We start from the raw sequence: 50588 nt of genomic DNA, 5'->3' as shown, positions 1-50588 counted from the left end.
AAAATTTAGTGTGTAAGCAGTTGAAAAAAACTGTAACTTCAGTGACTGAAGACTGTCTTTTTTGCTGAACAAGACAATGCTGGTACATGCTATGGAACAAGACAAAAGAAAACAAACAAACAACAATTACTGTAACAGAAGAAGAACTGGGCAACTAATGGAAAATCTATCAAGAGGGTTTATCTGTATGTCCACGTAACAGATGCTTCAATCAGTTTTAAAGTGTTTGCAACGTTTGCTCTGAAGTGCCTGACGTTGCATCTCTGTACCTACATCATTGGCATTGTCAAAATGACACCTGTTTTACAGTGCCTCTGAAGTACCGCTGATTTTCACGCAAATAAACCCTGTAATATACAAGTCAACTCAATCTGATTCATCTTCAAAATCAGGACCATGACTTTCTCATGTTGTTTATTTCCTCTATTATCTATGATATAAAAACATTATTTCAGCATTATGTATATTCCCCCAATGGAGCGTTTTCCCTAGTCTATCAACGGCTGATACGGCAACCTGAAATGTATTGTGTTATCACCGAAGTGTTGGCCCCAGGAGAGGCATCCTCTGAGCCTTCAGGCTGCACATAGCTGTGGTTATCACCTCCTGTTGGCACAAATCCATCAAATATCCATTTGCATAAATATCATTAGCTTCTCAAGATAGCATACGGTTTCCACTAACCTTGCTTTTTTGCACCGCCAATGAGAATTCTGCCCCCAAAATTACATCTGTCCAAAAGAGCCGATTCTTAGATTAGTTGCACAGTAAACTGCATTTCATTCTGTATCAATGTGTTCCAATCTTTCGAGAGTGCTGAGCACGCCTGCGTTTGTGCACGTGCTTTGCATGGCCTTTTCCGTTGTTTAATTACATACAGTAGCATTACACAAAGAACTGTACTGTATGATGTGACTGATTGAAAATCAGCATAGTTGATGCACAGTGATACTAATGAGGGGAAGCGAAGCACAATCAGGTCTGATTAACCAAAATTGCGGCCCTCTGACCATTAAGGTGTCTACTGAGGGAGAAGGTCAAAGCAATTGATGTCTGACGCATCCTGCAGTCCTGTAGACACAACCGTCTGCCGGTGTCAGACGGTTTACTGTAAGATCACGCTGCTCCACTCTCGATGGTTCCGGCGCCTTGTCCGTATGTGTGCGCTCGCGAGATACCGAGAGGTGACGGAGCACAGTCTTACCCAAAGTGACAGGCAGAACGGTGACATTGCCACCTGCCCGGGTGTAAGTAAGTCCCCAGCTATTTGTTTGTGACTTATCAAGTCTATCTCGCTTGTTTCCGGTGTGTGTGTAGGAGTGTGAGAGTGTATGTGTGTGTGTGTGTGTGTGTGTGTGTGTGTGTGTGTGTGTGTGTGTGTGTGTGTGCACACGTGCGCTAGGTGGACGCGTTTGGAGTGAATGTCCTTCTTGATCTCAAGGTTTTGCTCCACTGCCTTTGATAGATTTCCAGAGGGTGGTCCAGAGGGTGGTCAGACGCTGTCACCGTGGCAGTCTCCTTCATGCTTCTGTCATGGAAGACATACATCGCTGCTGTCCGACTGAATGATGTACCCACAAGTCTGACCCAGCGATCAATCAATGGTGTGCTGATGGTTAGACTAGAAACAAAGCCATGGGAGACACAAGAAGACTCAATGAAAAATGACATTAAAAAATGGGAAAGGAAAGGTAAGTAGATTTTCAGTGGATTTCTTGAGTCTACCTTTAGTGATCTCTGGCTTAAGTGATGGTCAGGGTTGTATGTTTTGGGGTTACATTTAAGGGGACATAGCTGAAGAGTGAATGCGCCAGACAGAAATGTAAAAATCCCTTTTTACACAAGACCGCCTATGCATTTCCCAACGAGCTTAAATGAGAGTGGCATCTACATTTGAATTGATCCTAATCGCCTGTCATCAGCAGATCATGCATGTTTCCTCATGCTGGATGCGGCTGAATGTATGGATGAGCACCAAGCATGGGACGAAGTGAGGCCGTCGGCCGGGGGTCCGGCATGAGAAAAAGATGGAAATTAATTACCATGGCCCTGAAACAACAACAGTGAGAGCTTCATTTGAGATCAAATAAACACAAATGCAGAGACTCCCCCACCCCCCACCCATCATGGCACACACAGATAGCACCACGCCCAGGGCCCAAACACGGGCGCCACTGCCCCTAGACGCCTGCTGCACATACAAATCCCCCCCCATGCAGATCATCAAGCTCTCAATCAGCACCAAAGTGAGAGTGCGCACTCATTTTTCACTTTGATGAGGCTTTTATATCTCTGCCCATGTTGACAGGGCATGGGAAGACTCCATGCCTCCCCCGCACCCCCCCCCCCCCCAATAACACAGAGCACATTAGCGTCCAGCATCGGTCCTCTCTAATGGGCACGCAGGGCAATGGGCAAGATAGCTATGGATGGGTGTACAGAATACACTCTGTATGCGAATCAGTGATAGATTTTATGATGGTAAATGAGAAATGAGAATGAAAAAAGAATGAGAGGAAGGCAGTGTGTGGTGTGTGTGTGTGTGTGTGTGTGTGTGTGTGTGAGAGAGAGAGAGAGAGAGAGAGAGAGAGAGAGAGAGAGAGAGGGACATGCTTAGTGCACAGAGACACACAAGTAGTTGGAGGTGAAATAACCTACCCTCTGTATGCCTACTCATTATACAGGCAATCAATGGTTAATTAACAAACAATGTTGTGTATATATATATATATCTCTGGCCAAACAGCAATGCACTTTTTGATTGTTCTCAGTTTGACTGCTTTAGGATCCCCGTATCAATCAAGACAGCCCTTTACAGTGCCAATCAAAAGATCCCATCAATCCTCATGCGAAGATAATAGACATTCTTATCTGAGTGGGAAACACGTCTTCTTATGACACTCCGTTCATCTAATACACTGAGCGAAGTATTGATTCTTTGGGGACCATAAAATTTGATGTGATGAATTCTTATTGTGGGCGGGTTATTTGTGTCAGGGCTCCGGTGGTTTAATCGATAGTGGATCGTGAGGTTTTACTGAACGGGCTACCATGGGGATTTTAGCTACTTTCTTGTAATTAATTTAATTTAGCAGTTAATTGTACTTGAGTAGAACATTGACACGCCTGTTGACTTTTTGACCAGTGGTTTAAAATTGTGTTTAAAAATTCGCAATGTTATTGCCTTTGTGATATTTGCATTGGTTTTCCTGTTATTGTATAGGATTATCAGATATAGCCTAATAGCAGTGAATATTTGTAATGGCAATAAAGCAGGCATCTGGTGGTGGAGCGAGGCAACTAGAGGGGGAGAGCAATGGAGAGAAAGAGAGCGCGCGCGCGTAACGGTAGCGGTGAGTATGGACTACAACTGACTGGAATCACACCTTTCCGCGGGTAGCGCGCTTCGTGCGCACTTTAATTAGATCAGGGACCCATGTGTAGTTATCGGGCGAGCGGTATTCTCACCAGGTCTCAGGAGGCTTAACTTCAATCGCTAAAATTTCAGCGAAGATAGGAGTGCCTCGTCGTCTCCGGTGTTTTTCCGTCACTTACTTGCACCGTGTTTCTTTGGTGAGCCGCATCGTCTACCTGCATGCTTTCATGAACTTGTGTCAGACGTCGGAGCGAGTCTTGCGAACCGCGGACAATGAAGACCACTCGAAAATGCCGTGCCTTGCTGTCCGTGACTTTGAATCTTATTGCACTGTTCTTCTCCACTACGGCATTTATCACCACGTACTGGTGCGAGGGCACTCAGAGGGTCCCCAAGCCCAACTGCAGCAAAGAGAGGCGGCATAACTGCATCGACTACGGGGTCAATGAGACTGACCAAAGCAAAGTGCATTACAGCTGGGAAACGGGAGACGACAGGTTCCTCTTCAGATATTTTCACACGGGAATCTGGTACTCCTGCGAGGAAAACATCCATGGGCCAGGTGAGACACCCGCATCCATTAGCCTACATACCCATTTATTTAGTTTTTAACAGATACCTAAACTCCTGCAAACTCTGTCAAAATCAGAATCCATTTTAATTTTGTCTTTTGAGTAGGAGGTTAAAGAAATGCATTGCGTGAAGTGCATGTACAGAGAGACAAATAGCAACTAAGGAAAATGTAACTTAAGGTTAGATGATTTTGGAAAAAGGAAATTTTAAAGACCATTAAAGCGCAGGTAACATGTAGTGTCTTCATGTCTAAAGCAGTCAACAGGAATTGGTAGACTAACCAAAATGACGTGGAAAAATCCCAACATGCGAATTATTGTCCATCACTCACTAACAAGTCATAACCATGGAGTCTTGTGCCCCCCCCCCCCTTTTCTTTTTTGTTGTTGTTGATTTCCTAAAGCTAACCCTCCAAATCTCACCTCAAGCAAATAATAACAATAAAAAAATATTTCATCAAAACCATCTGTTAATGACAGATGACACAGTCATTCTAATGTCTGCGCTCCTAGCCGGAGGAGTGGTCTTGCTGGCTGAACACAAGTTTCAGTGGAACTGGATGGGTTGGCTCGCAGCTCTGGACAGGTGTCATCTATTTACTAGAGAAGGTGCTGTTATGAGAGAGAGTAGAAGATGTTTACACGGACAATCTGCTCACTGTACGCAGTGCCATCCTCAGGCCTGGGCAGAATAGGTGGTAGAGAAATGGTCGCAGAAAGAATGTCGAGTGAATTAAAGACGGCTGGTACAATGATGTTTTTTTTTTTTTTTGCCCGTTTCATTTGAATTTAAAATGTCTTTCACAACACTCTCTGGAACCTTGTGATATCCCAATAGCATGTGATGGGAGCCTGGTGGAGGTTAGTAGCCTACTGCCTTCTCTGAATTCATTAAATGCTCATATAGCAGATTAGCTTAGTGTCTGCTGAACCAGTTCAGTCGCCAGGGCTCTGAATATGCAGAAGTTCATCATTTTCAAACTGGGCAGAAAATACTCAGTGTGTAATTGGAGAGCCTTATTACTTGATTTAGTTGCAATACAAGAAATCAACGCCAGAGGGCATCCAAAATGTTGATGGTGCCAAAATGCTCCTGTGGGTGTGAAAATGTGTGTGTGTGTGTGTGTGTGTGTACAGTATGTGTGTGCGTGTGTGTGTGTGTGTGTGTGTGTGTGTGTGTGGTGTGTGTGTGTGTGTGTGTGTGTGTTCTTCAGCTAATCAAATGTATTTACTCAATCATATTCTATCTAAAAAGCACCCATCATCATCCAAAACTGTGATATGAATTGCTTAACAAGAATAGCAAGTGCTTAACAACAATAGAACAAGGCATGTGCGAAATGCCAGAGTGTAGTAGAACAGCAGGTCATTTTGGAGGACATAAAATAAGGAGGAGGATAGGGCAGATGTTTACAGATGTGCCACCAACTTATTCCATTATGCAAAGCAATTTCCACCATATATGTTGTGTAATTCTGCTGCTTGTTGCAACATTAATAGTTTGGGAGATGTGGTAGGCTTTGTTTTCAGTCCTGAAAAAAATATGAAATGGCACCTTGGTGTGTGGAGACTCAAAGGGCTCACTCTGGTTACTGCATTAGCTTCACATCCAGCAATGTTCAGTTATAAAAAAAAGGTCATAAAAGAAGTTCAGCGTTTAAGGGGAAATATTGTCAACATAATACATCAAACAAAATATTAGAGCCCCGTTAAAGGTTTACAAGGCCTGCACTGTGGGAACAGATGTAGCTCTTGACACATGGTGTTTTCTTTCAGTACCAGCCCAAATCTGAGAGCGTTTGACATATTTGATATCAAAATCGAATATAGAATTGCAAGCGAGAATCATTCGGGAGGCGTACATTTGGGATTGTATAATGCTGCCATTGATTAAATATTACGGTACCCACAGATGGTGTGGGGCTAAGCTCGCCGTGTGTACGGCAAGATCCTAAATCCTAAAAATACCAACAATTCCACTGTAGCTTATTTTAGTTCTGTTTGTTCTGATGTGAATGTGTAATCATGTTAAGATTACATTCGAGGCACACAACCCTTCTGAGCATGGCAATTTGGTTTGTCGTGAGGTTGTCATTAAAAAGATCATTTATAACATTAAAAAGCACCTCAGACATACGTCATGTCATCATTTCAACTTTGGTTCTTTACTTTTTTTAGCAAGCTGTTTTTCTCCTCCGCATAGTCCTTTAAGAACAACACCTTGTAGGATGATACCATGTGGCCATCTAATGAGGGATGTTCTTGTATATATTGCGTGATGAAAACACATCACATTTACTCATCATCATGTTGTTGTCGAGAGGACAGAGTGAAAAAAAAACATGGCATCCAGCTGAGATCAGAGCAAAGCAACATACAGGAAGAGCAATTAGTGTTCCTGAGTCCCTTCTCACCCTCGCCAACTTTTAAAATGATCAAAAAAGTGATGCTAACAGACGCAAATCCATTCATATTCATTAGCACAGCAATTAGCCTCTAACAACCCCAGATAAGAGATTAAATACACAAGGTCTCAATCAGAAGCCTGAAATCTTTACTATTTAGAAAGTGCATGGGCCTAAGGAACTAAATTGCTACAGGATAATTGTACCTTTCCATGTTATATCTCCTGACAGCGCCTTGGCTTGCTCTCTCTCTCTCTCTCTCTCTCTCTCTCTCTCTCTCGTCTGTCATGTTATTTCACCATAACATCACTGCTGAAGAGAAACATTTGCTTTAATGGGGCGCAGTGAGCAAAAGAACACTGGCCTTTGTAGGGCTGAAGATTGTTTGGCATTCCAGTCAACTTTAACTACACTACTTGTGATTACCATTCATAGAATATAGCGATGGCAGCCAGCCTGTTGGAAAGGTTGCACAGACAATCTATATTTGGCCTGTAAATCGGACTGGGTGCAAACACTTGTAAATGTGACAACAGACAGCCTCGGTGGGAAACAGGCTGTGGTATAGTATTCCTTTTTTGATGAGGTGAAACTCCTGTAGGGCTGGAGGGAGTATTGATGTGAAGAAACTCAAAAAAAGACAAAAAAGGAGAGAATAGAGAAAATAGAGAAAAACAAAAAAGAGGATAGAGGAGGAAGGAGTCTGTGTTATGGTGGAAACCTCAGAGGAATTATCTGGGTTGTCGCACCTACTGATCTGTGGCAGTCTCTCGCTAGTGTAGTTTGATCAAAGCAGGGCCTGCTGCCAAAGACGGAGACACTGGAGATTTTCTAACATTCCCATGCACTTAAACAGTGAATTATTCCCTTTGAGCTTCTGAAGCTAGTACCCATATAGCTTTTTACAAAGATGATCATTTAATTCACTTCTCTTGATGATCGATACCTGGAAACTCCCTGGCACTGATGAGGAGCTGTTCAATATACTCTTATTGGTGAATCAATCATTGGAGTGTTCAACAGGCAATTCCATGGGAACAAGTTTAAAAATAGAAAGCAAACATCCACTTCACTGGCAGTTTCTCTAAACAAAAACTGTTGCCAGCTAATTAAATGGTGAGACAAACAAGTGCCTTTCTTTACGGCTCACTCTGTTTGGACATCGTTTTATAAAATCCTCCATGGTGGGTCCTTTTTGCCCACCATCACGAACCTCTCCCGTCATCTTTTACTCTAAGGATTTTTCAATTATGTAATCGGACTAAACTTTTCGTGAGGGCACTGCTGAGCCCCCCACATTAGCCTTTGGAAATTACCGGTAATTAAGAATGGAAAATGGAAGGAGAAGCTCCAGCGTGACAAATGATTGGTAAGAGGAGGGCCATTTTTCTCTGGTGCATCGGAGTTTACTGACCACCATCTGCTTTAGCTTCATTATCAAAGCACATGCTGCTGTCACCTTTGCTTCGTTCACTGGACATCACTGTCCCAAAAGAACAGTAGGCCTATAGTGTTGGTTTTAAACTGTCATTGCTTTGTGCACCCTCACTCAGCTGAAACGTGTGTGTGTGTGTGTGTGTGTGTGTGCGTGTTTCATGTCATTACATATAATTCAGAGTAAATTCACAGTGCTGCTGAACCACAAAACATGCCATTATTGCAAACTGCTTGTTGTAAGATGCTTACAGTAGTTTATGAACAACAACTTTTATGAACAAAAGGAGTAGGCTACATACTGTATTAAAAAACAGTTTTTAGTACTTTAGCCCTCATGTTTTACAACTTTCTTATTTGAAAGACCAGAAAGTGAACCAGATGGACCAGAAAGAATTACAGAGTATTCAGTGCCATTTGAAGCTAAGCTGAACTCTTTCCAGTTTTAACTTCATATTAATTTTTAATCTTTTAAACTCAATTTACTGCCCTCACATTTTGGTTTATCACACTGACTGAAATCATGTTCCGGTTGACTGTACATTTTTTTTTCTGGACTTTTTCCAAGACCATGTTCCCTGGCACTGGGGCGAAACTTATGATTTGTGATATTGTGTGTTGTACTGGATTGCGCAGACGTGCTAATGCTGTAGTCGCCTTGTGTCTTCCCAGGTGAGAAATGCCGGAGCTTTATCGATCTGGCCCCGGCTTCAGAGAGAGGTGAGTAATGTTGGCCATTAGCTTAGCGATCTGACATGTCGACTACATGTGCAAACGCCGCACAGTAGATCTATTATCTAGATGTTACCAGCAATCATTAGGACAGCTCACCTTTACAGTGTGTTTTATTTGTATATATTTGTTTATATTGTATATTTTATTTGTATATTTGTAATTGTGTTTGTTCTTCAAAGGTATGGTTGTGTTTTCATGGTCATTTTTGTCTGTCATCATTTGTGTTATCATGCAAATATATTTTTAGGTAATTTTATGTGCTCAGTTGGAATATGGAGGTTTTACATGGTACTACAGACATGTATATTGCAATACTGTAGCTTATAACTGTTTGTTGAGCTATTGCACTCTATATAACGTAAGGGAGGATTGCATGCCTTTACAATAATGATAATGCTTGCTTGAACTATGCACTTCTTGCATACTGTTATACCTGACTCAGTGGGCTCTTTCACTGCATATGGTAGTTAATCCAAACTGATATCCTCAGTGCTGAAATTTCCCAGTCATTTGCAGAGCTCAGACTAATATTTTTTTCCTAAGTATCCTCATTTAATTGAATGAGGAGGTCTGACTTTGCCTCCTACCAATATCTCCTTACAGCTAAACCCTAAAATGTTTCTGTACGTACTGAATGTATTACCACAGTCAAGTGGAATATTAATATTTAGGAATCAGACAAGCAAATCTTATTGGAAATCGTGTAGCATATTTAATCTATCTGCCACCAGCGTTCATTTGGTTCAAGTTATGCATTTGTTATTGTCTGTCAAGTAACCCTCTACACCTTCAGAGCGATGGTCGTGCTTCTTTTCCCCCAACAGAGAATCGGCGCCATTCCGGTTCCTTCTCCAGATGTTGAACTGTTTGGAGCTTTTCAATCAAAAATAAATCAGTTAGAATCCTGAAAAGTTGGTTCGGACCTGGCACCAAGAAATAATTATTCGGAATTGGTGGAAATACAGGCTGGTTAACTAAGATTCAAAGAATTCGGAATGCAACAAGTTCTAGAACCAGTTCTCTGTTGGTCGATAACTGCTCTGGGTGGCCTGATTAGGGACCTGCTGGTACACACAGAAATAACTCAAAGGTGACAAGAGAGCTGGTTAATAAATGGTCATATTACACCCCACAGTTGCCTGTTCATCTTCTCACATATCAGCAATGAACGAAATTGACTGAGAATCCAATGCAATTTCTCACCTCATACAGAGTTCCTTTAGAAGCCACTTTGGTGAAAATCTCTTCTACAGTTCTATCTCAAACTGACAGCTCCCAAGCCAGAATTGACCACAATTCAAAAGATCATGGATATGTCAGAGAGCACGTTTTGTCCCTGCAAAGGAGACAGCTGCTCCTTGAAATCAGTTTATGCTTTTTAGCAGGCTGTTACAGGAGAGGTTTTTATTTTTTATCAGTGCTCTTGAACTCATGAAGATGAGCACTTCAAACGTCCTACATTTTTCACGAAATCGTCATGTCTCAGCTCCCAGCTTTTATCACATTCTAATGCATACTGCTATGTGCCGTGTAGTACAGTTTCAAAAGACTGGTTCAGAAAGTGGCGAACAGAAGGAAAACTGACAGGCTTGAGGAGACTTTGATGAATGTAGATCAAAGTTAATGTTATTGTAAATAGACTTGTATATTTTGCTTTTATCGACTGTTCTTGTGAAACATGTGGATCGTTTTTTTCTGGGTTATCTAGTCCTTCAGGATCAAACCCTTTTCGGTTTGAGATAAACAACAGCTTGCATTGTTCCCAGATTATCAATGCACCAAAGTGAATGTGTGTATAAAAAAACAGTTGTTGATGCGAGAGAGCCTGCGTTTAGTGCATTTGTACAGGTGTGTCTGTCTACTCGTATCATCAACTCGTATCATCACTGACACTAATGAGTAACTTCAGCATATTTCTTTACATCTGTGGTGGCCCCTGTGTGTGTGTGTCTCTCAAATGAGAAACTGAGCAATATCTCCCGCTGCATCTGTCACTCATAACACACCTGTATGCTCAGGAGACTTTCTGAACTATAGATGCTTTGCATTGTCTTTTAAAAAATATTTTTTCTTTCTCTTTATCCATTTATGAGCTACCACAAGAGACTCTCATGTGATCACCAAGCCCACGTTCGTGTTTGTGTTGTGTGTTCCTATAGGCCTGTTCATCTGCCCACTTGTAGTAGGTGGCTTCAGTCTCTAGGCACCTCTTTCCTTCTCAAGTGCTTTTTCTTTCAGCTGTCACGCTCCCAGTGAGTTGTGCTGTACATTCGTCATACAGCAGTGTACTCAGAGAGGCTGCTCAGGCTCCGTGCCCAAAACAATAGGAAAACATCCCTTTATCGCTCCAGGTTTGGCTCTGTCAAACGCCTGTCCAGTTCTTAATGGTGAAAAGTGGAGATGAGCTGCTGTTTTCTAACTCTTGCAGAGCATATGAAGAGGCCTGCCACGGAGAGTTACAGCTCGCTGGTGCGCTGTTCACCCAAGTGTGTATGTGTGTGTGTGTGTGTTTGCATGGTGATTGTTCTGCAGGTGTCCTTTGGCTGTCGGTGGTGTCTGAAGTGCTATACATCATGCTGCTGGTGGTTGGCTTCAGCCTAATGTGCCTGGAGCTCTTTCACTCCAGCAACGTGATCGATGGACTCAAGCTCAACGCCTTTGCGGCCGTCTTTACGGTTCTCTCAGGTACTCACCGCTTGGCACTAACACTGTACCCTCTCGGAAACAAGTCTGAGGACATTTGTTAGGGTTTACCAAGCCAGGTTTTTCCCCTCACAGTGACACTTAAATGTGAGCAAATCAGTCTGCTGTGAAAAGTAAAACATGTGCAGTGTGCACTTCTAATTGCAGGGGGCTGGGGTCACATACTTGTTTACTTCTGAAGCTTCTGAAGACATCCATGAAAACCAATAGGTTTATGTATGTTTAGTGTATCACACATTTCAGACAGGTAACATTTATTGCAGTGTTCAGGTGTTCTGTGCTTTGAAGACATTAAAGTTATTATTTGGTACTGTAAGAGAATGTATGATGTACAGATAATAACTGAGTCTTGTAATCATTTTAAAAAATAAATCTGTATTCCAAATAATCAGTTAAACAACTGTTATGTCTGGCATTGCATGAATGCATTCAGTTCTACCTTTTACACTCAAATGTGCTCCACTTGACAGTACTTCTGACTGTCCCACACTATCATAGTGTTACTGATCACTGATCAGGGGCGTTTATTTGTGAGGGCTCAGTCTCATGAGTGCCATCCCCCCCGCCCCCCCCCCCCCTCGGCCCCCACACACACAACCTTGTCTTTCCGAGTGGTGCCCCCCACCCCCTCCCCTGGTATAAACCGCTGCAGTCTGTGCCCCAGCCCAACAGCTGCTGCCTCCTGTACGGGGATAATTTGGTTTCTGTGGCAGCCCGTCTCCCATGCGCTCCTCCTCCCCCTCCACCGCCGGGCCCCTAATGCCCGGTAAGAGCTGGAGGCAGCGCTACTTGGACTGGTCTGATGAAACCTGGGGATGGAGGCCTTTGATGTGGCACAGGAGGAGATCGGGCCGGGCCTCAGTCCTGAGGAGACAGCTTTATGCACCTCAGTGGTCTACTGAGATGTGCCCTTCAAATAAGCCTCTTGAGCTAGAGTTCCACGGTGATTAGTTTGGTACATTTTCAAAATTGCATTCCTAATTAAGAAATGATCTACATATCTATTCATCTATGAGTAGTTAGTAATCGTGAGAAGTAGAGGAAAAGTCCTTTGGTGTCCAAGTTAATTGATTAATAAAGAAATTGAAGGTTAGCCTTACCTATCTGCCAGCAATGGGGGTCCTGGGTCAGACAGGAGTATTCAATCTTGCCGTGGGTGTCAACTTCTCTCCCCCACATTTAAATCTGTATTTTAATAATACATTCTGAAAGCTTAAATAAATACAAGCTAGGTGAAAATAGATTTGCACAGCAGGAAAATAAGGTTTTCCAGTTTCAATTTAATCATCCTGTCAGTGAAACCTGCTTTTCTCCGAAATCATTTTGGAGGATTGAAGACTATACATGATAAGTCTTCAGCCTGTCACGCTTGGATGGCTTCAATTAATCTGATATTGGCCTCAGTGAGTTACTGGTTAAGTGATTTGCAAAAATGTACATAGTCAAAGTCACCCAGTTGCGCGCGCACACACACACAAATACACACACATTGCGGTCGTTAATTAGAAAAGGGAGAACATACAAGAAACATACATGTTTGATTTATTACTAATAATACCTCAGCAAATCAACAAACTGGTTTCACAGCAAACCATTCACCTAATCATATTATCATCATAAATCTGAGCCACTGTATGGCTTACATCATTGCTCTTGAAATGTACAGTATGTCCTTATACAAGAACACACACACACACAGATAAACAAATGCCATTCACATGTATTTGTGTATGCCTACTTGTAAGCTTTCTCTTTCAAACACATTCAGAAGAAGAATTAATCTTGTCAGTAATCAAAATACAGTGTAATAGACAAGCAGGCCTAGGATAATAATAGCTGGAAATCAGTGATTTCACAGAAATCATTTGAATAAATTGAATTCACCGTTGTGCTCTCTCTATCTCTCCCTCTGTGTGTGTGTGTGTGTGTTTTCCCTCAGGGCTCCTGGGTATGGTGGCCCACATGATGTACACGCAGGTGTTCCAGATTACAGTGAGCCTGGGACCAGAGGATTGGCGACCGCACACGTGGGATTACGGCTGGTCCTTTTGGTCAGTTTCTAACGTCTCCCTCAGATGCACACAAGTAAAGTGACCGGTATATACCCAACGCTTTTAACCAGAGTGATGCGGACGGCCGAATGGCATAATTTGGAATGGACCCTGCCGAATACGCAGATACGAACTACTACTCCATAAGATGACTCAATAATAACATGTACCGTAATTTCTATATAGATATGTGTTGTAATTGGCCACTAAAATCACAGAAAAGTGGAGACATATTTTTTCCACTTTTTAAGAGCCTGACAATCAAGATATACTGTAATAGTCTCCAAAAATGAACATGTGAAAATGACGGGCACCCAAATCTTGGTTGGCCTCCTAATTACAAAGGCACATTCAGACCTGAGACTCTTCGGTAGAGTGTCCCTAAAAGAACCTTTCAAAATTCCAGTTGGACTTGGATATTCTACATAGAATGTTACACTTTATTGTTATTGAAATGAGTAGGTGTGAAAGGTGGTTGATGTAGGGTAACTCAGGATGGAGGGTGTTTACTGGAGCGATATCTGTTGAGTAGGCAGTGGAACTATACCTGTAAGTGCTTCTCTAAAAGCTCAGGCCGTCCAGTCTTTGTAATGATAAAAAGGTGGTGATCACAGGAACACAGCACCGAGAGCCCTTGTGCCTGATCGAAGCAGGACAAAGTATATTCACAGACACATTCAATTAGCAAACTCTTTCCCTCCCTCTCTCTCTCTTTCTCTCAGTACATAGAAAGCACCGCCCCCGTAAACATTTCACTCAATCTGTCTAAAAATGGTGACAACCCATTACACCTCCATTAAGTGTCCACCAGCCAAAATGAATATTTATCTGGCCTTCACAGAAAAGGATTAGCGTTTGTTCCTTTTCTCCTCTCGCCACCTTTTGTGTGTGTCTTGTTGGTGTCATCTGGGTAGAACATGGGTGGAGGTGTGCGTGTGTGTGGGTGTGTGTGTGTGTGTATTTGTTTGTGTGTGGTGCAGTACGTGTGTTCTGTCGGCGCGTGCGTCTTCGAAGCTAATGTCAAGGCTAATGAGGCGAGCAAGGGAAACGGCGGGCTAGGTCAGACCGAACCGAAGCCCCGGCAGGTGTCTGGCGGTAGGTCAGTTAATCGGTCAGTCGGAGCTCGGGGATGGAGTGGCGCGCTGCGTTTACATCTGGCCCTAATGGACTCCTCTCACTCAGCACTTATCATTAATGCAGGCTCTCCCCATAGAGTAAAAACCTTAATGCGCAGACAGGAGGACGGGGAGAGAGAGAAAGGTTAAGTGTGTGTGTGTGAGAGAGAGATAAAAAGAATGACAGAATAAGAACAGTGAGAAAGAGAGCAGAGAAGAAAAGAGGTTTGTCAATGCTACCAGGTTTTATTTGCTGAGTGGCTGAATGGAACAGGGAATTTGATTGAGTAAGAGCCTTTGATCAGAGAGGCCAAGGGATGTGTAAGGAGTAATAGCTTTTAAGTACAAGCAGATTCGACCTTATCCCTTAAATACACTTACTATTGAGCAGGGGTCACCGACTGGCAGACTCCGGTATACGAATCCGAATGTGGGGACTTCTCACTGTCCTAGACAGAAGAAAAAAATCACTAGTCTGTAAATACCATAATGCATATCATTTTTTGCTTTACTTCCAATTGTTTTTGATTAGTATGAGCACATTTCATTATGGAAGTGGATGTTGTGTAGGCCAGAGGTGTAGGTTCCCAACCACTTTGCCAAGGCACACCGGTGTGCTGTGGAATTTTGAGGAACCTTTTATACAGGCTCATGAAATAGGCTAGAGCAGGGGTGGGCAACTAATTTCCCCAAGGGGCCACATGACAAACTGGGACTGTTGAGGAGGGCCAAACCCAAAATACCAAACTCAAGTCTGAACTCAATTCTGTTCAATTCTATTCTGTTCTTGTATAACATTAAGTAAATCATATGGTTTTGATTGCTACTCGTAAGAACAGATGGAAAATGTAAGGGAGACGAAGGAAAAAGGGCAATATTCAATATATGTCCAGTATTTAATCCTCATTCTCGAAAATAATTTTTTGACATTGACATGTTTTTTTTTTTTTCAGTTTTCAAAGACTGATATAAAAAAGTAGTACAATATCTATATAGTTAGGCTAGGCCATGAAAATGTGAAGGAATCATTAAGACCATATAGGCCTGTGCCACCATTTCATCAACAATATTTCATCATTAAATCATTACCACCATTAAATTAACTCTATGCAGAATTAGACTATGAAAATGTGGAGCAGACAATAGTAGACTGTCATTAGTTAATCAACATGCACAAAGAAAACTATTTTGAAAATGTAGGCTATGTTTTTGCTTTAACTTTATACACAAAACTGTGATTGGTCAACTCGCCCTGTGTGTTGAGCCGGCTGCTTCAAGCAACCTGTGGGTAGTAGCATCATACTAGTCGCTAACATAAGCTTTGCAAATAAACTCGAACATATTTTGGTTACCATGACGGGGTTATCCGATTGTAAACTGTCTATCTGTCAGTAACGTTTTGAAATGAACACTTCGTATCGCCAACGAGCAGCAGTAGGAGTTCGACATTCTAACAACCGTTGCGGTGGTGAGCGACGCGGACACAGGAGACAGAAAACTTTGAAAGGTTTACGCCGACGTAAAGGCAACTGTTCTGTTACGCAGAAGCATAAATTCTATTCACCAGCACATCAGCGAGGGTGTTTACGTCGTATGCATCCACGCACAAATGTATGGGCGTACAAATAGCAGTCGCTTTCAAAATAAAAGCAACGATATTGATTTGCGTGCATTATCTCTATGATAGGCTCTTGACTACTGTTTTTTCACTGACCTTACGCGGGCCGGTCAGGGAAAGCCCACGGGCCGTATGTTGCCCATATGTTGCCCATGTGTAGTTAGACCTTTGGTGTGCCCTAGCCCCAAAAAGGTTGAGAGCCTCTGGTGTCGAGTACAGGTCTAGCGCATCAGTCAACTCCAAGTAAGTGAGCCTGTGCTATGCTTATTGCTGTGTGGACTTAACTCATGAACAATTCATATGTATATTTACAGAATATGAATGTGCATATAAGAAATCTTATGTTAATTAATTACGTTTCAGCATTTTACAGTTATAAGCTTTCAAAATGTATTCACAATGCTAACTTAGAGATAAAAAGTTTATGGCACGTTGTTTTTCATTCATCATGTCCAACATAGGCACTGTATTTGCCTGTTTGTGTTCATGAAGGATTTTGTATTTTCGTCAAAGCAACCTGAATGAGAGAAGAGAGCAGTGTTCAAAATCAGATAGGCTTACATGTGTTTTGATTGGTTGAGTATATGTCATCGCAAATATGTAATATACTGCAAAACTGACTAGAACATAATACACTTTCTTTGGCAAAACAGTTGACCAAACTGATTTTTTTTAGCCTGGCAAAATGCATGATTTCGTAGGTATCAATCCCCCATCTAATCCAAACTCCATCAAGGAAGGAGGGTTGGCTTACTGGACCTTGTGCAATTTTAGCCATTAACCCCTGCTATAGACCCAGCAAAATCATAACACTCTTTGACTGATTATTAAATGAATCATGCCTTACAAATTGATGTGTAATTTAGTGGTAATCATACTGAGTAATATCTTCATTAGTAACACTCCGTCCCGGTCGGCTTATTAATCCAGGTAATTGGTGACTACATCAGCTGCCGTCTCAGATACTCTCTGATGAGAGACAGGGTGGTGATTAGAACGAGGCCAGTGGAAGTGTTACGTAAGGGTCAAGTTATGGCAGAGAGAGGAACCTGTTCACACACCCACACACACACAAACAGTCTCTCTGCCCATGTGTCTGTGTTTATGATTTTTCAAAGCGTCAATTACTTACATAACGGTGAGCGTGGAGGAGTAATTCATGAAATGGGATCTATGGTTTGTTTTATCTTGCAGAGTCGCTAACAGGATTTTCTCTCCTCCGTCTGTGTATGTTCCTGGATTGTTTGGGGATTTCTAGTCACTCACATGAAACACAATTACGTCTAACTACAGATACGTGTGAAGCAAACAATAAAAAAAAAACAAGCTTAGTCTTCTTAGTCAACAACAGTTGTCTATTCTCTTTTAACTGTAACTATCGTAGACTGTTCTGATGTTTTGACAATGTGACAGAAAGAACAGTGAATCAGTTCTGAAAATATATATCTTAAGAGATGCCTTGCAACGAATGTTGTGTCATACAGTACCTATGAAATCGACAGTCGATTGCATTCCTATGTATTTTCAACACCAAAGAAGGAGTGCAACTGGATGGACTGAGAGATGAAAGCTAAGCCAGGAAGATTTCACCCTGGCCTCTCAGCCATGTCAGCCCTCCAGCCCAGCTGTTGCTCTGGGAGATGCATGGCCATGATGGATATGGAACTGGGACATGCATGCAATGCAGTGAAGTGTGCTTGTGAGATGATTTGTAATTTTGTGTGCATCTCTTGAAAGGAAAAAAATAAGTGCTCCATCCTGACAGGCAGGAAAGTGGTATTTACCCTGCTTGAATTACTGCAGGCGTTAGGCCGCTGCCCATCAGGGGACCCCAAAATTGCTTCATTTGTCCTTTACCATCTGATCTATTTCTTGCACTTTCTCTCTTTCTCTCTCTCCTGCTCTCTTTAATTCTCACTCTCTCACTCACACTTGGATATATGTTGTTTCCTCAACACATTTCTCTCTCGTTGTTTCAAGTTTCCATGCAGTGGAAAGCCTTATGTGCTGGTGATTGTACATGTTTGTTATGATTTAACTTGACTCAAATTCGGTTTCTTGTTATCTGTCAGTAACAATGTATGACCAATGCACTGTGTTTGTTATAAGTACCCAGAGATGACGAGGCGTAAAAATTCACAATGAATTAGTATTCATTAGAATTCTGGATCACAAGATCACATTTCCGGATAGAAGCAGCTAGCTCTGCGATTCAGTACAAAAAAAAGAGTTTTCATTAAAATGATTATAGGCATTTCTGAAGGTGAACTTTGTTTTTGATGAAGATGATCAGTAATTAATCTGTTCTTTCTAAGGAGTTGAAAGTAATTGTGGTGAATAATTACTTAATATTAACTTAGACTGGCAAACTTCAGGAACACTCAGGAATCAGGTTTATTCTGTTACAAGCAGAGAGGGTAAAAAAATCAACCTCTCTCTCTCTTCTTCAGTACTCCATCTTCTTCTGACATACAATGCAAGTTAGTCACTTTTGTATGGGTTAAACAAAGAAAGAATTGGCGGCAAAACAAGCCCACTTGGTTGGCTCTCCAGATGGCATCAGACACACCTACTCACACCCACTTCACACCTATCTGAATAGCATGAGGAGAGATATCTTATATATCAGAAATATCACTTATAGAATGTTCCAAACATTCTCACAATCAAATCATTACAATCCTTGTACTGAGACTATTACAATGATACCAAACATATATATATTTACATTTCATGACATATGGATTCAGTATAGCAAGGTAACATCCTTTGTCTTGTGGATCTGATAGCCCTTCGAACCAGTACATTAGCATTTCATTGGGGGAGGGGAGGGTGTCTGTGTTTAATGCCAAGATGGGCCCCATGGCTAACTAAAAGTAGTTTTGAAACCCTAAAATAATTGCTATCAGAGTTGATTATTCTTCCATGATGCTTTATCCTTAATACTTCATCATGCAGATATAGGATTTAATGTAGTTTGATACATCTTACACCTGTACGACAAACCTGGATAAGAAACACATGCTGTATTCAGTACTCACAGAGACTGTGCTTCTGTGATTCCTCACTTGTCTCTCTCTCACTCTCTCTCTCTTCGCTGATCTTGTCTCTCCAGTCTGGCGTGGGGCTCGTTCACCTGCTGCATGGCCGCCTCGGTCACCACCCTCAACTCCTACACCAAGACGGTGATCGAGTTCCGGCACAAGCGTAAGCTCTTCGAGCAGGGCCTCCGCGAGGAGCAGACCTTCCTGGACCCCGAGACCTTCCACTACTTCCGCGACCGCTCCGTCCAGTCTGTGTCCAGCTCCGTGGATGTGTACCCGGGCCACGGGGGAGGAGGAGGAGGGGGCAGTGGTGGGAGGGGTAAGCTCCACCGTGGGCCCTCCAGCTCCATGGACCTGGGCGAGAACTGTGACTCCCTGGGTGAGGAGCAGTGCTGAGGGGCTACAGGCCTGGGGCTGGACACCCTGACGCCCAGGCTTCTTAGTGCAGGTGGCCTTGTCCAGTGGGTGAACTCTACACAGGAGACTTGTTCTCAGAACTGAGATGGACTAACGCTCTGGGAATTGGGATCAGTAGGGGAGGAAAACAGGACAACCTGTCAGATTTATCTTACAGTACAATAGAGGTCATATTTTATGTGTATGGGGGTAGGGATATATACACTCATATACTTATACTGTGTATATGAAGTATGAAGAAAACTGTTGATGATAACAAGACTGTGCTCTAGCATAGAGATGATGTTAATGGGGACAAATGAACAGCAGTCTGTGAGTCTGTATGCTTTTGCCAGCTTGAGTTTAAATACAAACACTGCCACGCACTGATGTATCGCCTGAGCCTGTTTTGTGACCATTCTCCTGAGGGCAGCTCTGTTGCATTGGCGTGTAGAATAGTTTCAGAGCCTGGTTTGGAATGGTATGTTTCTCTGCAACCACCTACCACCAGATGCCATTGGCAACTCTTATTCTTTCGGTCAGCATTTTACTGGTGGGTTTTTATGAGTTCCTTTGCTCTTGCCGTGAGGTTTTGCTAGAATATGCCTTTTTTCTCTCTCTTGATCTTCTGTGTATGAATGTGTGTGTGTGTGTGACATGGATATTATGTTAGAAATCAAACTGTGCTCTCTATCCAGGTAACTAAAGAAGGTAAATAAATACATGGGAATAGACATTTAAGTATTTATGAATTACAGTACACATGAATGTGCTAAAGCGCATTAATGTAGAGAGAGTATAGGCTTGAAATCAAATGATTATTATTAGGTGTTATTAGGAGCAGCAGGCAAAGGGGAACTCCAACCACAGCTAGGCCCTGATCAGTGAATTAAGACAGTTTAGAGGGGGTCCCATACAGTTGTTTGCCTATAGGGTTATCACTCCATAGTAATTATCACTGATCATAAGCAGCAATCTCACTGTGTGTCCAGTTAAAGACAGTACAGTTTTCATATTTAGGCTACATGATGATACTCTTGGGATATTAACATGAATGTTATTGGAGCACTGGTGCAACATAAACTGTTGTTGACTGTTAAACCCAGTACAGTAATAGTGGCACTTTGACAGAGTTAAGTTATGTCAACATGTGTGTATGTGTAACAAACTTGTAATAAACGTCTAAAACATTAACCTACGCATAACTTAAATCAGTCAAAGCAAATGGGTTAAAGGTGCAGTCAGCGATAGCACAGGATGTCACGTTACACTTTTGTCCAAAACATTATATTTTAACCAAGGACCAAACGAAACACAACAGAGAGGTAGCTCAGCCCTCCCTTCAGTATTCCCAGAGAAACTCCATATAAGGTTTCGTATTTGTTTGTGGGACAGGCTGCCCCCACTTTGTTTGTTGAGCTTGGGCTGCCTACAGAGACCAGTTTCTTTACAGTGTACTCACAGAATGGGCAGCTAGCGGTTGTGAGGAGATGACTGCTGAATGTGACAAAAAATGTTATGGGCTTGAAATCGAGTACAATCGCTGACTTCACTTTTAAGTTAAGACATCAGTCATAATGACAAATATGCCTTCAAAAGAGTGCAAGAACTGCACACTCAACACACTCTTCTCTGTTAGCAGCACAACCAAGTTTTCTTTTTGGCCACCAAAGTTAGTTAATGCCAGTGTAATTGTATGTCTCCCGTGGTCTGTAGAGAAAGCATTATAGGGTTTCTTGAACAGTGGACAGTGATGAGTTTGATTTTCACCGATGAAACTGTACTAGTGGAGGATCAAGTCTGTCTTTGAATGTATTAGTTCTTTATACTGTGTATGCACTTTTACCCTTGTCATTTTTCATTTCACCAAAAAGAAAAAGTTGTTAAAAAAATTCTCTTGTGGAGTGATTATTTTGACAGCTTGGTTAAAGCCACAGTTTTTGTGAAGCAAGGAACATTTTCCTATCAATATAACATTGTTTGGCTTTGAAGCACACAAGTATACATTTTTATATATATTTATTTTTTTCATTTTTGGAGCTCCCTGTGAAGACAAAAATATCAAGAGATTTATTTCCCCCCTCTTTCAATTTGCCTCTTTCTCTCTATCCTTCTCTTTCCTCCTCTTTCTTTCATGCCTGGAGCTCCTGCGCTCATCCACACTGATGTGCTTGGGCACTCACCTGAAGAGGGCTGTCAGTCAAAGGGAAGGGTCGCCCACTGATCTCTGCTCTCAGCTATAGAACGCTGCTGAAACAGGGCTGCTGGTGCCCTCACCTCGGCTGTCAGAGCGGTCAGCTATCTCTGGGGGGAGCTGAATAAAAGAGGAATGACTCAGAAAAATAATAACGACTACACTGTAGTGTGTGAAAAATAAGAGCAAATGTGTTTAGACAGCCATTCACTGTAGTGATTTTTTTTTTCTCTCAGTCTTTGTGTCAATTCAAGGTAAAAACACGACACATCTCTATTCACGTGTATTTGGATGTGTACTTGAGAGACTACCACAAAACCTGTCTTTAGAAAGTGCACCTCTGTTTCAGAACAAAGAATTGTGACCTTTTCAAGCCATTTTTCCACAGCGTTTTTAGTCAAATAGCAGACGTCTTGAAGGAACAACATTCCAAACAGTGTGCTGTGTTCTGTATGGCGTGTTTTACGAGAAGTTGCAGCTGCACTGGTGCCTATACAGTATGTATGTGGTCCCCATTCAGCCGCTTGTGATGGAAATTATTTCTTCTGAATGGAAGATTTACGAGATTCAAGCTTTAATTCAGACAGCATTTACTGGCAGCCATAAAGCTGCTTGTTTCTGCAAATGGTGGGAGCCGTTCTCAATCGGTTTTCAAAAGCAACCCCCCACCCCGCCAGTATAGCGCAAGCACTTCAATTAAACCTGATTGATTTTTCAGTTACCACAGAGGAACACGCACGTGCACATTTGTGTGTGTTCTGGGGTGTATACATTCACAGTGTGCATCGCATACATTTATAGTACTTTATGTTTTTGAAAGTGACACAATTATCTAACTTGAAAGCTTGCAGCTGTGTGTATGAAGGCAAGTGTCTTCTTCCCTTAAAAGGTCCACTCTCACAACAGATATTAACAGTTTTGTCTGTGAATGAAAAATTACCCTATCATCTAGTCAGTAGCTGTTATCCCTCAATGCAGTAATGAAGTGTTTCTGATATTGCAAAAGCTTTAGTATTAGCTAATGGCACTCTCAGATGGACAACTCTCTTTGCCTTAATACCTGCGCATATGTGTCTTTTATTGTGTAAATGTATGCATGTGTCATGTATTGTTTCATCTCTTAAAACTAGAAAGACATTTCTGCCATCAGTTTCCACTTACTTTCCTTTAAATGGTTTCATCAATATCGTGTCATTGTAAAAACAACTCCGCCAAACCAGATCCCTATTCTCATTTTTAAGGCCGGTGACACAAATCAGTTGAGTGGACGTGACATGTCTCAAAATTGCACAAACTAGCACTACCACTGAGCGAGCGTCCATTTCCAAAGCATTTGAATGAGAAAAGGGGGAGCGGACATCTATCAACAGAGGGTACAGAATGAGAATAATGGCTTGCGCACCTGTGCCCGTGAAAATGTGTAAGCATAACAGATGGGGCCGTACCTGGCCCCTTGCATTGTTACGCCACCAAACGTGGGAGCCCGAGCCTGGTAATGGAAACGTCAGTCTGATTCATTCACTCTCGGCCGGCCGCTCCCTAGCTTTTGATTATGTCCGGTCGTCCTCTTCCTCCATCCACTGGAACAGAAGGGCTGACATTCACTCACCTGCTGGGGAGGACAAGGCATCTTTACATGTGAGGTATAATTACATGTTTTCCTAATGGAACATGCCACCACACCGGCACAAGTCATTCGTCCATACTGGTTCTGCAGAAGTTACAAGGTCATGGAAATTGAGCATGAACCTTCAGATCTTAAATGTCAGAAGCATCCATCTGTATCTGTACTCCCCCCCCCACAGACACACACTTCTCTGTTTGTTATGGTCATGCATGTTGAGCCACGTTGAGTTTATGGGTCTGTACGAAATGGAAGGCAGCTGTCTGTTGTCTCGCTGCTGTCGTAGCAGGCATCAAGGTACCGGTGTTATATGGCAACTGGCACCCATGTTAACTGGCTGCGTTGGTGACGTTTCACGAGTGATGACGTTTCTTTGACAGATGTGGCCGCTTGCAGATTTGTCACTTTCTGATGGAAACTGGAGACAAACAAATACGAATATGCATGACATATTTAAATGTCAAAATTTTCTGTAGTACGCTACATGCGCTGCACCAGGAGTATCGATCCTGCTTCCTAAATGAAACCTCTTACATGATAGTGTAAAGAGGATAAAACGCACGCACATCCAAGTCTGATCCTGGGTGCTGGACAAAAAAATTACGATGAGAAAGAGAGGAAAAAGTCCGCAACACGAGTATATGCCGTCATCGTCATGTCTGATGAAGGTCTTGAGCTGGCCCGAAACATCACGGTAATAAAAACCTCTTACATGATAACCATTCATCGACGTACTTGGGCCACGAACCAGCTGATAACCCATCGTGAAATTTACTTGACTTAGGCTATGCAATTAGAAGAAGTCAGCTGATATATGATTGTAGCAGGTTAACAAGGCTGATCATGGCTACGTACGGTGTTGTCTTGCTACAGCAGTTGGCCAAGCCAATAGGTCTTCAAAGTATTGGTCATGGTTAAGTTTTCAAACATTTCACTGACTGCTGGTCAGGCTCTCTGTGGCCACCTAGTCTATCTGTAGCCTAAATTGAGGAAGCGTTGCTGGTCTAAAAATAAATAAATAATAATACAAAAAAACCTGTGATTGGGGAGGATTGAACCCATGTCGACTGCGTGAAAAAGAAATGTGAAGGCATTATCCTGTTGCGTCACAGGAGAAGCACCTAATTATGAGTTGAGAAATAAAGTGTCAAAAAAACATCAAACCCATGTTTACGTTTACATGTCAGCAACATTAACGTTAATAGCCTATAAGTCTAAGAGTTTTAACTCTTCCTGTGTGCAAATTTTGTGTAAAATATGGACACGTAATGTTTGACTGCAGCAATACCTGCTCACAATTAAATAGAATTTTGGACGTTGAAGGCAGCATGAAGGATACATCTATGCTGCCTTCAAAATTTGTCAAAACGAAGGTATCTTAGAAGGCAGCATTTCACAGAAATATTTGATTCGGACATGCCTCGATTCCTTGCTCCCCTGTTAGATATCTTAAAAGGCAGCATTTTTTCCCGTTTCTTAGTTTCAGCAAGCTAGTGTTGCCAAGTGTTTACAACACTTTCTTTGTGTTGTAAGCTTTGCTGTTTTGAGGACACATATATTAGATGGTTCTCTTGCACATCCAGTTTGAGATTTTTTGTATAATTCATAAATATTGATATTATATATTCTTAAATAATTAATATATATTTGACTTGAAATTACTTCTTTGTGTGTCAGTGACATTAGTCCATGAGGATTCAAACTACATTTCCAGTTAAGTGTTTATACCTCACTTCCTCTCTGATGAGGGGACAGGAGAGGAGAAGAGAAGAGAAGGAGCGGCTTCCTTGGCACACTTAAACTGACACTCACATCTGGCAGAGCCCCCTCACAACCCTGCACTCGTCTGTTCCCTCTCCTCCTGCCATCGCTTCACTCCTTTACCCCCCTCCTTCCCTTCTTCCTTCTGGAACCTCTTGTTCCTCTGCCGGCGCCACTGCCATCTGCTCCAAGGTCTGCTTATGAGCGAGAGAGAGAGAGAGAGGGACAGAGAGTGGGGGAAGAGCAAAGGAAAGTGAAGATAAGAGCGAGAGAGAGAAGAAAGGAAACAGAAGACAGTAGGCTAAGTGAAAGTGAGAGCAGCAAAAGGGATGTAAAAAAGCAGAAGATAAATAGCCAGAGAGTGAAAGCGAGAGAGAGATGCGGACAAAAGAGTGAGAGGGCTCTCCTGGGGTAGCCTCTAAAAGACTCACTTCCTTCTAACGGTGTTCAATCACCTCGGCTAACAGCTGTGCCTCTGTTCATGGCAAAGGAGGGGGGGCTTCCAGTACTGGAAATACAAAATCTCCTTAAAGAGCACACATTAAGGCCACTACAAGCAGCAGTGCCCCTAGCATATGTTCTTCGTCCTTCCCTGCAAGACTGTAAGAGCTCACGGTCCCACTGAGTGGGAGGTTGCTGTTCAAATGAATCGGGTATACGTGGGGTCAGCTGCAGTGATGATGAGACAGCGCATCCTGGCTTCGGCACCTTTGCTCCGCACCTTGGAGAGGCTTCGCCCGCGAATGAAGCCTCCCGTCTGTCTAGTGGTGGTGCAGGGTTCCTCTTACGGCACGCCGACTCATTCTGGGATGCGCCGACGGCGACCGTGGTGGGGCGGCATTTGAAGCAGCAGATTAAGTGGTCTGGGTGAGAGGGGAGATGTATCACGCCGAGACTCCGGCGATGAATCAAACGGAGGTCGTCTCTAATTAAAGTTAATCTCCTCCGTGGGCTTGCGAGGGCTGCTGTGGCCAAATGCCAGAAGTGTTTGTGACATGTCGCAGCAGACTCTGCTGTGTTCCATGACATCTCAGAATGTCTATCTCAGATGCTCAGGTCCCTTACACAGATTGTCTGTGGTTTTAAGGTCTTTATTTTGGTGTCTTCCTTGTTTCACAGCCACTACTGGGTATTCCTTTCATGGTGTACTTAGTAGCCTACATGCTGTGAGTGGGGCTAGGGCTGGGCGATATGGCTAAAAACTGTATCACGATATAAGTATTTCATATCAGTCGATATCGATAATTATTGCATTTTTAAAAAATATATTTTCAGATAAGGACCCAAATGGAAAAAAAAGTTACATTTAAATTTTTTTATTTTAAACTTAACCTTCATCTGATTTTTATCACCTCAGTTATCAATTGAAAGTGTTGTGAATCAGCCTCATTTCTGTAAATGTACATGTGTACCCTGTGTGTGTCTCTGGTCTGTATGCAAGCATCCTTTGTTTATCCTTGAATTCAATGAAAGCCTGTCTTTTGCCTGTCTATAGCCTTTTGCCTATCACCAGGTGTGAAATGTTAGTGTTTGTAGAACAGCATGTGTCCAGGCCAGGACTTCCCAGGAAAGGGGGTAGTTTTTAATTAAAAGACAATAGAAGCTGGCCAGACTTGACGTCACCCAAAAGGCCACATCCCCCACACACCACACCTTTACCTTGCATATTCATACTAGTAGGTCACTCCTTCTCTTTGTGTGTAACTTTAAATATGGTAGACTGTTTCTGTTTAGTCAGAGAAGTCAGAGAATACTGAGAATCTAGTGAAATCCATGATGGGGTGAAACAAACATGTACTTCTCTCCCTTGAGGGCCACTGGCCCCTCATTGAAAAGAATAAAGCCTGGATCCTGATCTTGCATCGTCCTGATTAAGTCTTAAGAGAAATATGGTAGTAAAAATATACTATCAGAAGGAGAAAAAGTATTCTTTTGAAACTTAAACATACGTGGGGAAACTGAACAGTCTAACCAGTGGACTATGATAAACTAGCAAATTAAGCTACTTTGTTTACAATATTTCCAGGCTTCAACCAGTGCTAGCCTACTTTTCATTCAGACTTATGTGCACATTTATTTATTTTAGTGTTTTTCATGATTGTGTTGGTATTTCTTTTCCCTGTTTGCTTTGATTGATAACTGAGGTGATTAAAATCAGAGGAAGGTTAAGTTTAAAATAAAAAAAATTTAAATTTAACTTTTTTTCCCATTCGGGTCCTTATCTGAAAATATATTTTTAAAAAATTCAATAATTATCGATATCGACTGATATGAAATACTTATATCGTGATACAGTTTTCAGCCATATCGCCCAGGCCTACAATGATGTTTCCTCATGTGAAGCCATAGTGCGGTAGTGGTGGAGTGGAGAGGAGTGGTGTCATAATTAATTGACATCTGTGAGTCGCTTTGGATAAAAGCATCAGCCAAATAAAAAATAATTAAAAAAAAACCCAGCAAATAGATTCCATTCATTGAAATATTAATGACCTGTTTTTTGTTTTGATGGTGTAATAAGATTGATCGAGTGCTATAAAACCAAATGACTGACAAATAAACATGCTATATGCAGCTCACCCACACGTCATAGATGTCTTGATTCAACCATTTTATTTATTGGCCACTTTTGTAGGAAGTGCAGAAGTGGGGAATGTGCGGGACGCAGCCCTGGCCTAAGAGCTCTGCTGAGCGACAGCTGTGCTTTCATTATTTGTGAGACCACTAATGACCCGATCGCTTGTGCGTCCATTCGTTTTTTTCCTCTGTTCTCTTTTTTCCTGTGGCAGAAACGAGTCCCAGAATTAGGGGTGTCCACTCGGCCACACATCATTCCACAAATCCACCAGTAATACACCTAACTCGTCTCTGTACATTAACATGCTGACGGTGCAATGGTGACAGATTTCTGAAGCGGAGGTCAGAAGTGCAACATCCCCCAGCTTGGCCATCATCACTCACTTCATTGTGTCGTCTGTCCTGTTGTCCCCCTTGATAAACATATCCTGCTTCACAGTGGCCTGTTTACAGTGGTCTCTGTGTGTAATGTGTTTTAATGTCCTTCTCGAGCGTGATAGATGGGCCACTGTGTGCTGTAATGGCCGCCTAAAATGCGTTACGGGGCAGATTAGATGGACATTTAGGCCTGTGGTTGTGTACTGTGTCACTGTTGTGTCACTGACCCCACCCCTCTCCTAATGTCCGGGGAAAGATTTATGTACATGTGCGACTGCACACACTTTAAAAGAAGCCATTAGGTCTCTGGAGAAAGTCAGCAAACCCAGCCCAGGGTCTCACACACTGATTAGTCCTATATATTTACTGAGACACTAACTCTCGCTTTCATGTACACACACACACACACAAACACACATTTCTTGTTTATTTAGAGACTATTATCAGTATACAACTCTACCCTGGAAAATGTTCCACTGCAAAAAATCCTTTGGATACAGTTCTCTGTGGTCTTGATATGATCTTGTCCTCACTGTGACCACTGCAGGGAGCAACTAGCACTACTGTCACACTGTTCTCCCTGAAGGAAAATTGCCATCCAACACAAATTGCCATCCAACGCAAACGAGCCCACAATGGCACTTGCAACAATACATGCTAATTCTCCTACATCGGAGGGCAAAGCAATCAATAGCTTTGCTAAAATTAAAAGTCCTCTGCTAGTTCAGTGGCCCTTTTGATATACAGTCACACAGTGATATCAATTTGGGTTTCCATCTTCTAAATTGTAATGGATGGCACCATGGTCCATTTGTCATTTGTTAATTACACAGCGGTATATGTTTAAGCAGTTCCAACGACATTGGTTCCCAGCGTTCACTGTCAATTAGATCAATGGGTGGATTAATCCGGAGAAGAGACAGATGCTTCAGGAGGATTTATCCCAAGGAGGTCTAATCAGAACAGACAAGACTTGATGGAGTCTCCCGCGATTCCATTCCTCCCTCTATGCGTCTCTCCATTTCATTGCTCTCTCTCTCTCTCTCTCTGTGGGGGAATCGGAGCGTGGGGGTGTCACATGAACCACAGGCCAGCGATAGACATGGATGATGGTTTACACACACACTCACTCCACTCTCGTAGTCTGGAGATGGGTCATAACAACAACAAAAACACATGGGGCACCAGGCACATGAATGATGGAGCATTGGTCCATACTTATCTTTTCATGGTCGCTGACGGTTATCTCTTGTGACCTTAACTGATGGGAGGGATTCTCTCTTTCTCTCTCTCTCCCCCTCTCTCTCTCAGTTGGTTTTAAGATCCCCCAGGGGCTTAGGGGTTTGGGACATTACGTAAGTCACTGCAATTCCTTTCGCAAGACTCTTTTTTTTTGGCAGCTGGTTATTTAAGAGCTCGGCCAATATTTTATTGGTAGTAACAGTATATTACATCCTGATAAAATACAGGTTCAGGGACATGACCCTTGGAAACAATTTTCATGTGTCACCAAGATTTGTGCTCCCTTTGGCTTGAATTGTATTTCAGGCTGGTTTAGGGCTGTAGGCATGACTCTGGAGAGGAGTGTTCTTTTTGCCATGTGCCTGCTGCCTTATCACAGATTTACAAGAGTTTCAGCCTTTGACCATTTCCCCCCCTGATGTCAATGCATATACGCTGTATGGTTAAAGACCTGGGTCCGTGTATGATTTGTTCATTCGTTTTTCCATTTAAAACCAACAATCAAAAAGCTAAAATGCACTTGTTTTTTCTATATCCGTTTCTAAAACCAAAATGAAAAACACGGATAATAAGCCGTTTTTCATTTTCCAATTTTGTAATCAAAACGAAAAAGGACTCAGATAACAAGACAAGCTCTCACGTTCCTTAATTAGTTTTGTTTACTTGCCAGAAAACAATTGGCGTGACCTAGAAGTAGAAGGCATAGGCCTCTATCCTACAATGTTAACGAAGATGGTTGATTACGAACATACTTCATGAGAGGCCATTTCCTGTCCCTGGAAATTTATGCAAATAGGGTAGCAGTACACGCCCCAGCACATTTATGCAGTGATCGGGCTCTCTTTTTAACATTGAGGTCTATGGCAGAATCCAAGAATTTCCCAGAATTTGTCAAAGCCTTATTTTTCCGAGCAATGGATGCACATTTCGGACACGGTATCATGATCTCCAAACCCTCCTCCCTATTTCAGTAGAATGTCGTGATAGTATGACCCTCCAGTCGGGAGAAAATCAACATTAATGAAGGTGTACACCAAGTTTATTTTGTACTCCGGCTTGTCTGGCGTGGAACCGAGGCGTTCAAACGTAAGTCATACGTCAGTGACACGCCCCTGTGCAGGCGGGAACTGAACCAGAGCCCGTCTCTGACTGAACTCCACTTTGCCCTCATAGACATGAACTAGGACAACCCATCTTGCTACGCATTCATTATCTTTGATGTTAATTTACCCAATTCTCTTTTTTTTCGGAAATCAGTTAGTTTACTGATTCAATATTGTTTAATAACTCGTTTCCAATATCGTTTAATGGCCAGAGTTTATGTTTATATATATATATCTGTTTCAGTGACCAAAAACTGAGTTTTCGTGTGGATGAAAGGCCAAAATGCAAAAACGCATTTAAAAATACCCGACTACGTGTGGACATGGCGCAGGGGCCGGTTCCCCAAAACGTTCTTATCGCTAAGTAGTTCTTAACCTATTCCTTAACTTCTCTCTTAACGTTATGGCATGATTCCTGACAAATTCGTACGCTAAGTATATCTTCTGTAAGTCACATGTTCGTATGGTTGGTCTGGGGCCGGTTCCCCAAAACGTTCTTATCGCTAAGTAGTTCTTAACCTATTCCTTAACCTATCTCTTAACGTTATGGCACGATTCCCGACACGTTCGTACGCTAAGTATATCTTCTGTAAGTCACACGTTCATAAGGTTGGTCTGGACCATTCGTAAGCTCTCTCTTAGCGTTGTTTGAGCTCTCAAGACGCTAGTCGCCGCCACTGTGCAGCAGTCTTTAGAAATCAGCGCAGCTCAGTACAAGTCAAACTACGGTAGGCCGACAGTATATTGACAATGTTGTGGCTCAACGATGATTTTATGTTATGGACATTTTAAGACTAATAAAATATGTTCGCAATGGATGCAGGCCTATTTATGAAGTTTACTTTATTTGGTATCAGAACTAATATGGTGGTAATTAGCCTAGGCTATTTAGTAATGTCATTAAAGCGTTCAAATTGGCAATCACTTTTGATAATTAAAAGCTGGCAAAGAATTTGGTAACGCTTTAGAATAACATGTGCTTATTAGGTATTAACAGTGCATAATAAGCAGTTAACAATTCATTACTAACAGTTAGTTAACTGTTGTTATCCTTTAATAACATTAACTAACTGTTAACATGCAGCTTGTAAGTGTTAATAAGCAGCCTTTTAGGTTACTTACAAGCATATTTGTTAACAGTTGTAAGTATTAACAAGCAGCTTGTTAATGCTTGTTAATGGTGTATAAGACAAAGAGGTGGATAACTAATACGCTTATAAGACCTTTCTTACCTATTTGTAGTAACTTTTGCAGCCCCCCAATCTAAAGCGAGGACCATGTAGCCTATAGTTCCACAAGCCCAACCTTCTATCTCTCTATCTAGCTTGGTTTAGCTGTGAGAAATGCACCTTCAAAATTGTTGCAGTGAGCAGAAATCGAACCCCGGTCTCCTGCATCAAAGAGTTCATCGCTACTTATTGAGCTACACTACTTTTCTTGTACAGCTGATGAAATTGTTTATTTTGATTCTATATTCCGAAGTGCTATATCACGCTAGCTATGCTTTTTTACAAATATGTTTCTGATGGAAAAGTGGTGTTTAATTAATGCAGAAACAGACCACGAATGTTCCCCTCTGTTCAAGGCAGACTGAAACATGTTTCAAATCGATCACAAACGTTCGCCTATGTTTGCAACTTTAAACCAGAGCTTTGAATGCACCCACTTATCGTCTTTAAGCCTCGGTTGCTAGGTAACCAAACTATATACAAAGCTGGCATATCTTTAGACTGCTGACAAACTGACAAACTGTTTTATGCGTTCACTGAACAAAGATTATGGAAATTAAACACCACTTTTCCATCAGAAACATATTTGTAAAAAGCATAGCTAGTATGATATAGAACATCGGAATATTTTCCATCAGCCAATTAGGAACAGTAGTGTAGCTCAACAAGTAGTGATGCACTCTTTGACGCAGGAGACCGGGGTTCGATTCCTGCTCACTGCAACAATTTTGAAGGTGTATTTCTCACAGCTAAACCAAGCTAGATAGAGAGATACAGTACAGAGAGATAGAAGGTTGGGCTTGTGGAACTTTAGGCTACATGGTCCTCGCTTTAGATTGGGGGGCTGCAAAAGTTACTACAAATAGGTAAGAAAGGTCTTATAATCGTATTAGTTATCCACCTCTTTGTCTTATACACCATTAACAAGATTTAACAAGCTGCTTGTTAACACTGACAACTGTTAACAAATATGCTTGTAAGTAACTTAAAAGGCTGCTTATTATCACTTACAAGCTGCATGTTAGCAGTTAGTTAATGTTATTAAAGGATAACAACAGTTAACTAACTGTTAGTAATGAATTGTTAACTGCTTATTATGCACTGTTAATACCTAATAAGCACATGTTATTCTAAAGCGTTACCAAGAATTTGCCTCTAAATGGCTAAGATCTATAAATGGGTAAGCATGGTGGTGTCCAGTAAGCGACCACCTAGGCCTATGGCAGCGATCCAACGTGTCCTTGTATTGAATCAAAAACGCCGTGTAGTCCATGTCGCTCCATAGCTCTTTTTTGTTGCTGTTGCACAAGTTATTCAGAAAGCTGGAAAACGGTGTCACCTTGCGCAAGCTCACCTCGTCCAGCAAAACTTCAAGTTCCACTGACGAGAAGCTTGGTGCCCTTTATTTACGTTGCTTCCCCACCATACTGTATCTAAATCTCTCTCTGTTCATTGTAGATAGGTTGCTTTTTATTGAAAACATTAACCAATGGCATTTTTTTATTTGAACCTTGAATTTCCCCTGGGGATCAATAAAGTATCTATCTATCTATCTATCAATACCGCATTAAACAGAAGTAACTGCAGCTGCTTGCCAATCAATTATAATTGTAAGGTACCTTACCATTCATATAAAAGTGTATTACATCATTTTAAGAAGTTGTTAAACCCATGTCAAGAAGCGGCACAAGTGGCACAACGGGATAAGGAGGGTGGATGATTAGCGAGGGATAGGCCTACCCGGTTAGTCTACCAGTCACAACATATCGTGTGAACATATTACTGACAATTTGATAATTTAGTTAATAGTTTATATTTTACTGATTACTTGAACTATGTTACTGGAATAATTTGAGGAATGTTTTATTTGCATAGAACGTGTTGTGTTTCTTAACGCCGTCATGCACCTTCGCATGAAGTGGAAAATCGATTCCTGAGCAATCGATGCAAACTAATTCAGCACCTTCACTTGGGACAGAGCCTTTGTAACGTTGAACGTAAGAGGGGGCGTGTTAAGAAGCTTCCTAAGGGACACTTCGGGGAACACACTTAGGGGTCATTCCGTGTGAAATCACCCAATTTCAGCGCAATTTGGCAGGTGACCCCCTCCGAAAAAAATCACAGGTGTTTGTAGACCAAATCCATGCATAGATCTTAAATAGTATATCTGTAGCCTATAACTAATCGTTGCAAAACTACAGCCCTTTGAAACTTCAAGTCATTTTAAGCATTGTGGTGAACAATCCTTTTTGTTCAACTTCCAGCATTATTGGCTCTTTTGGTATTTCACACACATTAGTGAAACTATGTGAATAGAAGTACATTTTCCTGTTGAATTAAAAAATCCAATCGGATCAGACGTATCTTGTATACTTTCCCCTCTGCAAAGCTCTGAAAATGGCTATAAATTCATAATGTGAAAAGACATCATCACCTTTGAGGGCTTCTCATTCAAAAAGTATGTGACACAAATTCATCAGATTTTTTTCCTACACATATATGTATTATAAGGTCCTGTCCATGCATTAACTTTGGTTGTTATCATTTTCATATTTTCAGAGCATTTTTTTTAAATTGGGCTTGATTTTCAAAAAGCCTGTTTTCATCTTCTCATTTCACCACGTGGACAGTTAACAGGATTTTTTTTAATTTTACCATATATCATTCTGTATGTGAGGATCATCTGCCCAAAATGTGGGCTTGTTGCTGAGTTTCTTCATTGAGATAAGATTTTTTTAAAATATTGTCTATAAATCCACTGAATTTGTACTGGATCTGCAGTACCACTTTGCACCACATGGGTGCTCTTTTAATACAATTAAAATTACTTGATCAGTTTATTTTCTCTAAATAAACTGTGTGTTTAGATTGGATATGTGCAGCAAACAAGTGACTCTCTTACTCTTCCATTGACTTCCATTGTATTAAAAGAGCACCACATGTGGTGCAAAGTGGTACTGCAGATAAAGTACAAATTCAGTGGATTTATAGACAATATTTGTAAAACATCTTATCTCAATGAAGAAACTCAGCAACAAGCCCAATTTTTGGGCAGATGATCCTCACATACAGAATGATATATGGTAAAATTAAAAAAAATCCTGTAAACTGTCCACGTGGTGAAATGAGAAGATGAAAACAGGCTTTTTGAAAATCAAGCCCAATTTAATAAAAATGCTCTGACAATATGATAATGTTAACAACCAAAGTTAATGCATGGACATGACCTTATAATCCATACATGAGTGGGAAAAAAATCTGATGAATTTGTGTCACATACTTTTTAAATGACAAGCCCTCAAAGGTGGTGATGTTTTTTCACATAATTAATTTATAGCCATTTTCAGAGCTTTGCAGAGGGGAAATTACACAAGATACACCTGATTTGATTGGATTGTTTAATTCAACAGGAAAATGTACTTCTATTCACATAGTTTCACTAATGTGTGTGAAATACCAAAAGAGCCAATAATGTTGGAAGTTGAACAAAAAGGATTGTTCACCACAATGCTTAAAATGACTTGAAACTTCAAAGGGCTGTAGTTTTGGAACCATTAGTGATACAGATATACTATTTAAGATGTATGCATAGGTTTGGTCTACAAACACCTGTGATTTTTTTCAGATTTTTTGGGAGAGGGTGACCTGCCAGCCACTGGGTGATTTGACACGGAATGAGCCTTAGGAACATAAACAACTTTGGTAAGATATATCTTTCGAGTCTTCTTAGTGCGCTAAGAGTGAACGTTATCGGGGAACCGGCCCCAGGTCATTATGTCAGAGACTTTTCTGGCCATAGACTGTAGGCTAATATGAGTGTTGATTATGTAAATCGAAGGGTTTTAAGTTTCAAGTGGATTGCCAATACTGCAGTTCATTCCTCAGAGCCGTATATAGAGTTCGGACAACTCAAATCATGGGCGCCATGTTTCATCCCAACATTGGATGATTCTACAGTTTAACCCTATGGAGCGAATATGGTATGTTGAAATAAATCGCTTATTTTTGCCATTAACAGGCCTATAAATGATATTATCAACGTTTGTCAGTATGTAAAAGGCCCTTTACATACTGAAATATTCCAGTGTATATTTACCTTCAATATCTTAAATGGCCCTGTAAAATGCCCATGGTAGTGAGTGACCAGATTGCCTAGATAGATAGATAGATAGATAGATAGATAGATAGATAGATACTTTATTGATCCTCAAGGGGAAATTCAAGGGAATCGGTAGCATACAGACATAACACACAACATGCACTTACAGCAGAAGTGGTAAACATAAGTGTAAGTATAAACATATAACTAAAGACAGTAGAAGATAAGACCGATAAGAAAACTAACAAAACTAAAAACTAAATACACTATATAAGTTAAATTAAGAAAGTCCAATGTGCTTGAGGGTGATCAAGCATAAGACGCTTGTAGTGACAGGGCCAGGACTGGTGAGGTGCTAAAGGGAGTGAGTGTCATGGTGAAGGTGCAAACAGTAGTCCAGCCATAGTCCTTAGTTATGTGTGCCTGGCAAGGTGCTCAAGAGAGTGAGTGTCATGGTGAAGGTGCAAAAAAAAACAAAAAAACTCTAGTAACACTAGTAGATAATATTGGCCATATCTTTGATTGTGGTGCTCAGCCTTCAACAGCTGTTTTTGTGTATCCGTGTGGATGGAATTATTTTGCAATATGTTGGAACAATTTCCATTTTAAACCCCCGTACGCGTGGACATAGTTTTAAAGCAACATTGGATAAACTAACTGACTCCCGAAAACAAAGATAATTAGGTAAATTAATGTTGTAGGCTATGCTTTCTATTTAAGGACAACGGTGACTTCCAGGTCACCCCAATTATGTTCTGGCAAGTAAACAAAACAAATGAAGGAATGTGAGAACTTGTCTTGTTATCCAGTCCATTTTCGTTTTGAGTACAAAATCGGAAAATGAAAAATGACATGTTATCCGTGTTTTCAATTTTGGTTTTACAAATGGATATAGAAAATAAGTAGCCTAGAAATCTAGACGCGCCCCTCGCCAGGCTAGAAAATAAGTACATTTTCGTTTTTACATTGTTGGTTTTAAATGAAAAAACGAATGAACGAATCATACACGGACCGACCTGTACTGCCAGTGATATCTTTGTGGCAGTATATCAGTTAAACAAGGATGTATTTTGCCAGGTAAACAGTGATTCGCCATTGCTCCCCAATCTGATCAATGAAAATTTACTTTGTGAAAAATAATGCAGTTTCAAATGGGGGATTCTTTAAAGCAGGGCAAGTGGTTAATGGCATAATGAGATTTCCTTTTGGATGTCTGGGTTGCACAGTAGGACTTTATAGTGCAGTATTTGTTCTACAAATGTGATTGATCCCCAAAAGAGATGCATACAACAGAGAACAAATGAAGATATCTGTGCTTGATTGAATTAAGTTGCGTCCTTCATGTCTAGTTTAATGCATGTCGAAGTGAGGTTGTGTGATACTAAACAACACAGAGATAAACAAGAAGGAGTCTGAGGGCTGCTATCAGTCTTTGCTCCCATAGAGTCAGAAAAATGGTATTTCTGCAATTTGTTTCTCATTTCGTGATGCGACAGTTGCTAAAACATTGAATTGATTGCCTAGCAGCATGAGAAATTAATTCCTCAGGTTTGAATAAAAATATGTGTGTTAGATTAGACATAATCAAAGCCGGCGCTGCAAACCAGGTTATTACAGCTTGATAAATGACGCCGAGTCACAGTGGAAATTATATTGATCAATTAAAACGAGTCAATTCTCATTAGACTCTGTGGCAGCAGACAATAACAGATCATATTGAACTTGCTGTAGGGGCTGTGAGTTATTCGTTATTCCTTGTTTCAGCCCCATTCCCCCTCTCTCTCCCTCTCTCTTTCCTTTGCTCTATACCCCTCCCATCCTCCTCTCCCTTGTTTGTTTGTCTCGCCCCAAATGTGGGTCCCCATGGCTGGCCGAACAGCTGCGCTGCCATATTGTCCCCCCTAATCCCGGAATCGGCCAGGTGAGGCCTGCCGGTCTGTGCAAGACGTCCACTTTAATTACTGTTCAATTACCAGGGCCTGGATAGGGCACACACATCCATCCATCCCCGCGCCAGTTAAGAGGCCTGCACACCAGTCAGCGAGGGCACCACATCTCTGGGTCTGACAGACTGGAAGAAGGAGGAAGTTTAAATAAGGCCCAAGCGAGGGAATATAAGTGGCATGGTAGAGTTAAATAAGGGCCTTTGTCATATTCACGTCTTGCCTCGTGCGGAGGAGGATGGGATAGTTAATCAGGGCAACCTTGTGGCATGTCGTCTATTAACCTTGGCCAGTGAGCGAATACTTGATTACAGGAATGACAGTGGACTGTGGTAGTCTATCAAACTGACTGGTCCATAATGACCAATCAATGCATTTGACAGAGGTGTGTGTCAATATGAGTGTAAAATGTGTGTGTGTGTGTGTGTGTGCGCGTGCGTGCGTGCGTGTGTGTATGTATGTCTGCATCTGTGTCTCTCACTCTCTGTGTCTGTATGTATGCGTGTTTGAGTGTGTGCATGTGTGTCTGTGCGAGAGAATGATTATGCTTCTGTTTCTTTTAAACACTTTCCCCCTGTGCATGTATTGTTTTAATTGTTATTGCTATAATAAAGCGCACCACATGCAGGTCAACTGGAAATTGCAGTAGATTATGACATACACAGTCTTTTTCATAGCGAATCACTGATGAACAAGCTGTAGATGTATGAACTAGCAAACAGTGTAGGCTAGTGCAGCAGTTTGCTTTACAGAATAACTCCAAACTTAAGTCTCAGTTCGCAATAATATTCCCATTGAGCCAGTTAATGTCATTATGATGATTCAGCTGCCCAAGCAACAGCTGGCTAGTGTAATGAATACTATTCATTTCCAGCATGAAGGGAACCACTGCTGGGTGTATTGTCTGTGCTCTTTTTTCTTACTGTCATTTACCATATGGTAGCAAATGTTATATTTCTCTGCTTGACTGACTTTAGCATTGCTTCATGGAACCAATTAAAAGAACTGCGAATGCTTCATCTTGTTGCTGTCATCTCAAGTACATGGAGAAAAAGTAAAATGGTTTGAGAGAAATAATCTCACCAGGAATGTCTTTGGAAGGAAGCTGCGGTTGGGTACCAGCTGAGAATAGTTTCAAGGTGAGCTGCCAGCTGAAGACCCTTAAGTAGAAACGGGCCTTTCCCAAGCGACATGACCTGTGGACATGCACCCGAGTGACACTGAGTTTTATCATGGACCCGAGATTAACGACTGCATCTGCTGAATCATTGCAGAGGGAGCCGGAAACATCATGGGGAATGTGCAGACAGGTGCAACAACTTTGTGATTGATGTTCTTGCTCATTCTAAACTTAGGTGAAACAAGTGACCTCAAACTAAATCTGACGAGCTAAAGAAGGTTGAGAGTAGAGAATCATAGGCCTACCTAAGTCTATCTTCAGAACAGGCGCCCGAAAGGCACACGGGCTACGGGAATGTTAAGTGCGCTGTTCGATGACGATGTGCCTATGCGCCGGTGAAAAGAGTGATTTTCTTAGATTTGCTGCCATCAAGTGGCTGAAGAGGAAACAACACTCGATTTTTAAAATGGTACATTACTTCATTGTTGTTGACCCCCCCCCCTGAAATACATGGGGTCATATGTATTTGTCTATACCAATCAGGTAGCCTACACTGTATTTTTTTCTTGGTTTATCAACATGTAGGCCTATAAAGCTAAAACAGCCTAATCATATTTTGTGTAGGGTTTTTTGGAGAAGATCAGTCTGCTCTTATCAGTCTGTTCTGTGTTAGCTGTATTGTTATAGTGTGTTTATTAATGGTTGTGAAGTAAGATAGTGTGTACACGTGACAGTGAGTGAACTAGGCCTACATTCTTAAATCATAGGCCTAAATAAAAGCGTGATTTGTCAAATAATGCTGAGGATAGTTAGCAAGATGGAATATGAAGGAAAACATTATTTGTTTCCTTTATTCCAAAGAATACCGAAACGGGGGTGGGGGTGTGTGTGGGGGGTTAAAGTCAAGTCAAGTCAGGTTTTTATTGATATAGCCCATTTCATACACAGAAAGGTAGCCCAATGTGCTTCACATTGTCATAACAATCACATATAAAAAAGCAAAATAAATAATTACACGAAAATTACGAATTAAAAAAAAAAAAAAACAGAAACAAAACCCAGCACAGATAAAAACATGAATTCTAACAGACCACAGGTACAAGAGTGGGTTAGTGGAAGGCATCGTGGAAAAGTTTGGTTTTTAATCTAGATTTAAAAATGGAGATGGTGGGAGAGGTCTTGATGTCTATAGGAAGACGGTTCTAGAGACGGACCGCATAGCAGCTAATGGCAGCCTCTCCCTGCTTGGTGCGGGCGCTGGGTTGTACCAGTTGGAGTTTTTCCGCTGATCTGAGTGATCTTGAGGGGCTGTAAGTTTCAAACATCTCTGCTATATAGAGAGGTCCTTGGCCATTTAGAGATTTAAAAGCTAGTAAAAGGATTTTAAAATCAATTTTGTAGGTCACTGGTAGCCAATGTAGAGATTTTAAAATTGGTGTGATATGATCTCTTCTTTTGGTTCTAGTCAATAGCCTTGCTGCTGCATTTTGGATCATTTGAAGAGGTTTTATTGTTTTTTTAGGGAGACCAGTGAAAAGACCATTACAGTAATCCACCCTGCTAGTAATGAAAGCATGAATAAGCTTTTCTAGGTCTACCGGTGATATAAAGTTTTTAACCTTCGCAATGTTTTTTAAGTGATAAAAAGCCAATTTGGTGACTATGTGGCTATTGAAGCTTAGGTCGCTGTCAATAATGACCCCGAGGTTCTTTACGGTTTCCGCTACCTCAAAACCGTTCATTCCTAATAGTGTGGCAGTCTTTAGTCTCTGATCCTTTTTCCCAAAGATAATTACTTCAGTTTTGTCTGTATTCAGTTTAAGAAGATTTTTAGACATCCAGTCTTGAACTTGATGGAGGCAATGGAAAAGGGATTCAAGGGGAGCAAACTCATTGGGAGACAGGGATAGGTATAACTGTGTGTCGTCTGCGTAACTATGGTAATTGATGGAATGGTTCTTTATGATTTGGCCAAGAGGGAGCATGTACAGATTAAACAAAAGAGGGCCAAGGATTGAATCCTGAGGGACACCACATGTTAGGGGCATAGGAGCTGAGGCATGATGACCAATAGATACATAAAAACTCCTGTGCTCTAAATAGGACCTAAGCCAGCAGATGACTGAGCCAGTGAGACCCACACAGCATTCAAGTCTTTCTAATAGTATGCTGTGGTCAACAGTGTTGAATGCCGCACTGAGGTCCAACAGCATAAGAATGGTGGTTTTTCAGCATCATTATTTAGCCGAATATACCTTTACCAGGGCTGTTTCAGTGCTATGGTATTGTCTAAAGCCTGACTGGTAGGGATCAAGACAGGAAGTCGAAGTCAAGAAGGCAGACACTTGATTAAAAACAATTTGTTCAATTGTTTTGCCGATGAAAGGTAGATTTGATATGGGTCTGTAGTTGTTTAGGACAGACCCATCCAGGTTGTTCTTTTTAAGTAAAGGCTTTACAACGGCCATTCTAAGGGACTTGGGAAAAGTGCCAGTCAGTAGGGAAGTATTAATTATTGAAAGCACATCAGTTGCTATCAGATGAAGCACAGATTTGAAAAAGCTAGTGGGCAAAATATCCAGCTCAGATGTAGAGGAACTTAGACTTTGTACAGTTTTCAAGAGTGTCCAAGTCAATAGGGCTGAAGTTTGACAGAGTGCTGAGCTCATCTCTCAGAATAGCTGGTGGTTCAAAATGAGAGATGCTATGCGACGTAGATAAGATACAATGTCTGATGTTCTCTACCTTGCTTTTAAAGAAAGAGGCAAATTCATTGCATTTGTCGACTGAGAGTAGCTCAGGTGCCAGATGAGGGGAGGGATTTGTTAGCTTCTCAATAGTAGAGAATAGAGCACGAGTGTTATTTGCTTTACTGTTAATGATGGTGGAGAAATACGATTGTCTTGCTTTACAAATTACAGAGTTGTATTTGTAAAGCGCCTCTTTATGAATCAGATAGTCTGAGTTAACTTTTGATTTGTGCCATTTCCTTTCTGTTCTCCTACATTCTTTCTTTTGCAATTTAACTGATTGGTCATTTGTCCATGGAGCCTTCTGTTCACCGGTGGATTTTTTTTTTTAATTTTAAATTTCATTATATTTGTCATTCTTAAGTTAAAAACTTCCAACAGGTTATCAGCCGTCTTAAGGACTGGGCTTGTGGACTCAAAGAGTGCTTGCTCAAAAAGAACACAAGTGTTATCATTTATAGCTTTCTTTCTGATCATCATGGAGTTATTCTGATGATAGGGGGACATGCAGACTTCCATGAAGATACAGCAATGATCAGATAAGGCTAAATCCACAACAGATGTAGAGACAGTTACACCTTTTGTGATGATAAGATCGAGTGTGTGGCCCTGAGAGTGAGTGGGGCCCTGTATGTGTTGTGTCAGGTTGAAGGCGTCGATCAGCGCCAGAAAGTCTCTTACATGGGGGTTTTCAGGATTATCGACATGGATGTTAAAATCACCTGATATAACAATGCTGTCAAAGTGAACACAGATTTCAGAGAGCAATTCACAGAATTCTTCAAAGAAGACTGCAACTGGCAAATTGGGAGGTCTATATACAGCACAAAGATATTCAAAAGAGGCATAGTCACCATAGGATGACTGTTGGCACTGAAAAGCTATTCCTCCCCCACGTCTATTTTCACGGTTGACATTTATAAAGTTGTAGTCGGGGGGAGAAGCTTCAATAAGGGTAGTGTTATAATTTACTGAGTCAAGCCAGGTTTCAGTTAAAAGTAAGAAATCAAGTTTGTATGTAGAGATAAGATTGTTGATTAAAAAATACTTTTTTATGAGAGACCTGATGTTTAGCAGAGCAAGTTTTACTATAAGAGAATTTCTTAGGTGGTTTCTTAGGAACAGGAAGTAGATGAGATGGATTAGCTCTGCGAGCCAGGGAGCATTTAGGTCTATTCCACTTTGCTGTTGTAGAACCAATTTGCACAGTGATAGGAGCCTGTAAGGACATGATAGGCATATGCAGGTCTGCAGGGGTCATGCATAGGTCTTAGCGGACAGAGGGGACAGTTCAGCAGGACCCTCATAATGCTGGGTGGAGCAAGTGCAGACTGAAGGAGGGTCAGGCTGAGCATTGTGTCAGTCCAGGCCAAAGGCTATAAAGTTCACTAGGTTGGAAGTGAGCAGCTTGGTTCCCTCCCTGTTCAGTTGAAATTTGTCGGCATTAAAAAGGTCAAGCCTAGTCCAAAAGGAGTCAAGTTAGGAATAAAATTAAAACCAGCAGCCAGAGTCAAAGTAATTATGTAGTTTCACCTTGAAGCCACATGGGGGCAGAATCCTAAGAGGCGTCTGAGGAAAATATTCTTCAGCTTCTTGTTCCTGAAATGTAAAAAAAAGGTGTTAAGAAAAAAAAAGTTGTTGCCAAGAATCTAGAGCGGCTATTTATTGCATCGGTGCAGAGCTGTTCCCTCTCTATGATGTCTGCACATTTATTCAAACACAAATCTGGCTATTAAAAATCATGTCTATAAAACCATTTCACATTGAAAAATAGGCCATTACAACTATTATCTCAACACTGAAAGTCAATTAGTAGCTCTTTATAGCATAAAAATTAAAAACTCAATTAATTCCACCCCGGCCAGGAAGCAGTTTCCTAAGTACTTGAGTACCCATGCAAGATGGCTCTGAATTTCTCCTTTAATGAGCTGCTGCCTATTGGCACAATACCCAGCTCTTGCTTTACAGTAAGTCCCCAGCCTCAGTCTCATCCGTCTCTATTAGAAAAAAAAAATGTGGGTGTGTGGGGGGGGGGTGCTTCCCTAATGGTACTCTGGGGTTGCCCGTCTCTAATATGCTGAGTGTGCATCCTCAGCAGAAACACAACAAACACTAATTCACCGCCACCGCCCTCCATTCCTCTGTCCCCCAGCACGGAGGCACGTCCTCAAAAGTCTCCATTCTATCCAGGTCAATGATGATGAACAACAGCCAGCCTATGCATCCTCTGGTTCCTGAAGCCGTGAGGCAGGGGTGGGCAGGGGTGGGCTCCTGTGTGCTGATGGAGCCACAGCACCACGCCACCTCCACGTCTGCCTTCTCTCGCACAGCATTTCTCACCAGTCAGAGCGGCTCGGGTCTGGGAGGTGTCGTGTGGAAGGCCAGGCCAGGGGAGGGGATGGGGAGAGCTGGTCTCGCACCCTTTGCCTTCAACAGCTCTTTCATCTATACAAAGAAGAAAGAGGGACATTGTTTTGTAAACATTGCAGGATCATACCTTGTGTGATGTGAAGTCATGTTTGCTGCTAAGAGGCATCGTTATCAAGAGCAAGACGCATGTCTGTCTAACGGCAACTTATTTGTGTGTGTGTGTGTGTGTGTGTGAGTGCGTGCGTGCATGCATGTGTCTCAGTGTGTGTTTGTGTGTGTACATATGTGCAGGAATGGATTGTGACACAGAGATAATGCAGTGATATTTAGAGTGTGTGTGCACTGATCTGGAGCCAGGACATATGCAGTGAAAGACAAGTGACATTTGAGGATGAGGGCAGAGTGAGAAAGAGAGAGAGAGAGAGAGAGATTGCTTGAGCTCTGGCCCTCATCTGGGACCAATCTGGCACTGGGGAGAGAAGCAAAGAAGGAGAGTGGCAGACAGTGGAAGAGAGAGGGATCAAGGCCAGGGAGAAGAAAAAGGGAGAGAATGAGATGAGTACAAGCATGTACGCCCATTGGTCTCTCTCTCTCTTTCTCTCTCTCTCTCTCTCTCTCCTTTTCAAAACAACACTCTGCATGCACTTTGAAAGGAGCAGACAAAGACCATCCAGCCTCTCACACAAGCCACCCTCCCCTCCTCCCTCTCTTTCCCTCTCTCCATCGTTCTCATCTCCCCCTCCTCCTCTCCTCTCCACTCCTCTCTGTGCCAGCTAAAAATACTTCCTTTTCAGGCGCGCGCGTGGCTGTCTTTGATCTGTGGGCCACTCCAGGCCCTGTGCGTCAGCACTGACGTCAATCCAGGCAGCGAGGGGCTCCTGCCGTAGGTGGACAGGATTGTGGGTGGGCTGCCTGGCTGCTGGATGGAGCAGCAGCAGCCTTCATGAATGAACAAGCCGAGGCAGAGAGGAGAAATCAGCATTGTGTATCGATAAACACATGGGGGCCCACCCCCCCAATACAACCCCCAACATTTATCTCCCTGACGAATCGTGTGGTCGCCTGTTTGTTTATAATGGCCGTGGCGGGTGTCAACACCACTCTCTCTCTCTCTCTCTCTCTCTCTCTCCCTTTCTCTTCCACTGCCCTAAAAAAAGCATCTGTTGTGAATATGTGTGTTTGCTTGTTTGTGTGTTGGGAAGCTTAGATGTGAATGCATGTATGTGTGTGTGTTTGTGTGTGTGTGTGTGTTTGTATGTGTGTGTGTATGTGTGTGTGTGTGTGCAGAAATGATTGCATGGAACAGAGCGAGAGAGAGAGAAAAGGAGAGAAAGGGAGGGCAGAAGTTTTCTTTTCAGATGAGCTTCTTGATCCTTGGTGCATAGTGTTCTCCCTATTAAAGTGCCGATGGAGAGGAGGTTGTTTATGTAGAGAGGTATTTTAGACTGCAGAGGGGGAGAGCACTGTTCTAATACTGGCATGAAGAGAGGGGGAGAAACGGAGAGAGCGAGAGGGAGAGAGAGGAGGGAGACACACACACACCTCCCCAGTAAGCATCCCTCATCATAAATAGAAGACTAGCTAGCCCTCTACAATACCCATGTCTTACTGAAGAAATAAAGCAGTAAGATGTTTTGATAAGCAAAATAAAAAAGAGGAAAAAGTTGAAAAAAGAAGCAAAAAAGAGTTGCATATGGAAGAGAGGAAATGTTGGTTTTTTGGCTACTTTGTCTCTGATTAAAGTGGCGTGCAAGAGCCGTGCATTCTGTAGGTTTCTGCTCCTTTACTGAATGTGTCTTAAGTTTTTTAGGGTTTAGCAGTAGGACTCCTCTAATTATGGAAGACTTAGCCAGCACTGAAGTCATGCAGATTTACTTTTAAGTCATCATCATCATGCATCATATGGGGACATTAAGGTAACATGTATACATATATACATCAAGTGAGTAACCATACACATGTGTGTATTTTACACATACACACACACACACACACACACACAAACACATGAACATACATATACATATATGAACGTATATACAATCACATACGAAGACACATACACACACTCACTTAAACACTCACTCACAGACATGCACACACATACACACACAGACACAAGCGTGTGCACAAACACACTCACACAGACTGTTACTTGGCAACAACACAGTTACTAAGAGACTGATTGCAAAGGAGGCTGGTTTCCATGGTAACACTGGAGGCTGAGTCATCTGCAGTGCAGTATGCCCTTGGATTGGCAAACTGATCATGGTGGAAGGGTCTGCCCGGTCCATCAAGACAATGAAGCACTACACCAGTGTTTCTCAAAGTGTGGTCCGGGGACCACTGGTGGTCCGCAAGCTATCCCAAGTGGTCCGCGAGCAGACATGATAAAATATAATATCTTGCAAGGTTGAACCAACTTTTATGTAAATCCAAACAGTTCTGCAACATGCCTATGTAAGCTACGCCAGTTTAAATCATATGAATCCTCTGACACAAAAAGGAAGGTGAGGAGGCCTATTGTGTAATATACTGTTGAAGTAGGTTTACTCTTTCTTTTAGCTAGTGGTCCGTGAGGTTTTTTTTTATTGGTTAAGTGGTCCTTGGTCTGAAAAAGTTTGAGAAACACTGCACTACACAACGCTATTCTTGTATTCATGTGTCTCAAAAAGTCCAGAATTGCAAGAATTGTATCTCACTATAATTATCCTGGCCTTTACCTTTTTTTATCAGGATGGGAAAAACAGGTGTGTGAAAATTTACTTTAGAGCCATGCAAGAAAGTGTAACAGAGTTCATGTCAAACTCTGCATGCTGGAGTGCTGAATAGGATTGCACTGGTCAATATGACACGCCATGTATTAAATTAAAACGTCATGTGGCTCCACAATGGTAATGTAAATCCTGGACATCCCGGAGGTATGAGGACCTGGCGACACACAACTGGATCTATAAAAACAACATAGAAGATTCTAGCGCTCAAAAAATAAACAAAGCAGAATATAGCACAACATAAATACACTAGGTGTTTTTGTTGTTGTTATTAGGGCATTGCATATCATTGAGTCTAAATAATAGATTATTTCCACACAAAAAAAATCTCCGAAAGATTGGTGTATTTCAGCCCGCTTTACCCCGATTAAAATGGAGGGTGATATACAACACCTCCAAAGCTATTAAATGCCATGCCAGATTTCCCTCGGTGTAGAGAGTGCCTGACCACAGTTTACCGTTGGCAAAGCAATTTGACTGCCAAACTCTGCAGAGTATTGCCAGGTGCGAGCGTCCCCCACACAAACCCTCGCACCTTTGCATAACTCTGCATAATCCTGCTTTCCCACGTCGGTGGTAAAATTAGATAACAAAAACAAGCGTGGTTAAGTTCAGACGCCCATCCCATCTATTACGAAACATCTCATCCCACTGTTTTGGTCACCTCAACAAACAGTAGCAATGGAATAGTGATATTGGCAGGATACAACTTTAACACGGTTTAGATATTTACTGTGGCTGTTTTTCTCACTGTCTGTCTTATAAATGTAGTTATTAAGTTGTGTTAGTTAGTTTTATAAGGGATTATGGAGATAAATTAGAGAAGGATGTGGAAAACTGGAGGTTAGCCTCAAACGATTTGGTTTTCATATGCTAGAGTTTTATTGACACACCATAAACCGTGAAACTCTCCATCTCCTTGACTCTTAGTGCTATAACCCAGTAAGCACACATTTATAAGAATACCAGAGTATGTTGTTAAAGTGTGTGTGTCTGTGTGTGTGTGTGTGTGTCTGTGTTTGTGTGTCTCTGTGTGTGAATGTGTGTGTGTGTGTGTGTGTGTCTCTGTGTGCATATGTGTGTGTATGTGTGTGTGTGTGTGTGTGTGTGCGTACGTATGTATATGTGTGTGCATGGATGCATGTGTGTGTGTGTGTGTGCATGCATGCATGTGTGTGTATGTATGTCTATGAGTTAGCTGACTATGAGGGAAAGCTTTGTATGGTGTGAAGTGACTATAGTGAAAGTGGTGCCAGCCACGAGGTGGGGGGTGGGAGGGGGCAGAGAGGGGAGGGAAAAACAGACAGCAAAAGAGAGAGAAAAATGATGAGGGGAGGCCCCACAATCATATACATAGACTTACTATCATTATGTTATAATAGTTATATGTTATACAACTAATGATAATAACTGTATAATATATAATAATAACTATAACTTGCTCTTGCCATTTTTTCCATATGAAATTAACAGTGCAGCCTTGGAGTACATGAATAGATGGAGTCATGTGACTGAAACCTGAAATGATTGGGATTTAAAAAAATAAATCAATAAAGAATTCTGCCCCTCTTCCATCTGCATATTGGGGCCTCGTCGCCCCCCTGCCATCATGCATTATTGAGTGGGTGCTCTTCACCCTCCCAAATTTCCATTATTTATGCTGAGGGACCGAACGGGATTCTAATAGGCATATAGGATTTCTCCGTTTATTTTGCGGCAAGCTGGGCCTAGCTAGCTAGCAACCAAATAAGCAAGTCGTCCTCATGAAGGCAGGGAGGTAGGGAGATAGAGAGAGGGAGGGAGGGGGTGAGAGAGAGAGATAGAGAGGGGTGGGAGAGAGAGAGAGAGAGGGAGAGAGAGAACAGACGGCACTGGCTATAAATAGAAAGCTCTCTAGCTCCCCGGCACTTTGTCGAGGCTGTCACAGGATGTGAGCTGCATGCATAACAAGTAAAGGTAGCCCTGTAGAATTGTGTGCTTCATGCTCCTCTGCCCAAAAAATAGATGTTCAGTTCCTCTCACTGACACACACACACACACAAACACACACACACACACACTCTCTCTCTCCCTCTCACACACAAACATGTATACACACTCAGTGTACACAAGCACATACAGACACCAATACAACAACAACACTGGCCACTGATGATATAATTACACAACACAAGAAACACGGAAATTGAGTTGGTCGACATAAATGACATGACAATAAGGAGGGGTCTGAGAATAAACAACATGTAATGACATTCCTGTTTTCTTTTAGTGGTGGTGGTGGTGGGGGGTGGGGGTAAAAATGGTGTAAATCAGGGAAACTGTGGTGAAAGTGGCTGCAGCGTCCATGGCACCTTCAGGTCCGTGCACCCATAGGGACCCAGGCATCCGACCTGTGGTCACTTCCCAATACTACTCCAGCTCTCTCTCCCACTCTCCCACTCTCCTGTCACTCTTAATTGCCTTGTCTCTCTTCATTGTCCAATTGGAATAAAGGGAAACCCTTTTCAATATCGCAGGAGCTTTTTTCTCTCTAAGTTGGTATTTTAATGCATAATGTGTCTATATGATAATGAAAACAATAATATTACACACACACACACACACATATAATAAATAATAATAATGTACCATAATGTGTAGAATAGCATCAAAGAGACATCTGTTCCCTGTACTCAAGAGAAAATGCAGGTTATTCCGCTCTTCCATTGTTAAACTTACTGCTGTGTGATAAGTGGGCCTAGAGAGAGAGGATGCTGACTAAGCTATGGCCTTTCAAGTAGACTGGAAATTATAAGATTGGGAGACGTTCGGGGGATAGATGGCACTCAAACCATCTACATCCAACTACATTTACACTGGCACGTGCACACACACACACACACACACACACACACACACACATACACACACACACACACACACACACACACACACACACACACTCACAGGGGTGTACTGGTAAAATAAGAGGTGGGTAAACTATGAATTATTTGATCACGGTAAGGTTGACTGCGCCATGTGGTATCGGATTTTTTTAAAAAGCATTCAGAACATGTTTGATGGCGGAGGTTATTATTGTTCAATGCTTATAACCATACCAGTGGTATTAAATGGTTCCTAGAGTGTTGAGGTGTACATATTGTAAATGTGGATAATACAATGTTTTTGAATGTTAAAAGCTGCAATTGGTGAATGAACTATTTTGAGAGGTGGATACCCTGCATTTACTTGCGTTTAACCTCCACTACATCCCTGCACACACACACACACACACACACACACACACTTTCTCTCTCTCTCTCTCTCTCTCTCTCTCTCTCTCTCACACACACACACACACACACCATAAACCACATAATATAATATAACATAAACCACATACATACACTAAAACATACACAGGCTCCGGTTTCCTCCTTTACGTGTAGCGTTTAGTGTCTGTGTGATCAAGATCATGCAGTCCTCAGTGTGTCTCGCCATCACACTCAACCAGTAATGAATGGTGAATGGTGCTCTCACACGCATGCATCCTGAGCCATAAGGAAGGATGCTGCCAAGCCAGCTGGTTCAGCCAAGCCAATAGGAATATGTTATGTAATGCAAGCTAAAATGGTCGTCTTCTATGCTCATCCTATGGTTGTTATACTGTCTCCTTCTGGCGTGCAGGTCGAAGCATCTCTTAACAGACTCTTGGGATGAACCACCAAAAGGCTTACATAAACTAATTTCCAGTAAGACTAATTAATTATCAATGATATGACACATTTTAAAGTTATTAGATTTCATTTTCAGCACCGACTTAAGTTATCGCTAAATAAATCTAATTATTTTGTCATCATAGGCCAAAATAAAGTAGCCTAGGCTATCTACTAGCTTTCGTGTCGTTTATCAGTCGTGAAAAATCCAGATAGGTAGCCTATAGCCTTTTAGGCCTACTGTTTACATTGTGCTACGTCGAACATTTATAAAATGTTCAAG

The 50588-nt window shown here is 41.8% G+C and overlaps 1 protein-coding gene and 2 long non-coding RNA genes across 3 annotated transcripts; 1 reads left to right on the top strand and 2 right to left on the bottom strand.

Annotated features, from left to right (window-relative positions):
• Nucleotides 1–3429: 3429 nt before the first annotated feature.
• gsg1l (gsg1-like) lies at nt 3430–19480 on the top strand. Its single transcript, XM_076267093.1, has 5 exons — nt 3430–3938; nt 8460–8507; nt 11055–11207; nt 13165–13276; nt 19125–19480. The coding sequence occupies exons 1-5, from the start codon at nt 3650–3652 to the stop codon at nt 19447–19449; spliced, it is 927 nt and encodes a 308-aa protein (XP_076123208.1). The 5' UTR covers nt 3430–3649; the 3' UTR covers nt 19450–19480.
• Nucleotides 19481–19490: 10 nt separating this feature from the next.
• Nucleotides 19491–23246, bottom strand: LOC143103278 (uncharacterized). The gene is made up of 3 exons (XR_012982763.1): nt 23046–23246; nt 21633–21763; nt 19491–19568 (listed from the first exon to the last, which is right to left on the bottom strand). It is a non-coding gene; the product is annotated as an uncharacterized LOC143103278 (long non-coding RNA).
• A 5249-nt stretch (nt 23247–28495) lies between these two features.
• LOC143103276 (uncharacterized) lies at nt 28496–39047 on the bottom strand. The gene is made up of 3 exons (XR_012982762.1): nt 38680–39047; nt 37627–37724; nt 28496–29124 (listed from the first exon to the last, which is right to left on the bottom strand). It is a non-coding gene; the product is annotated as an uncharacterized LOC143103276 (long non-coding RNA).
• Between the last annotated feature and the right edge of the window lie 11541 nt (nt 39048–50588).

Source organism: Alosa pseudoharengus, unplaced genomic scaffold (genome assembly GCF_046254945.1).
Source record: "Alosa pseudoharengus isolate Yale_2024_CS ecotype anadromous, Long Island Sound unplaced genomic scaffold, YU_APseudo_1.1 YU_APseudo_1.1_scf_4, whole genome shotgun sequence".
Taxonomy (NCBI): Eukaryota; Metazoa; Chordata; class Actinopteri; order Clupeiformes; family Clupeidae; genus Alosa; species Alosa pseudoharengus.
The sequence above is the reverse complement of the archived record's forward strand: the minus strand, read 5'-3'. Positions and strand labels throughout refer to the sequence as shown.

What these genes read in the sequence shown, in the direction of transcription:
- gsg1l (XM_076267093.1), top strand. Translation starts at nt 3,650, where the DNA reads ATGAAGACCACTCGAAAATGCCGTGCCTTGCTGTCCGTGACTTTGAAT. An exon ending in GGAAAACATCCATGGGCCAG is followed by an intron (nt 3,939 to 8,459) that starts GTGAGACACCCG and finishes GTGTCTTCCCAG; the next exon opens with GTGAGAAATGCCGGAGCTTT. An exon ending in CGTCTTTACGGTTCTCTCAG is followed by an intron (nt 11,208 to 13,164) that starts GTACTCACCGCT and finishes GTTTTCCCTCAG; the next exon opens with GGCTCCTGGGTATGGTGGCC.